This window comes from Rosa rugosa, chromosome 1 (assembly GCF_958449725.1).
Source record: "Rosa rugosa chromosome 1, drRosRugo1.1, whole genome shotgun sequence".
Taxonomy (NCBI): Eukaryota; Viridiplantae; Streptophyta; class Magnoliopsida; order Rosales; family Rosaceae; genus Rosa; species Rosa rugosa.
Genome location: NC_084820.1, coordinates 57258593 through 57319094, shown reverse-complemented (window position 1 = coordinate 57319094; position 60502 = coordinate 57258593). Strand labels below are relative to the sequence as shown.

Below are 60502 nucleotides of genomic sequence, written 5' to 3'. Positions count from 1 at the left end.
GTCCATGTTCTTCCATGCCACTTATTCCTCCTGGTTGAAGCATCTGGTCTAATATCTTCACCAACAACCTTCACTCATCTCAACATCTATATCTCTGTGTCAGCTTGAAGGATTGTATCCAATCATCAAGCTGAGGGGGGGGGGGGGGGGGGAGGTGTGTTAGCAGTATTAATATCACACATTAGATACTAAGCCACGTGTCATCAATCTGTAAATCCTAGCTCTAGTATAAATAGCTGTACTTAGCTCAGCTCCCATGTGTAGTTCGATCCATCAATTTCTAATTCTAGTCTCTATTTTTCTCCCTTTTCTTGATTTTCTTTACAAAGCTATCAGTATTTAATTAATTACTTATATATTTATTTTTTCTTGCATATTTGGATTTTAGAAAATTAGTGTACTTATTAGTCATTTTACACTTGGGTAATATAGTCTTTCAATAATTTAAATGTTTGTAGGGTGAACTAAGAAAATGGTAGGGTGGCAATAGCCGCACCCTAACAAAAATTTTCAATTAATAATATATTTATGTAAGACCGGTTAAAGAGGACCGTATTTTTAATCTCGCACAGGGCCTCTAAAACTTTTGAGATGTCTCTGGTCCAAAGGGGAAGAAACTAGACTTCTTCAACTGATTGCCTCTTTGATAAGTCAGGGTTACGATGAAACTTGTGAACTACGTACTTACACAGTTACAGTTTGTATTTATTTGTGGAAATCTGGGTCAAGTCAATGCTACTATGCCAGTTCTTGATTACTTGTGGAAACTCATTCAAAAATGTCTACAAGTCGCTCCACCTATTAAAATGGCACCTTAGTAGTTGTTGAAACATGCAGTTTGCTAAGCCACATATCCTTTTGAATGCACAAGATGGCTAAGTCCTATGTAGTTGCCAAAGTCCCTTCTGTAGTTTCCAAGTTACTACTATTGGGTATCCTCATGGCAACCTTTACCACAACAGGTCTCTCTCTCTCTCTCTCTCTCTCTCTCTCTCTCTCTCTCTCTCTCATAGTCAATCAGTGTGTTCTTACTATATACTTAAAGCTTGTTTGGCTATCTTGTTTTATATAGCTAATGTGCATATTCATGATGCAGGTGCCCAGATTGGTGTTTGTCATGGAAATGTCGAAAACGAACGCCTTCAGGATATTTCTTCTAACCAAGCCAGTGCCGATGATTGGGTCCAAAAAAATGTTGTAACCTATGGAAACGTCGATTTCAAATACATTGCGGTTGGAAATGAAATAGATGCTACAGGTCCTTTAGCACCATTTGTTGGCCCTGCCATGGAAAAAATTCAAAATGCAATTTCGAAAGCTGGTCTTGCTAATAAAATTAAAGTCTTCTCGGCAGTTCATGCTCTAATCCTCCAAGAATCCTCCGCTCCATCAATAGGACCATTCAGGCCGAATTACCGACCCTTTCTTGATCCTATCATCAGTTTCCTTGTGGGAAAGCAGTCTCCGTTGCTTCATAATACTTACCCATACTTTAGTTACATTGACAACAGAGCAATTAACCTTCAATATGCTCTTCTAGTTTATCACATGGTGTCTGGTTTTGTTCTTCTTCTCTTCTAGTGGTGGAGGATAATAACAACGACCTTTTCATTTTGGGTTTTCCTTGGAGTCGTGTTTTAGGTATAATGGCCTAATGGGGTCTGCTTATAGCTATATATGGACTATCTCTGCTAATTGGGTTGTGTATGTTTCAGTGCTTCTTTTAATTAGATCGATTAATTAATAGAATCAGGAAAAAAAAAAAAAAAGCGCTTCAATATGCTCTTTTTACATATCCATTAATTCTGGTTACGTACAGATGGACAACTGGCTGCAAAAACTTGTTTGACGCTTTAGAGAAGGCAGGCAGCAGTTCTTTGAAAATTGTTGCATCAGAGATAGGTTGGCCCTCCCTCCATTGGTGGTGAACTGGTGATGGGCAAGTGGCATGGCCACAAAACTGACAAAAGAGAATGCGAGAATACAACTCTAATGTGATTGATCATGTCAAATTTAACTAATTAAGAGAGTTCTAGGATTGATTATTAAGAGAGTTCTAGGATTAATTATATATAGGCGCTCTTCATTCACGTAACCACGCTTTTGCAGAAATAAATGCTAGGTTACTTGTAACCCTACCTAAGCCAAAATATATGCATGATGTATCGATCAAGAAATTAATGGCAACATAATGGGGAAGGACTTGCTGAATTTTATTTTGGGTCGATTTTTAAAAGATCTTTTTTTTTTCACTGTTGCAGTAGTACGAATACTGTGTAGGATTTTTAAAATTTTTTTGTTTATTTTTTATTTTTTGAAGTTCAAGAAGAAGAAGGAAGATCGAACCCTAGCTCTTGCACTTCCCAAATTGTGCTCCTCCACTCGAAAAATAAATCATAAATATGCTATTTAGTCTGTAATGTAATTGCTGGCAACGAAAAAGAAATCTTCAATGTATTTATCTCTTTGTATTTTCTTCTTAAATGATCATACGCAGAAGCACTACTCCTTAAATGAGAATGAAACATCGATAAAGCAAGTTTCTTATTTAATTATCAGCATTCCGTTGCCCCTTTGTATCTAGCAATTAATTACAATGAAGTACTTACAATATGTTTTCCTAAGTTCTCATAGATGTCATATGATCGATCATATCAAAATGCAGATAATTCTAATCTCCATCGATCCATTTCTCATTCAGGTAAAAGATTCCTGTCATAAATTAGAACAATGGTTTCTGTTGCATGACTTAGACTCTACTCTACTCGAAGGTTTCTTTTCTTTCAGCTTCCTCTATAGATTAGCGCTGTCTGAAATTTACCTCGCTCATCTATCTCCAACTTAAGATCTTCGATCAATTCAGAGTACTTAATTATAACTAATACAGGTGAAACACAAAATAAAAAATCTATCGCGCGGAAGATCTAGACTTCATTAGCCTTTTATTTTGGGCCATATCTGTACGTATATGGATCAAAGACGAGTTTTTTCTTCCCTTTTCTTTATTCCAAGCAGTCCTCTATATATCAAGGCTCTACTAATTTGAGGCTTATAACATGAGAATTCAATTGTCTTAAAAGTCGGGAGATAGTAGCTAGCCAGCTAGTATTGTACTCAGTTTTGTAGATATTTATCTCATAGACTCTCCCGAGCTAACAGGGCAGTCTTTTCAGAATACAAGTGTGTGCCCTCCAATAATTTCCATCTCTCCTAGAATTCATTGGCTGATATTGAAGATGATCGAATTTCCGAGAAGGAAGCAATTTAGTCCAGCAATATATCAAAAGGTCCACACCTTTAGTGGGGTTGTCTAGAGTACTTAGATGTTTATCATACACTCATTTACATCTAATTGAACCAAAATTACAATTTAGTTGAACCAAATTTACAACATTGACAACAAAGTTATCACATTTGTTTTACACATTTACATATAATTGAACCAAGTTACCACATCGACAACAATTTGTTCATAAACTTGTAAAAATATCGTAGGTGGAGTAATTACCTCTAATAGAACTAAAATTACCCAAAAAATAACTCTATTTACCACAATGACAACAAAATTGTTGTCAAATATATAAATGAGTGTATCACATACATGTAGGTACTGTAGAATTTCCCCACATTTAGTTACGTATATATTGTGATGATGGATAACTATGATGATCGAAACAACTGGGATAACCGGATAAGATCGACTTATTGGGTTGACTAAAGCGGCGGCTTCACTTAATTAGTTACTCCATCACTTACTAGCTAGGAGATGACCTCAACTCATGCTAAATGCTTTCGAACCAGAAGAAAGAGAAGGAAAAAAAATACAGAATCAAAGGTAGGACTTAATTGGTAGGAATTCCCACTTCGACTTCTTATGTGAACATTTCCTGTCTACGAGTAAAACAAGTTAGAATTTCCCACTTTACAATTAGTGGGTAATCCAATAGATCCAAGACAGTGATGGCAACTGTACGTGTTAGACTATAATGATACATGTATAACCTCCTCATCACCATATGGATGCACATACATATATTGACTAATGAACATTCGACGTACGGTTCACTCGGATTTTCAAACAAATAGATGGAGCTAGCTAGCTCTGCGCTACAATGGGGAAACTAGACTTGTTCAACTAGCTAGCCCCTTCGATAAGTTTGGGTAGCTATACAACTTGTGACCTTTGAAAATATCAACTAGCTAGCCCCTTCGATAAGTTTGGGTAGCTATACAACTTGTGACCTTTGAAAATATCAACTAGCTAGCTAGCCCTCCAATAATATCCATCTCTCCTACAATTCATTAGCTGATCGATATTGAAGATGATGGAATTTCCGACAAGGAAGCAATTTAGTCCATACCAGCAATTAATATATCAAGTATTTCCACAACTAAATACAAAGTGTAATTTGGTCCAGATTAATTTCCACAACTAAAAACAAAGTGTAAGTGGACCAAGGTAGTGCACATTCTTGATTGTGGAAATTCATTCAAAAAAATGTCCAAGGAGTCCTCCACCTATAAAAATGGCACCTTAGTAGTTGTTGAAACATGCAATTTGCTAAGCTACATATCCTTTTGAATGCACAAGATGGCTAAGTCCCATGTAGTTGCCAAAGTCCCTTTTGTAGTTTCCAAGTTACTACTATTGGGTATCCTCATGGCTACCTTTACCACAACAGGTCTGTCTATCAGTTAGTCAGTCTGTCTGTCTATCTCTCAATGTATCATTAATTTATGTTCATGTTGCTTATAGTCGATTGGTGTGCTTTTACGCTATATGTAAATCTTGTTTTCGGAGCTAATATACATGTATATGATGCAGGTGCCCAGGTTGGTGTTTGTTATGGAACTGTCGCAAACAACTTGCCACCCCCACGAGAAGTAATATCACTTTACAACCAATATAACATCAAAAGGATGCGGCTTTATGGTCCTAACCATGATGCTCTCGGAGCTCTTAGAGGCTCCAACATTGAGCTCATGCTTGGTGTCGAAAACGAACGCCTTCGGGATATTTCTTCTAACCAAGCCAGTGCTGATGATTGGGTCCAAAAAAATGTTGTGACCTATGGAAATGTCAATTTCAAGTACATTGCGGTTGGAAATGAAATAGATGCTAAAGGGCCATTAGCACCTTTTGTTGGCCCTGCCATGGAAAAAATTCACAATGCAATTTCGAGGGCTGGTCTTGCAAACAAAATTAAAGTATCCACGGCCGTTCATCCTGTAATTCTCCAAGAATCCTACCCTCCATCAAAAGGATCATTCAGGCAGGATTACCGACCATTTCTTGATCCTATCATTGGTTTCCTAGTGGGAAATAAATCTCCATTGCTTCTAAATATGTACCCATACTTTAGTTTCATTCAAAACCGAGCAAACATTGACCTTCGATATGCTCTTTTTACATCTCCGTCAGTCGTGGTTCAAGATGGACAATCTGGCTATCAAAATCTGTTTGATGCACTTCTTGATGCACATTACTCCGCTTTAGAGAAGGCTGGGGGTGGTTCTTTGAGAATTGTTGTATCGGAGACTGGTTGGCCCTCTGCTGGTGGTGATGGTCAAGTGACAACAAAGGAGAATGCGAGAATTTACAACTCAAATGTGATCAAGCATGTCAAGGGCGGTACTCCAAAGAGACCTGGAGGTTCGATAGAAACTTACATATTTGCCATGTTCAATGAGAATCAAAAACCTGGAGACGAGACTGAGAAAAATTTCGGCCTCTTTTACCCAAGCAAAAATCCGGTTTATCCCATCAATTTCAACTAAGAGTTTACTAGGTGATAAGCACTTCTTTTGTGCAACGATGCGTCAGCATAAATAAAAGCTGGGTTAACTACTTGTAATCCTAAACGTACATGGCAAAGAGCCAAAATATCCGTATGTTGTATCTCCCAAGAAAATAATGTCGGTAGACTCGGTACGGCATGTAGTCAAATAAAAGAAACTTTGCCGAACTTTTATATATATATATATATAAGATCATGCTTTTCATTACTGCAGTACTGGTGAAGGCGTGAAGCTATAAAAAAAAATTTAATATATATATATTTTTTTATATGAGCTTTATGTTCACAAAAGCAATTTGTCTGGATGCTCCATTGCATCTGTACGTAATTTCTGCATGGCAGCGAAAAAGAAGTCTTGTATCAAGGTGCTTTCTATGCTTTAGTAGTACTCACGGTGAATCACTTGATCACATTTTTCTTAATTGTCAGTCACTTTGGCAACAGATTGCTTGGATTTTTGATTTAGGTGGGCTTCATGGATCTTTGTTAGATAGGCTGCATCATGGTTTATTGATTGGCCGCAGGGCACATTACATGAGCTTTGGCGTATTACTTTTGTTGGAGCGCTTTGGTGTCTCTGGAGGTTTAGGAACAGAGTGAAATATGATGGTGCTTGTGTTAATTAATGTGGTTATTAGTTCTTTTCAATTGGTTAGGGGGCAGATCATTTATTCTAGCATGCATGCTTGCTTCAGGTACCATGTATAACAATGTCCAAGAGCTTTGCATTTTAAAAAGGCTTCGGGTCCCTTGTCGGCCTAGACGTGCTCCCCGTATTGTTGAAGTTAATTGGTTTCCTTCTATATATAATAGGATGCATGGAGGAATGTCTCAGGTCAAGCGGATTATGGTGGAGTTTTTCATGATTTTTTGTGGTCATGTAATTGGAGCTTTTTGTTGTAATCCGGATATTCCTAGCTCTATTGCTGCTGAAGTCATGGCAGTAATTAAAGCCATTGAGTTGGCTTGGGTTCATGATTGGAAACATGTGTGGTTAGAGGTTGATCTGCTCTTGTTCTTAAATCTCCCCATTTAATTAGTGCCTTGGCAAATTCGTGTTTCTTGGTTAAATTGTTTGCACCACAAGTCTCAAATGTAATTTTGCTCACATTTATCACGAGGGAAACTGAGTAGCAGATGCTCTTGCTAATCACGACCTCTCTTCAGATTGTTTGGTTTGGTGGGATGTACCCCTTCTGATTTCGTTCTTTCTCAGTGTAGTAGAGATTAAAGAGTTTGCCCAATTTTTTGCTTTAGTTAGTTTGTTGTTTATTACACCCCAAACTTGGTGTATCCTTTTATTTTTTTCTGACAAATAGGTGGTCGGGTCTTCCGATCTCTGTTTTAACACGAAAAAAAAAGGAGACATTTTGAGAAAATAGTTGTTGCTTTTTTAGGACTAGAAATTGACATATTTATGATGCTAGTCCATTTCAATTTATGGTTTTTTTTTTTTTTCAAAGAAATATTCATTCATAAGCCAAAGTTGCAGAAAACAGGTAAAAACAATGGGAAAAATCGAAAGTTCCAAATATAAATTATTTAAGATAACATCAAGTAATTCCATACGGTGGTCTAAAAAAGCCATCACTTTTGAGAACTGATAAAATAGAGGTTGGGGGAAGATTGATCCATTCCTCCGAACACATCGCACAATGAGATTTTCAAATTTTGAATAACTGAAAACAGAGCGTAGAGCTTATTGTTTATCTCAAGATAGAATATTAGGATAAAGCAACATCTTGCATAACATCTCTCATGCATAACTATTAAAGATTTAAAGTTAAAGCCATCTTGCTATGATATCATCAATTCTACATAAATTATAACCTAAAAGTACGGACGTTAAGAATTTAAGATAAGATTATTGATGACAACGTAGAAAACTAGCAAAGCCTTAGGGTTTTGAGTGAAGAACGGCGACGGCTGTTTATTTGACACCGACGAGGCTTCGTCGGAGGTCGTCAGCGCTACGTAGGGGCGAGGAAGATTGGGATGAGGTGAGGACAATCGACGTCTTGACCTGTTTGATTTTTTAACACACGGATTGAGGTCGAGTTTTAGATTGCAGATTAAAGATTAAGGGCCGATCGGTAACGGCCGGTGTGCTTCGATCAGTGCTTCTTGCCGGCAAGGCGGGAGGAGTCGAGTGCACATTGTGCTGTGTGCTTCCTTACAGGCAAGGGTCATCAGTTTTCTGCCAGGACTCGGCAAGGGTGATCGACACTTGATGGAAAGGTGGGACGGCCAGCTGCCGGAGATCTGGTGGTGGCAGAGGCAGCCCGGTAGCAGAGGTTTCTTTCCCTTTTTGCTCGGGTTTGGGCTTGTGTCATTGGGCCTGGGCTCAAACTTGGACTTAGGGGTGCCTAGGCTTTTGAGCCTAGACTTGAGCTCAAGCTTGGACTGGTTGAGTCTGCTGTAGTGGCGTTGGACAAGAAGAGCAAATTCAACCTGTTGCTGAGGTTGTTGGCTCCCGAAGAGGCTGAGGACAGTGCTGGCTCCAACCCTAAGAGGAAAGAGCTAGCATTTTCTTAAGTCTCTCTGCTATTAGACATATGGTTTCAAGTCTCCTAAAGTTGGAGTAATCTCTATGAGTTTTTCTAAGATGTTTCTAGTTGTTATTTGTACCACAATTGCATGCTGGCAGATTAGACGAAATGAATGATTTTTCCTTAGAATAGCGAGGTTGTTCTTGCTTGTTTTAGGCTTGCTTTCCGGCGAGCATTCCTTTAGACTTTAATGAGTTCAGTATTGACTTAGATAGGTTTATCTGGTTCCATCGGATTCTTATGTAATAAGTGCATGTTAGACTCGGACATATTTTTATGGCTTTGATTACTAATAATCTCAATTCCTGTTCAAAAAAAAAAACGGATGTAGCATTAAATTTTCCAAAATGGTTGACATGCATCGTCTATTGGCACAAATCCTCACAGTGAATACAGTCCCTAATTGACACACAACAATTCTACTAGTAGTTCAAAAGACTCATTGCCACCACAAAGACACTAACAAAATACATAAAGATACGGGGACACCACAAAGACACTAACAAAATACATAATTGACACACAACAATTCTACTAGTAGTTCAAAAGACTCATTGCCACCACAAAGACACTAACAAAATACATAAAGATACGGGGACACTAGTCACAGAGAGAAAAGATACGGGGACACCAGTCATAGAGAGACATCACTCTTCAAACATCAATTTTGACTTTTTTAATGTGGGAACGCTTGATCATCTTGCTGCAGAACAAGCATATGTTGAAGAGACACGTCTGAAAATATATGCGCAGAGCAAGTGGCTGCCAAAGTGCCCATATGTACAATCCAAACTGCATAAAGGAGGTGAGCAGACCATAGAACTCTGAAACCCAAACAATGTTCTTCAACTTCAGTTTCCCATTTTTTATCCAAGCATGTTTTTGATGCGATCTATAACTCTCAACAACATTCAACACAAATATGAACCCAGCAATTAGAATACCAACAATGACTTTACCTTTCCCTTCCTTGGAGCAAGTTCACCCGTTGGGTCACCAGGTCACCCACTATTCACTACTTTTTAGTGTTAATTTCATCCTCTGGGTCCTGAGTACAGTGTATTTCGTGCCATGGGTCACCATGTACAGTGTTTTGGGTCACCATGGTGACCTACACAGTGTATTTCGTGCCCTGGGTCACGGGCACAGTGTATTTCGTGACCCAGAGAATGAAAATATACACTAAAAAGCAGTGAATAGTAGGTGACCTGGTGACCCAACGGGTGAACTTGCTCTGGTATCAAGTATTGACTGACACGCTTGGAATGAGTGCTCAAAATATACCCCTGCAATTGTAGTAAGAATAAGTATAGATCGTTCTAATTTAGGATTACGGGATGGACTCTTGTCAAAAACGTTTAAGGAATAAAAAAATCTATAAAGTATAAAACAAGAATGTATATAGGTATTTACGAAAATTACAAGAGATAGGGGGTTTTTCATGTATTTTAATTATAATCTAACCTTTTTTTTTTTTTTTTAGAATAATAGTCAACCATTTTATTAATAATAAACATAAGAAAAATTACAACTTAAAGATGTAGAAACTACATCAAAATATAAAATAAAAAGGGAAATACTAGATGCAATAAAGCATCGGAAATAAAACCTAACAAAGGTACGAAGGGATGCAATTAAGCATTTGATGACGCACAGGACAGAGTCCGGGCTATGTAAAACGGTTCCAATAGTATGGCCGACCATACTTCCACGCATATAAATACGTCGAAAATAGGGTAACCTTCTATCAAGGTAACCACAGGTAGTGTGACCAACCTTGCCTACTCCACGCAAAAAAATGCGCTGAATAAAGAGCAATCTTCTACCTAAGTAACCAAAGAAGCAATTCCAGCATGTAGATAAATTTAGGGCCCAAAAAATGTCTCCCGGATCCCAAATGCGAACCCTGACAGCTTCGGGCTCATTCACCAGCTACAAAACCCCAAGAAGGAAGGCCCAGCCCAAAGTCCTACGTGAGCAAACCAACAGAGCAAAGGCCCAGCCAACCCTAGCAAAGGCCCATCGTGAGTAGCCCAAACAACAAAGGGCCCAGGTCCATAGTTGGGCACCCAAAATCTCTCTGGGCATGCACCCAGATCCAGACTTGCCTTGTCCTCGACCCCAGTCGCTGAGCCACCAGTCCTCGCCGGAGGAACCCCGTCCCAGATTTGTTCTCTCCACCACCAGGGCTACTCAGCAACGCCGCCGCATCTTGACTCCATAATAGCCACCCAAGGAAGATAGCTACCAGCACCAGACGAGGCCCGAGCCACCATAAAGCCCAAACGAGAAACCAAATGTCACTCCGACCCCAGAGCCAGACTCGATCTCCGGCAGCCCTCCATACACCCAATCGCAACCTCTTGCCAGTCACCACCTCACTCAATGTCGCTACCCACTGGTTCTTCACCCTAGATGGACCAGGTTGAAAAACAGAACTCGCACGGCCACTGGTGAGATGTGCTTGCCATGGCCTCCGGATTGAGTCACAGAAAAAACTAGAAAGCTTTGGGCGATCTGAGATAGAGAAACAAGGCCACAAGCCCTGCGCAATATTAACGATACCGTGAGGGGGTCGCGGTACTCCTCCGCTAGCATGGAGGAAGGTGCTAGAGACGGACATCCAAGGAGGTGACCGCTCTCACCCTAGCAGAGCGGTAGGTCATAAGTTATAGAGTTTCTTAGGTTTGTAGGAAAACTAGAAGAGTCGGGGAGACACTAATTATAATCTAACCTGAGTGTGACCAAAAAATCAAATCAAGAATCAATGTAGAAATAGATGAATGAAGATAGTAGAGATTTAATTAACCACCATTAATACGTTAACAAGGATTCTAAACATAAATTACGGATCAACACATGTAAAATGAAAAACATCAATTAAGAACGAAGATAAACGCATACAAAGTCCTTATTACTTCCCTTAATTAAATTAAGTAGATGAACACACCATAGTTAACCCTATTAAGCATGCAATTACTAGTTGTAGCTAATCATTAACAAGATCGAACACAATTAATGCATTAAGAATCGTGGAAGTTTGATCGATTTAAGCAAAGATAACAAGTTGGAACGCCAATCCTTTCATGCAAAGCTCATTGTTGATTTATTTAAGTAATTATAAGTTTTGACCTAGCTAGAACGCTAGCAATCTTAATCTAGAAACAATTATATGCTCATAATTCGAAGTATGCATCCAAAGGTTATAAAACATATAAAATGTGGGATTAAAGCACAAGATCAACAAACAATCACATACATAATGAAATCGCAATTTTTTGTTCAATAAATTCTAAAATGTTAAACATGCTTCTTGGTATTCGAAAACTAAAAATCAATACATAAACTTCAATCTAACAAGAATTCAAAAATCCAAAATAACATAACAATAATATGAATTGCGTTACAAGGATTAGAAACTGAAAACCAAATAGAGATGGTCGTGGTTACACTTTTAAAGTCTTCAAGAATGCAAGAGGAACTTCAAAAGGATGGATGCTTGATTAGGCTGACAACAAGGATGAATGGATATTGATGGAGCTTGCTTCACGACTTCTAACTTGGAACTTCGGAGAGGTGCCAAAACTTGGAGAGAGAGGAGGCAATGAATTACGAATTTGATTCAGGTTTTTTTGGTGGTGAAAACGTAAAACAATGCTCGCTTATATAGTGCACGGCATAGGGTTGATGTCTTGGTTGTTTCCTACTTTTTCTACATCATCTGACCAATAGAAATCCTCCAAAGCAAGTAGAAATCAACCGTAATCTTCTAAGTGATTTAATTGCCGAATTACACATATATTTCTCCTTTATTTTAGCCAAAACAATATTTATATCAAAGTCCAAAGATAGGTTACGAGCAAAATCATAGAAATGAGAGCAGCAAAGGTAAGTAAAATAAAGAGCACCAACGAAAATGCTAACACAGAGCAAAAACAAGAACCAAAATTCAGCTCAAGACAAGCAAGCGTTATAGTCTGATGTAGGATGAGAATGGACCCAGTTTAGCCGAAAAACTATTAAAGTAAAGAAGCGGCGTAGAAATAAGAAGAGTGATTGGAAAATAGGTAACTCACGCATAATAAGGTTACTAGCCGCTGGACTATTCAAGAAGATTTGGTTTTTGATTTTTCGGGTTTCTCGTGCGAAAAGTCAAGTATTGATTGTGAATAAATTTGGATCAACTTTTGGCCAAAATGTCTGTTTGGTATCATGCGTCTTTTTTCAGAATAGGAACGACGAGATCTTCAAGACCTACTTTAGTGAGCCCTAACAGAGGTGCGTTTGGATGAGAAAATTATAAAATCCATATGTAAGACTTGATATGAACATCTAATGAATGCATATCAAGTGTAATAACTATTGTTACCTAAAGAGAAAGTAATCTGAGATAATATGAGAAAACCTATTCCATGATATTCGTATTTATTTGTGAATCTAATATTTACGATTGGGAATCTAAATGGCTTGGTAACCAAGCAAGAATATATCGGATATATTTTGTTAGATACAGTAATAATGATATTAAGTAACCTGTTATGGGCAGGTATTCATTGTTCTGTACAATATAAATACAAGGTCCCTGTGACCTCTCCAAAAACGCAAGCATACAGTTCTAGCCCCATAGATAGTAGCTTATAAGTTGAGAGGATCACAGAAGACCTTGTTGCAAGATCGATGGCCTTCTCCACCACTGCCTTCTCCACCACTGCTGGTATAATTCATGTTCATAACCGATTCTGTTATTGTCTTGCTATGCTATGCTATATATATGATCTTCATCTTGTGTTTATTATTTGTGCAACTTCATGTGTAGTTTATTTTTCCGCTTACACCATATAGTTTTTTATTTTGCTGAACTTTTATATATAAGATCATGCTTTCATCACTGCACTGGTGAAGCTAGAAGATTTTAAATTTTTTATTTTTTCATGATCTTTATGTTCACAAAGGCAATTTGTCTGGATGCAATCAGACATTCTGCGTACTTTGTTCTATTCCACCATTATTTCACATAGCTGCAATCAGACATTCAGATGTGCATGTACGCTTGACTTTACAGGGCACTTAATAATCAAAAAAATATTTTAGAGCTAAGCCTTGCGGTTGATGGTGCATCTTGCTCGAGTTCGCTTCATTTATGGCTTTCTTATAGGAAAAGCTACTTTTATAATTTCAGACCAGGGGTTGTGTAGGCTTGGCCAACTTTTGCCAACTCTAACCGGAAGCAGGAGTTGTGCGTATTACATATGTGATTTCAACTGCGTCTTTTTAGCTGGCTTCATTTTCGATCACATGCATGATAGGAAACTAAAGTGTTGACAAACCATACTTGATTGAAAATCTTCGAGAGGTCTGCCTAGATATTAGAATGATGCTTCATGTTCTTCTAAATCACCACAGGTCAAAGAGCAAAACATGGCTAGATAGAACACACGGAAAAAATTCTAGTCAACAATCTTAGCTTTTAGAATAGTGACAGTAGGAATAGCTATTGAAATACTTGACTATCAAGAAAATAGAACTACAAAAGTTACTTTTGAACCTTTAATATTAGTATTTTGAAAGAACAAAAATTTGGATGGGGATAGGAACACTTCTTTAATTTCGTCTCACTACTCTTGTCAGAACGAAGAACACTGAGGGCATAACTATACGTTGATCACTTTGGTGCCTCAAAGTATGGCTCCCTTTAGGCCAATCAGATTATGCAATTAACACCATTTGTGAGGTTATTTCTAGGGCGCTTGTTGCTAAAATTAGACCCTTGATTTCTTAAATAACTCATAAGCCCTAGTCGAGTGAAATTGGTTTGAGGAAGATAAATGTCAGACAACGCCATGATAGCTCGGGAGGTTCTCCATAGATTCAATCATGCCAAAGAAGGTAATGGTTTCATAGCTAGCCTGGAAAATTGATCTCTCTAAGGCCTATGATAGGCCAAAGTTTAATTGCTTGAATCATTTTTCTACGAAGCTCAATGCTACCATTGTCAAATTTTGTCTTCTAAAACTTCCAAGTCTGTCATAATGGAAGCGTACTGAAGACGTCAAAGTGATTCATTGGCTCCCTATGGATCACTCTGTGCTTTACATGGAAATACTTTTTACGCAATAAACTCAGGTGTGCAGGTTGGTCAATGGAATCCTGTTTGTGCCACTATGTCTGCAGCTCACATTTCCCCCGTGTTTTTTTTACTGATTATCCGATGCTATTTTCTAAACCTGCTCACAAACAGCTGAGAATCTATACAAAGTTACAAACTGCTAGATTTCCCATCTCCATTTGCAATACATACGCTTGATAAATTTAATAGTCATATTTTTTGGTGGGGTGATATTGATTTCAAGAAGGAAGTGCATCTAACAAGTTGGGATTTAGTCTATATCCTTGAAGAATAAAGAATATTGTAAAAATGAATCGAGCCCAGGCCAATGGACTTTGGAACAGTGTCTTTAGAAATAATTATTTGACGTAGGATTTTCATATAAACAGTGACTACTATAGCCCTCGGCGATGCCCCGGCACTTGGAGAAGTACTGATTTTGGTGCTAATTTACTCGGGCAGTGAATTATTTGGAGGATTGAAAGAACAAATGATCGAAAAGTGAGGATTTAATCCATGAAGTTGGTGATAATGTGCGTATATACCGATACTAAAGTACATATTGTCTAGAATGAAGATGGGTAGAAACTGGATCTTTTACGAAGCTTTCTTGATGATGATACTGTTGCCAAAACTGTCAAGGTCCGGCAACCAGCATTTGGCTCTGGCAATCTTCTTGAAGGTCTACTTCTTGCCATGAGTTCTTACTAGGCGGTAGGCAATGCCAATCTCAGATCTGAAACAACTGATTCTGGTGTTGATTAAGATGTTAGACAGTGACAGGAGTGGCACTTGGGAGATCCATTTTCCTGTGTGCTGGAATTACGGACTTGATTGTATTGTACTTCAGTAAAAAGAAGAGGCATGGAATGTTGTAGTTCCTGCTTCATCTCAATCTTGGAATGTCTCTCCTTTAGACCCGATTTTGATAATAAAAAGATTTAACATAGTATCGTTCATTTGATACATACTGATTGTCTTATTTGCATCATGAAGTAGCTGCGATATATCCATTATATAACCTCTGTGTAATCCTCACCGAATTTAGTTGAATTGTACTCGTAGAAAGAAAAAGAAAAAGAAAACACCGTACAAATATTGAGCGTGAAAAGCTGGACAAATAGCATCTTTATATTTACACTTAGCTCTGTAAGTGTGTAACATAGCAATTTACTAGTTCTATACCAAGACAAGTCAAACTTTTACTGAGAAAAGCTACAGTGTAGTGGTAAGGGTATGCCGTATTATAACCATATACGCATGAATAGACTACAGGCAAAAAGAAAAGAGATATATGTCTTTCATTTAAGCATGTGTGAGGGAAGGAAGATGGCATTTCCTCATCTCGTAGGGTTGTCCAATTCCTCTTGGCCTTATGGCAATCCTCCTAGTTTGGAAGACAATTCTCCTAGTTCTGGAAGAGGTTTGAGATCGATGATCTAATTTCCTCATTGACTCCTATCAGTAATAACCCCCCAAAATCAAAAATATCTTCTAAAGCCAATGGCCTTCAATTACTAGAACTATACGAATGCAACCAGAGAAATCAGCATTAGGTATTGTGAGAAGTTCTGCTTCGCTGAAATGACCGTCTGCATGGCTGAAATGCACGCCTGCAGTACTGGGAGAATGGAGTCTCAGGGACCGGAATTAGTTTGCCGACAATAGCAAGAGGCCAGCTGTCAGAAAATAAAAGGTGGTCAAGTATCATGAAAATATGGATGCAAGGTTCATAACTAAATTGTGTGATAGCTAGTAGTACATAAGCCTACCTGATGATGGCAATACCAAAGCAAATAAGCCATTGCTTCCAATCAAGTACCACTGTTTTTGCGAACGTTCCAAGAAACTGAATGATGAGTATCTGCAAATCCATTTATACTGTGTAAGTGTAAAATAGTAACAACTAAGTACCAAAAACCAAAATAGAAATGTAGTGGCATCTCACCTGAAGTACAAATGTGACTCCTATTATTCCCATGAAAAGGTAGTTCTTAGTCACTCCACTGAAAACATTCAGCTCTTCAGGCTTTCGAGCATTAAACTCATTGAAAATCTGTATTCAGATCAAGAAAATACTCTTAAGAATAGATACATTAGCACCCGCTAACTTCAGTACAATGAGTTCAATAACTAGCAAGCAGAACAGAACAATGAAACCAAACCAACTAAACAAGTACAACCTTATTCCTCATTCACGTGGTTAATTTAAATTTCAACACTTACTTGGCAGAAGACAAAAGCATTGAATATGATTGTATTCTTCACACCAGCGGCTTGTGTGTTGTCCTCTTTCAGACCAAGAATGCTATTACCCAAAAAGTTGAGGACAAGGAGCACACAAACTTGATACAAAGCCTAGAGGACAAGGAGAACAGAAAGGGTACTAAGAGAACAGTCATACAGAAGGTTGAATTACCCTTGCTATACTGTGATCTCAGAAAGTTTACCAACAATCATGAAATGAATTGGTACCTGAATTAGTAGGTTCCTCCACATGATGTTGGTTATAAGAGGTGCCCTAACAAAACAAATATGAGATTATTTCTTCACATCATATAAATCTAGATGTAGTTCATTAAGACAATTCAAATACAAGGATATAAAATCTATCCAATGGAACTTCATAGCCAAATGTTCCGTTCTTAAGATGGCACAACTTGAGAAAAATATCACAAAGTGAAATAAATGCAATTGAAATCTGGAATACCATAAAAGGCCGAACAATAGACAGGACAACGATATAAAAAGGAAAAGGCAAAGAAAAACCAAATTATTTGCTTATTATATGGCCCAGAATCCATATGCATCGCAAAATTATCAAACTCATCATCTCAGAGGGATGCCAAGCAATAATAAAAAATAATTTTAAGAAACTTCCACAGGTCAAAAGAAAGAAATTATGATCGCCAATTGTGCTGCAGTAGGCAAACCCATCTCTTTGGACATAGTTTGTGGGAAATTATAACAAATTCACAATGGACCAGAATAATCTACAAAATTGGCAGAAAATATTAGGAAAAGTGACTACAAGATCCCTACATTATGCTAATGGATAGATACCATATTTCTAAGAGCATAAAGCTACAAGGATTTGACTTGGATACTACTAAATTGCAGAGATATATTGATGCACAGTCTCACACCTTCTGCCAACTGGTGCTCTATGCATAAGGTCGTCTGTAGGTGGTTCAGTTGCCAATGCAAGTGCTCCTAGAGTATCCATAATCAAGTTAACCCACAGAAGCTGTAAGAAAAACATAAAACAAATCATTGATATTCAAGTATTTGTAAGGAACATCAAATTAAACTTTTCAAATCTTCAATCCATAATCAAGTTAACCCACAGAAGCTGTAAGAAAAACATAAAACAAATCATTGATATTCAAGTATTTGTAAGGAACATCAAATTAAACTTTTCAAATCTTCAAGTATTTGTAATGGAAACTTCATAGAACTAACACCAGGAATCTCAATTTGATTTAAGTCTAATAATTTCTGTCTCTAACATGTCAGAAAGTTAAGTATATGGCGTGCAAAACAAGATCTATAGTGGTTTTGCCCATTGCTACCTAGAGCTAGTATGTGAGAAGAAACATGACAACCAAAACTCATTGCTATAATGTTCTAAAATGCCTAGGGTTTGAATGCAGATTGTTACAAGACTTATATGTCAAGACTGAATAATTGATATCCATAACGAGGATATATTTTATATATATATATCAAGAGAGAGAGAGAGAGAGAGAGAGAGAGAGAGAGATCAACCTGTACAGCATTTAAAGGAACATGACCAGAGGATATTGCTGCAACAACATTAATTGTAAGAGCAGCAACATTAACCGTAAGCTGGAATTGGATAAATTTCTGAATATTTGCATACACAGAACGTCCCCAGCGAACAACCTACATGATGCAGAAAAAGAGAACCACTCAGAGAAAATAAAATCACCATCCCAATCCTAAAATTATAAGGGTAACCCAAGGTAAATAACTAAATACAATCATATTCATTTTTTTGCCAATTTTCTGAAACCAGACCACCGGGATATGGTTATGGGCTAGAGGTAAAGTGCACGGAAAACTGAAGAAAGAAGTGTACAAAACTTGAGCAAGAGAAGATTTGAGCCATGCCTTTTCCACAAACCTTTATTTGAAATCCACATACTAGTTCAAATGTTTGAGTTTTAAGAACTTAGAGAATACATTTTACGTCCATTTTATGTTAATGAAACTAAATGCAAAGGAACTAAATGCTCTGAAGACAAAACTGAAGCTCAGCAGTAAAAGAGGAAAAGAAAGATAACAAGACTTTGGTTAAGTTGTGAAAGTGAAGGATACTTTTCTCACCTTTACAACAGAAGCAAAATTATCATCCAAGATAATGATATCCGAACTTTCTTTTGCAACTTCAGTTCCTTGAATGCCCATAGATAGACCAATATCTGCCTAAAATACAAAATGGAAAAGAAACTGATCAACTACAACTAGAGAACATTACAGTAATGGATGTTGAGTAGATGAAGTATTAAAACATGAATCCATAACCAAAACCATGACAGACAAGGGGCAAGAAAAGAAAAAGATTATCCAGTTTCTGAACCATCTAGTTATTCCTCTTCATCGTCCAGTTTCAAAAGAATTCATTGCTATAAATGTTGAAAATCCTTATGACTTGGAGCTGTTTCTTACAAAACTGGCATCTAAACAAATCAATATAGTCATAGATGAGTTATATTACACCCTACTTCAAGTTTGTGCTAGCATGGATCTTGACATGCGACACATAAAAGGATGCATATATGTACATAAGCATACCGATAAACACCTCTTGTAGTCCATTTTTCAAACAAGAACTTTATAAATAGATAGGAAACCAAGTATAAAAGTAGATGGACAAGAAATATCCAGCTGCCCCAAAACAACTAAAAAACACGAGGAAAAGATCTAGATTAAGACTTGGCCACCTAAAGCCAGCTACCATTACCACAATTAACACAAAACTCAGTCAAGATTGTTGTCTTCTTAGAACATGATAAAGAACTGTGAAGCATGTAATAGAAACAGTAATCTTGGTTGCTTGAATACAAACAATTTTATGTATTATTTTCCTCTTCAATAGATTTACAATATAGTCCACACTAATAGCTTTTGCTGATCAACGAGCCTTCTGTTTTCATTGTCTATGAAAGATCCAACGTGAAAATCGACCTGTATGTCTTCATCTCAATGATATAGTTGTATATGATTAATTTACTAAATATACAGAATAGTTCATATAGGACTTGGTTCATCTACAACTTCTCATTCACAAATATCTCCCATATCAATAAAACGTGGGCAAGGTTATACGATGCTTATATGCCGAATGTAGAATGTTAGCAATCATCTTAAGATGTCTTCTAATATTAAAAATCTGAAGGCACAAATCATATAAAAATATTAAATTCACAAAGATGACATACCTCATGAAGGGCAGGAGCATCATTAGTGCCATCTCCTGTTACTGCAACAACATCTCCCCCCTTCCGTAATGCTTGCACAAGCAATAACTTGTCATTAGGGGAAGATCTCCCCATTACCTGTGCAACACCATGCCATATATAAATATATGCTCATTGGAAGTTACCCAACATACAACTCACACTTCTAGGAGATAATTGAATTATTAAGAGAATACTGAAGATCTAAAAGCTAATGTGATCAGAACTTTCACAATGTTGAAACCACACCGTTATTTTCTGGGCAACTTCTTCTCTTTCTTTTTCAGATAATTCACGGAATGTTTTTCCTTCAATGATATTAGGCTCAGTAGCATCCTCAACAGAACAAAGAATTCCACACTCTAACGCGATTGCTTTTGCTGTCTGAAGGTTGTCTCCAGTGACCATGCGTACCTACAGGTTCACATAGGTGTTATTGTGACAATCGTTTAAGATGAGTAAATCATCAAACAAGGGTATTGCATCCAGTAAAAACCAGTAATGCCACACTTTATGATGCTAAAAAAGAGCTTAAATCCTCTCTCTACACCAGAATCCTCACTTATTTAGGGGTCAAATGACTGGAATGCAAATGGTCCATTTTTGCAGGTCTCAAGTCTGAACCTCTCTTGTTTTTTATTGTGGAAGTTCAACACTGTTTTCAGTAAACTATAAAGAAAATCAACAGCTCTGAGCACCCTATAGAAGGCTTTGTTATTCATAACAAAAGTTGCGTACGATGTTTGCTGCTAACCTGGATATGATTTTTCCAGCAATGTGACTTGCAATTTTATTTCATCCTTTTATGACAGTCTGTCTTTTTTGTACTTAAATAAAAATAAATACACTTGTTGCTTGAGATTAGGTCTCACTTGGACTTTAAGTTTGAAGTCTAGTGGGCAGGGTTTCTTTATGATCTTCGATAGAAGATGATAGGAATCTTTGCATCCATTCTCATTGTATTCTCAATTATTAATGAAGTTTCTCTTCCAATCAAAAAAAGAAAAATCAGGTCCACTTGTTCTTTATTAAAATAGGTTGTATTACTCAGTTTAGAGATTAATTTGTAAAAGCAGAAGTGTCAGAGAGCTGCCAAGTAGTGCTGATTACCTTCTTAAACATTACTCAGGAGAAAAGAACCTCTCTCAATTTGCTATTTAGATCAAAAGAACCTTATCAGAAAGTTTGCTATTCAAATCATTATCTAAAGTTTTTAATCAGGAAAAAAAAAAAAGACTCATTGCTTGACCCAGACAACTCTTCAAAGGTTCATCAATAAATTCTCAAAAAATACAGGCCACTAGATTGATCCTAGAGGCTTTTACATGTATTCCTAAAACCTGAAGCTAAAAGGTACACCCAAACTTTCTCCAGACTAATCCATATATCCACCGTTGTAATGGTGTAGCAAGAAAAATGTTATGACTATGGACATTTAGTAACATCTAAAGTTATTGTTTAGAAAATGTGAAAGAATACCTTAACACCAGCCTCTGTGCATAATCTCACTGCATCTTTGACCCCAAGGCGACAAGGATCCTGCAAATAGATAGACATATTAGCTTTCAGTGGAGAAGGATAGTACAATGCTAAATAATCTATACCTTAAATCACATCCAACTATCCAAGGCCCTCAGCATGGTTCTATTCTATTACGTACGCAGTCAAAGAAAAAAAATCAGATTAAAGTAAATTATGCAATAGTGGACTTTTGCTGCTTACGTGTAAAGATCTATTCTCAAATTAAAATGTAAAGGCAAGAAACAAAACCTCATTATCATGAGAAACCTGTTACATGTTATACCTTTATACCCACGATAGCAAGCAACACTAGATTATCTTCAGGTAAAGCCCATTGACTTAAATTCTCTTCCTCAGTAGGAACTTTGTCCAATTCATATGGTCTGTATGCAATGGCAACGCATCGCAAACTGCTTGCTGCCATGCCATCAATAGCTGCCTTGAAAAAATCCTGGAAACAATATTCAAAAATTTCAATGACAAACTTGAAGAGACTGTTATTGCAGGTACAAGTTTCTATGCATCTAAGACAAGGGATTTGGACTGGAGATCCCGAATATTTGTATCAAAAATGTATCGCATATGATGTGGCACTTGCCAATCATTACTTTAACTCGACAATTTCCAACTTGTATTCAAATTAAATAACTTTTAAATTCAAGGTGGCGATGTGGCAATCACCACATCACCGTTTAGCGTTGCAACATCAGATGTCAGGTTATTTGAGATTCGTATCATATAAAGTACATTAAGAAATTTTCACTAAACACTCGGATCCAAAAACCTTATTTTAAATCCTCAGCAAATTTGCCCTAAGGCCTATGTGCATCACAACTGTCATATAAGTGTATTAAGAAAATAATAAAATAGTCAAAATGCAAAACTTTCTAATTAACAGGAGGATCTTGGTAAAAATGATAAATGATTCTTTTTTTTTTTTTTTAAGTCATCACTACATGTTATTATGCAGACAACCACGCTACCTTAGTTGAACAAGTGTAGGACTATAAGAATTATAAATTCTCGTAAGATACATACAGAACAACGTAATAGAACACATGCCAACTATATATCTCTGACAAAGTTTATCTTGAAGCCAGTTCACAAGACAAACATTCCTTCTAAAGGCTTATCTCCGACTTTTCCAACTCAATTTTACATTTTCTATAGGTCTATGCATTTCTTGGAATACCCATCACTATCATGACTAAAATTATTACCTATAGCCCTCAAACCAAAATTATTTTAGTGGACTCTTCTTCCATAACTTATTGAAATATATTTGCATAAGCATCTTTGATAAAACTTGTTTCCCCAGATTTTAATTTGAGATCTTTCTGGATTTATTGTTCCTAATAAGATATTCTGAAATTGATGTGATGGTTTATACTCCCAACCTTATCTTGATTAATGTCCTGCGAACACCCATTTGAATCGAGATACTCTGTACATGAATCTAAAACTATCTCCGCAGCACCCTTCCAATGTATATGAACTTTAGAGTCAGACTGCCAAGACAAGATAAAAGCAAGAAATAAAAATCATTAGCATAGGACTAATCAAGCAGATGACGTTGAGCTTGTTTGTCCACTTCAATTCTTAAACCTTAAACAAATTACCCCTTTCAGTGCAACACCTCCTCGCTTTTTCTCTGAGTTGAAAGGGAACACATGAAGAATCATAGACTCGGATCTGATAGCATTAAACTTCATTCCCAACTGAAATGCAGATTTGATCGCTGAGTAAATATTCAAATATAGGAAACTGAAAGTACAAACTTTAGTGAATTGAAATGGAACCTTCACTGCCCACGAAAGTATAGCCTTTTCTGTGGGAGATCCGGAGATCTCTACTTCACCACCCTGCTCAATAGAATACAACTACATTTAATAGAAAACAAGAATAGCCACCAAAGTTCAACAATTGAAGAAAAGAATTAAGAATCCTTAATGATGTTTTGAGAGAAAAGTAAAAGTAGAGATATTACCTCTGGCTCAAACACATTCCCACTGGTATTCTGTGCAATGCCCTCACTTAGCAGAGTGGAAACCAGTGGATGCAACTGTGAGGAATCATCTGGTGGATGTATCTTGTTTCTCCCAACATATGCCTCGACCACAGTCATCTGCAACATGTCATTTTTCATTACATAAACCAGTGGTCCCTCATGTTTCAGATACGATCGTGACTTTGTATTTAGAAATTTGAGAAAAGAACTATTCAGTTTTGTGAAGAGGACAAACCTGATTTAAAGTCAATGTGCCAGTTTTATCACTGCAAATTGTTGTTGCTGAGCCCATAGTTTCACAAGCCGACAGTCTACGCACCTGCACACATATGTTGTTAGCAGTAATTGCAGAAGGTAAATGATGTTGGCAAACTAGCCAAAGGGAAAAAAATAAAAAAGATACTTGCCAATGCCTTATCTGCCATCATTTTCCTCATTGAGTATGCTAGCCTGTTATGTGTTGAAGTCCAAATGCAAAAGATGATAAGATAAATTAGAGCAATACTGCTATGAAAAAACTATCCTCCAGTATTATTACAACTTAAGAAAAAAGTGGTAGCTGCCACTTACGTCAAGGTAACAGCCAAAGGTAGCCCTTCAGGCACTGCAACAACTACAATGGTGACCTGAATCGTTCTAAATTGTCAAAGAGGCCAACATAAAAAACAAAACCAACAAGCATCCAGAAACTTCACTTACAGCAATGGTGAAAATTTTTACAGCTCCATCTACAGCCTTACTAAGGCTAGTCTTTCCCGCTTCAAATTCCACACCTCCATCTGTATTTTTTGAATGTCCAGTAAAGTATCTAAAATTTCAAATAACAGTGCAGCTGATAAGATTATAAACAATTCATTTAATAGCATAAAGATTATTCTTTTTAAAAAGAAAAGGATATAAATTATTTAATTATGAAATATTACCTGAACCAAAGAACAAGAAGCACCGAAGCAGCTACTGTAAGCCCAACTATGCCTATAAAAGTCGCAAGTCCATTTAAGCGCACCTATCCCATACCACAAATAGATAACTTTCAGCTCTAAGTGGATTTTCCATAATTAAAGAACATTTAAGGAAAAATGCAAGAACCTGTAAAGGAGTTTCTTCACCATTATCCTCAGAGATACTTGCCATCAACAATCCCCATTCTGTATTGATTCCAACACTCGTTACCTACAGATAGACAGATGGTTGATCAACCTCGGTGGTATAAAAGAAACTAGATACAGAATTCTACTCATTGTCGCATCTTAGGACAAATTTCAGAAACATGACTTATTTGTAGGATTGTAGGACAAGTTCAAGCAACTCATTGTAGCATTGTAGGAATTTCCAGAAACATGAAGTGTTATCACAAAGAATCAAAATCCACACTCTGAAGTTAGTCCAATTTTAGAAATGTTCATAGTAGCAATCAGACGAATTGATATTAGCAGCAAGCAAAGGGACAGATTGTGTGAATATGGAGTATATCTACACCCTTGCATCTACATCCTAATGTTAATATCTGAAGTCCTCGGTCTAATAAGATCAAAATAAAAACACCTGCAAACTAATGTTTTGACTTTTGGATGTAAGCTCCTTTAGTGCCTCTGTGCTAACCATAATATAAAATTAAACAAAACTCAATACGAGGAGAAGCAGAGAAACAGATGGATCTACAAAATTGGCACACTGAACTATCCATTTTCCTTCATCCAAAATCAAAAGAGGACATTAGGCATGCTTATTTGAAGATAGATGCTAATATATGTTATGATCAAACAAATTAGGCAACTTCTCAGTTTGCCTACGTTATTTTATCTTATAGTTCTTCTAAGTTCCTTAACTTTTGTGGACCTCAGGTCCACAGATCGTAATATATTGACTTTCCAAAATCCTCCCTATTTCAGCTTGTCTTAATAAAGTTCCTTTCTTCTCAAATCACAAAAATAAAATGTAAATATTGTCTGAAAAGAAAAACCAGTATTTTTAATTTTCTGAGATCACCAGAAGAAAATTTTACCAGCATGGTACCCACTCCATCAGCTATTTTGCAGCCAGACATTAAGAATGGTGCTTTCTGATCCTTGTGAACCTGAAAGAGACGGTGCTTAAGAATTATAAGGATCTAACAATCAGATAGTTAAATTACTGCAAGGTATATCACTCACAATTTTGCTCTCTCCGGTCATACTAGATTCATCAATCGCAAGAGAATGACCGGTGATTAAGATTCCATCAGCCGGGACCTAAGTACAAAAAAGATTATTTGTTTCACATAAATAGAATTCCACTTCCAGTAGAACAAACTAATACATTAAGCACACTCACCTGATCACCTATTCTGAGAGGTACAACATCACCAACCACAATATCAAATATTGAAATCTTTACTGTTCTACCGCCTCTCATGACCTGCAGAAATTTTTCCAATAATTAGGCAAGTTTGAATCCATAAACTTTAGTGCTGATATTCAAATGATGAAAGAGTACACACCTCTAATTGTATATTTTGCTTTTCCTCATTTAGATTTTGAAACTGAAGAGATTGTCGATAATCACTAACAGCTGGCAAACAAAAATTGACAAAGGAAAAAAGAAAATTAATTTCTTGCTTCTAAGATGAATCTCATTGAAACAAGGATAATATCAGAAAACAGTCTAATCCTTCTAAGTCATCATTGCATAATATATTTCCAGAAGGACAAACTATGACCATTATATAGAAACAATTACATCCACGTAAAGTTACAACCTCTATTTCAGTACCTGTAACAATGATAACAAGAAAAACAGCAAATGCAATGCTTCCTCCATCATACCATCCGTGAGCCAAACCCTGTGAGGAATTTCCAAAGAAATTTATAATTTATAAAAAAATAAAACATTAGTTTAAAAAAATGGAACTACAAACCATGCCAAGATAATTAGACAAATCAGCACCACTTAATTATAGTCACATATATAAAAACAGGGAGAATAGAGAAGAGATAATGAGTTGGTTTCAACTATTCTACAGAAAGAGTGAGGATATACGACACTTATTTTCAATGGTTCGAGTCAAATGAATAGTATACATAATCAGGAGGTTGTGCGGAGTGGTTTAAGCCTTTTAAGTTGGAAAGTTGGATTTATTAAATCCCAAACATTCTTTGATTCCAATCCAATTCTAATCCCAGAGTGAGGAAAAAAAACAAGAAGAAGAAGAAGAAGAAGTGCAATCCATTCCAATATTTGGGATCCTGGAATCTGCCAGAATCTGAATTTCCAATCAACTTGCTCCAGTAGTTTTTCAGATTGTAGCTCCTAAACTGGTTCACCTTTAGGAACTTCTTTGCAAGATTCAGGCATTGTTGTCTCGTCCTACCACAGCCTATTGATTCACCATTGACTAAAGACTATCATAGCTACAGAGACAAGTATATTTTGCACATAAAGAAATCAAAAACACATTATACTCAAACCCAATTTCTCAAACATGAAAATGTGTTTCCTTGACGAAAACCAAGCCATACATGTTGACAATGCTTAGGTCAGCTAATGGAGGGAAAAAAGGCGGATAATTTGAAGGACCAAGTGTACCTCTGTTTTTATTCCAAGTGCTAATGACACCGCTGCAGCTATTATCAAGATTATAAGAGTTAAATCTTGCCATGCTTCCCAAAGGAACCTCTGCAGGACAAGCACAGGAATGAAATGCACTTATTGCAACATATTCCTAACTGAAAATAGCAACTAATAAAACAGTAAACCTTATAACAAATAATATACCAAGAAACTCCGCCCTTTTTTCTGAGGATATGTATTTGATCCAAACATATTTCTGCGATATACTAAATCTGCTTCATCCCCATCAATTCCCTTCTCCAAATTTGTTTTTATCAAAGATGATATACCTTTAACCTGATCAAGTTACAATGCATTATGAAAGGGAAGGCACACAGAAAGTCACAAAAACAAGGAGAAATAAGTTTGCAATTGACTCACCCCTCCATATTGCTGTAGAGCGGAAGTATTATGCTCCCTAGTTAGTGAAACAAGTGGTTCAAGTCCAATTCCATAATCACCGCTTGGAGTTGGAGGTGTTACTTTTATGCCTAACCCTATATAATCCGGAAATAAGTGAATTATGAGAATAATGAACTGGAATGGCATCTGCCATTGGGCAAAACATACATATAGTATTTCCTGAACTGCTTAGCAACATTACACTAAAGTTATGGAACCAATGCATATCAAGCCTGACACAAACAACAATAATGCTTCCGTCTTTTTGCCAAAATAAAAATAATGCTTCTGCTTGAATGAACAGAACTAATAACTTACACCTTGTATGAGCATTAACATACAAAGCAAACAAATTGCAAAAAGAAGTCAGCATGATTTAGACACTTGACCAGCAAATAAAAAAAAAATTAAAAGTCAAAAAAATGTAATTGAGGATAAGAAGTCCTCATTTAAAGAATCAAGGCAGAGAAAAGTTGCACTAAGCCCCTAAAACAACAATATTTAGCAAGTCTAAAACACCATTGTATAGAAAGTCTAACAGAACAGGTTGACAGAATTAATCAGTAAAGCCATTTCAACTAACTATAAAGGACAAGTAATGTTGCAATCAGGGATGAAAGATATTGGAGTCAGTGAAAATATCGATGGTCCAGGTCTAGAAACATATCACTGAAAATACCAAAATGGGTGGAAATGATGGAAGCAGCAAAAGCTTGCTTAACCATGCAATTTTCAAATTAAACTTCAAGAAATTCTAAAAATCAATACAAATGAATTAAATATAATTACACCATATTGCACCAATTATAGATATTTATAACATTCAGGGTGAAACAGTAGCAGCCGTTGAGTGTTTCCAGAGAGTAACATACCAGTTTCCCGTTCTCCAGCCAATTTGAAAAGCAATGCGGCCTAATATCACAAGTAATCATCAATTGAACTGCGACAACAGTACCACACACTATAATGATAATTTGTTATCGTTCAGAACATTACTCTTATGACTTGTGCATGGGATCTGATCATCCGCCTTCTACTGTCTTTCTCTTCTTCCTTTTTTAAGTCCAACGTGTACCGAAATCGACGTGAAGCATTTAACACTAGCGCGGCTTGCTGCAAAGAATCAGACCTCTTTTAACACACAAACACATAAACAGAAAACGGCAACTGAGAAGAAGAAGAAGAAGAAGAAGAAGAAGAAATGTGTATAAAGATAATGTGGATGAACAGGTAAAACCATCCAGGTGGGACCGGGGGGGCGAGGGGTGGGCGCATGGACCTCATATATCAATTAGCAGTCAACACTTTCTCACTTAGATGAACATTTCGGAATTTATGACAGGGAAATGAAACATTGTGCAATGAGGAATTTCCAGCCTTTTTTTTTTTTTTTTTCATTCTATACTCTTGTCTCTTGGTAAAGGACTTGAACTGTTATCTATTGCACTTGAAGTCTTGAATCCACCAAGAACTGATTAACCAACTTAAATGTACCTACTGTACATTGGTGGTGAAGAGGTACATCTCATATATATTTTTGCATAACAACACAGTGAAATGTGTGATTATACGTAAGTGTAATGCTCAGTCCATATCATAGTTCTCCATATTCATTTCCACAACAAAACCCTGTCTTCCTCAAGAAACTAAAACTCACATAAACCCTCTCTCCTGACCACCAAAACCACCCAAAAAGAAAATATTAGAGCCTTCAAAGTGGACTCTTCTGTATGTATCATTACATCCATTCCATCATTCCTCTCTGAGTTCCAGTACTTACTTCAACAATGCCGATTCATTTCATTTTGATATCAAGCAATCAGTCCAAATCCTAAACAATGCATATATGGTTCGATTCCCTCTCGGAATCGTACTAACTTAAACAATGCCGAGTCCAATTCTGGTCAAGCAGCAAATCCATTGCACCAAACAAACCAAATCCTCTACGATTTTTGTACGGCATTGCTAGAATCAACAATGCGATATAGAAAATTGGCATCGCAAATTAGAAACAAGAGAGAGAGTTACCCTCCATCGGCGTAGCGTGGCGGGAGGCGCGTTCTTGGTGTGGGCAATGTCGAAGGGGTCGTCGTCGTCGCCGTGGTGATCGTTGCTCTTGGACGCCTTGCCGTCGACGAACTCGGCGGGGAGCCGGACCTTGGCGCCGGACTCCATGTCCAGGTGGTGGCGGCCGGACCTCGACGTCGGAAGCAAGCCGTTCTTGGAAGAGTCGGAATCACCGGACGCCATAGTAGCAGCTCCTCTTCCTCTCTTCTCCTTCTTCTACGTCGTCGTTTCGGTCACCAAATGTCGCAGGAGAAATGGCACTCTCTCTCTCTCAACACACTCTTTCCGTTTTGTTGCCGCAAATAAGCAGGGCCACGATCTTTTCACAGCTAACGGTGGGGGTCCCAGACGAACAGAAAAAAAAAAAAAAAAAAAAAAACGGATTAACAGCAGGGAATTAATGTTTTTTTGGTTTTCTTTTTCTTTCTGGCCATTTGATTGGGTTCGGTTTACGAGAAAATCGGAGCGGAAACATAACGAGGACAGAGAAGAAAATCTCAACAGTTTGGGTTGGGGTAAAACAAAAACAGCTATTAGGTGTGAGATTTTTACCGCGTTATTGGAGGAGAATAAAACGGAATTTAGAGATAGACTGAGGAGATTACAGAGAGAGAAGATAGAGAGATTAGAGAATAACGGCAAAATTTGCTGAGAGAGAGACGAGGACGAAGACGGAGACGAGGACGACTCTACCAAACTGGAGAGAGAATGAAGGAAATTTCGCGGAAGTTTCCCATGCATGCATGTGAGCAATCACATAACCCACTAAACCGGTTTGGCAGGATATGAAAAAAAAAAAAAAAAGGGAATATTTCATTGAAAATGACCAAACACATTGTAACTAAAAAAAATGTGCAACACTTTCTTTTTCTCCCAAGCAACACGTACATTGTTTTCAATAGAATTCAAATATTTGAAAAACAATTATATAATAATGCATGTATTATATATGCCCCTATATAGTTAAGAAGGTAATGAAATCATTTACCATGATCAGATAAACAGCTTAAATTTAAGGAGAGATGAACAGTACAATAGTGCGAAGAACTTTATATATATTTGTGAGTGATCATGTTCAAAAATGAAGCACACCTACAACAATGATGCCTTCACACATGATGACCTATCTATCTCGCAATACAAACTAACTTGTTTTAATCTAATTATATATCACGGTTGTGAATTAATACAATAACTTGTCTAAAGTATTTCGGTGCATAAGTCGGCAACCTCTACCGGGTCACCTCATCATGTCCAACCTTGCAAGTCAATGATCAATTGATTAACCAAAAATTTTATAACTAAGATAGGCAAATCACAAGTTGCGGCTATAACAAAGACTCATAAAAAGTCTGTCACTCTTTCGTGATTTCAAACCATATCTTGAACCCCAATATATCGTCAAGAGAATGTTATATTTGGTAGTTGCCTCTTCAATATTATTCGTTTTACAATACACTAAAATGTTGTTTAATTATCTTTATGTTTATGGAATCAAAATAAGATTGATTTCTTATTCAAATTTCATATGGACTAAGTTTTAATTTATCCTTTTTTTATCAGTTTTCCAAAGGGTCTTGCTAAATGAACCCAGCAAATATCTATGTATACTCAGCATAAAAAAAAATTGTCCTATATTTCCGGTTTTACCCTTACCTTTTCAAAAAGCCTTCTAGCCGTACCAGATTCCTTCCTCAACCCTTTTTTTTTTTTTTTTGATCTAGTCCTTCCCCGACTCTGCATCAAATTTTCTTGCTGGTTTTCTTTACTATCCCTCTCCACTAGGTAGTTTAACTTTTTCATCGTTTAGAATATTGGGTTTCTGAGTTGCTCCATAGGATTGCGAACAGAAATTGTTTGGAATTGCAAAACTAGTTAAAGAAAATAAAGAATGATGGTGCATGGGTTCAATCAACACCATGAAACCATGAATATAATTATCATCTGGTAGCAAAAGGGAAACTAAGTCAACTGCTCAGGGAGGAAAGAGAGATCAAAAAAATAAGCCGAGTGCTCAGGGAAGAGAGAGAAGGATCAGAAAAGGGTAGTTGAGCCATCGGTCGTCATGCGGTTGCAACAATCGCCGTCGCAAAGGAGGCCGTAGAGGTCTGATTTTTTGCAGGTCTAACCTCATATTAATGTTCACTAATAGAATTGCCATATGTGGTTGATTTTCACAGTTCTATTTGGGTATTGGAGAGTTCAGTTGTTTGCCTTATGGTTTTCACAGAAGGAGGAAGAGAATGCTGCTGGAGATGAGGGGAAAGAGCCACGGGCAACGGTTGGCTGAGGAACTGCACGCGGTGCAATTTTTTTTTTTCCCAACTGTATAAGGACAAAGTTGGAACAATATGACATAAAATATTATTACTGGGTCTACTTAGAAATATGCTGTGTACAAATACAAAAGACCATTTTCCAAAAGTGATTTTTGGTTTCATTTTTGTGAATATTTTTTTTTTCCTTTCTAAAGCAAGAATGGTTTGGTAACAACTAACAACAAGAGACACAATAACCATTTAATAATGAATTTCTTTTTATTTTTTAGAACACCTTCCCAAGTTCCCATGCTTTTATGTTGTGGATGCATGTGACATGCATGTTTGATATATTGCTCGTTTGATTGAATGTGGATAATGACATCCGTCCCACTAAGTCCATATTGGACTGAAATTTTCTATATATGCAGATTGCCCATCTGTGTTGTGTGTTACACACTTACACGTAAAAGTTGAATTTAGATGTTGAATGTGGAATTGTGGATGATGTGACACGATGTGTTATTTTTTAATTTATTTTTTGAAGAAGATCGATTAATGGTTAATACTTGATACTAATGTCTAATTTAGGTGATTAGCCAAAAGAGAGGTTAAAAGCTTAATTTTAGTTTTGACCAATTTGTTGAAGATGCTGCTCATAGCTAGATCGATTTGTTTTTTGAAAGGACCTCTTCATCATTAGTATGTTCTTGTAGGGCAATCGAAACCATACCGGCAAAAACTCACTGTTACAACGTTCCATATATATGACTCCCATCCTGCACCGATCCGTGAAAACAGGGACAGGCTAGGCCGCGGTTACTTATTATGTCAAAAGAAGTGCAGTGCGTGTTTATACGCATGGTACGTATATAGGTTAGGATGAACTAAAATCATTATTTCACCCACAAGAAATCACTGATCCAGTGACAAGAAATCACTGATCCAGTGACAGTTCTCCTGCCAGCAATCCCGGTCATCGATTGAAGAACAGCGTGAAAAAGGAAGGAGAGCTGACGATAGTAGTTAATTATGATGATATGCATGCATTAATGAGAGAGCACCTAGGAATGTGATGCAGGGTGATCGATATCACCAACTGCGATCATCATCAACCAGTGATCGATCAGAAATTCAGGATTTCTCTGATGACTGATCATCTCTCTTGAATTAATCTGACATACATTCATTCGATCCGAATGAATCTGAACTAAAACGCAGAATTCATGATCTAAAATGATTGTCCCTCTCATTAATTTCTGGGCTTCAGATTGCATGGCCAGCGCCGCGAATTCGATCACTTCGCATCAATAGTTCAATACCGTACGTATCTCAGGTTTCTTATTTATTTATGAAGGTATAGCTAGCTAGGTTTTGCACTTTTGCCGATGAACATACGTATTGTAAAGCTGTAAAATTTATATGGCCAGGGCCACACGTACACATGCACATATATAGTGGATTGCAAGCTAGCTTGGGTTTTCACTTTTCAGTACTGAAGCTTTGATATGGCAACATATAGTCATTTACTGAGGGTACGTGGCAACAAGTTTTGAATTCAATATCGATCATTGTACGCCAAGACTAAGTTTACTATATTAGTAGGGTTTTTGTCTATTTACCCCATTTTTAGAGATTTTTTTCTCACTTACCCCATTAAGAAACTCTCTTACCCAAAACACTCTAAGGAGGTCTTCCTTAATACCCTATTAAGATTTTTTTTTTGTTTTTTAATTTTTTTTAATACAATTTTACCCTTATCCCTTTGTTACTTAGAGAGAAAGAGAAACCATGGGAGACTTCGCCGGAGTCCGGTCACCGGTCGCCGGAATCCGGTCAACTTTCGCCTGATTCCGGCCGCCGGAGTCCGGTCACCGGCTACCGCCCGCCGAAATTTGCTGAAAATCTCACCGGAAATTTTTTTTGCACCCAATAGACGACTATCAGCCATGTATTGCCTCCCAATAGACGTCTATTGCCCCCCAATAGAACTTTCGGTAGCCGGAATAGGAACTAATCTTTCTAAAATTAGACAGATAAAACTTTGATTAAAGAAAAAAATGAAGAAATTATATGAATTTTAAAACGTCTATTGCCTCCCAATAGACGTCTATTGCCCCCAAATAGACATTTCGATTACCGAAATGAGAACTAATTTTTCTAAAATTACACAAATATAACTTTGATTAAAGAAAAAAAAAAGATTACATCAATTCAAAACGTCTATTGCCCCCTAATAGCCCTTAATTGCCTCCGATAAAACTTCTTTTTTTTCTTTCCTTCTGGGCCTTCTGCCCCATTTTACCAACAAAAAAAAAAAAAAAGAGTTCGATCGGTTCCTCCTCCTCCGGCTACCCCACCTTCAGCGATGAGATCCAAGCTACCCATTTTCACACAAACACGACCATCATGAAATCGCTAGCTATACAAGGAGTTTACACAGAGGTCATGCATGTTTCAAAGCTATACAAGTGTTGTTTTGTTTACACGGAGGTCATGAACCAATTGAAACCGTCAGAATCAAAAACCAAAATTGAATGCCGTAATTGGTCCACCTGTGGAAAACTCCGGCGACGGTGGCCTCATATCGAGTCTGCCGTTCGGGATTTCCGTCAGATCCGACCAACACCGTCCCCAAACTTGCCGGCAAGCTCCGCATCCTCAACAACGACAAAGCCTCCGGTGAATGGTACCAATTCAAACCGGCGCAAAAGATTTGACCGTGATACGCGACGATCGCTTTAGATCCAGGTGACGACGTCTTGATCTCTACCGTCGTGTGCCTATCTTTGGTCTTCTCCGGCAGTCCTCCGTTGCTCCCCGTCATCCGCCTGCAGAAGAAGGCATCGGCAGTCAGGCAAGTTTAGGTTCACGTTTTTGATGTGCAGAGAGAGAGAGAGAGAGCGAGATAGAGCTGGTGTGCCATTTGTAATTTTTTAATTTTTAGGGGGTAGAATCGTCTTTTGAATCTGTAGTTGTCACACCCCGAATTCTGAATTTAAGTAATTCATATTCGAAGCATGAACCTCAAATACCCTGTTTATAATCTCAGAATTTCTTTCTCAAAATCAACTGCACATTACACCTTTGATATTACATAAACCAAATCCTCAAGCTACTTATTACAGCACACTCTCACCAAATCAAATAGTAAAACTCAAATGAGTATAATTCTCCTCACAAAACAATTGCTGTAAATCTAATACTAATACTCTAAACCGCACGATCACTGCCCTGATTCTCCTGACCTGTAAGACTACCCGCTACACAATTTGAATAGTGTACCGGGAGTTGCAACAACACAAAACCCGGTGAGCTTTTGACAGCCCGTATGAGCAAACAAGAAAGAACTGTTGATTTATTCAATTATATTTATTATAACTCAAGTAAACAATCGACGCACTCACAATGTAATTCCAAAAATCAAAGAAACATATATAAGCATATTTATTCTCGATACTTCTTTTAAAACTCAGCATTTGACTGATCACCACCAACGAATATTGCAACATTAATATGTGAAATAACATTAAAGCAAAGCATGCTTGATTCTCTTTCCACTAACACCTTCACATATTAACAATATATCACAAATAGATATTTGATCAAAATAATATAAGTACACTTTTCTTTTTAGTGAATTTTCGGATTAACTGGTAACAATTCATAAATACAAGTGCTAGGGTCCAACGTACTATACCCAAAGCACAAGTAAGCCAGGTTGACTGGTAACAAATCATAAATCCACGTACTAGGGTCCAACGTACTATACCCAAAGTACGGGAAAGCCGCAGCATACTAGGGTCCAACGTACTATACCCAAGTATGTATACTCAAAGTAAGCAACCTTCCTAAGAGTATAATAGTGCACTATCTGTAGGGACTAGGGCCCAAGGCTAACTTCCACATATCACCAAAACACATTTACCAGTAATTCACTTAAGCACGGGGTAGTAGATAACACCCGACTTCACAATTGTACTTCTCAGACATAATCAAAATCACCAAAATACAATCTTTATGATTTATAGATCGTATATATGTATATGTACACCCACATAAAGAGACATATTATTTCAAGACAAATCTTTATTTCTTAAAATAATTTCCACATATTCACCATTGGGCATATAAAATAGCTTTCACACCACATGATCAACATTTCATTATTCAACAATTAAATGCGAGATTAATAGCTTGAATAATATCCAATTCATTCTCAATTATTTCATCACACCAATCACACGTCAACCAATATATATATTCCACGTAAATATATATATACGTAATCATCCGCTCAGGGATGACCACTAATACCAACTATAGTTCAAGCATAAAAACCGTGAAATTCATTTGTATAATAAAATCATTTTACTTACCTATGGACCGTAGTTGATCAAGTCCATATGATTGAAAACAAATATTTATTCCACAAATATTTTCACACAATTGCGACAAAAATAAAGTAATTAAATTTATTCGGTTCGTAATATGAACCACGTGAGGTTTACTCACCTCTAATCCAGCTGCGTCTTCTTAACAGCTAAAACAACAATTTTCCCGAATTGTCCGCCAAATCAATCCGTCGATAACCTAATCCAATAATGATCTTAACTTAGCCAACAACTCATAAATGTAATTAAACGACGATCCAACGGTCAGATTCAAATTAAACGATGATCCAACGGTTGGATCTGAATTTAATGATGATCCAACGGTCGGATCCTCACGGATCGCCTTTAGGATCATCCTCCAAAATTATCACGAAGATCCAACGGTCAGATCTTCCTGAATCGCCCTTACTAACATCTCCACAAAATTATATGAAAATCCGACGGTCGGATTCTCACGAATCGCCTTCCGAATCACTATTTCTCAATTATACGAAGATCCAACGGTCGGATCTTCGCCCGTGACCTCACAAAGTCACCGGGACAGTCATACGATCAACATATTAAAATTTGAAGTAAAACCGATGGTCTGATCTTCGCAGATCGTAAACCGAAGATAAAACGTAAAAACCGTAAATAGTAACGTAAAAACGTAAATCCACTATTTATCAACTTTTTCTAACATGACCAAGTTATATATCAAAACGCTCGTATGGATGCATAGATCATCGCCTAGATAATGAAAACTCGAAATATGGTCTGACGCGCCGCCACAAGCGGTGGTCAGTGGGCGGTCAACGCGGCGGTCAACTCCGGGTCAACCACCTCCGATGGCAAAGCGACCAACTACAAACTTGTTCAAAATGAAAGGGTGATCGTCTTTCATACCTGGAGCTAAGCCTGGTTCGGCCTAGATCGTCCTAGATCAAGCGTTGAAGTTGGATTAATCCGGAGCGTCTGATCTGATTCCAGATTGAATCAGAGCCGTCGAAAAAGTCAAACCTTTGATCAAGCGCTCTACACCCAAAATCGTCATGCAAGGCCTATATGGGGATGATCAGGGGGAGGAGGAGATCACGAAAATGGGAACGATCGGCCCACGAAACGCCGGATAAATGGAATTCCGGTCGGGTCGGATTCCTCTTGGCTGGCTTCTTCGATCCAGTTTTCGGGGCAGCGGCGGAGCAAAGCGACACCAGAGGGAGGCTCGTAGTGGGCCGGCGATCCCAGGGGAGCCCGGGTCCGGGGACGGAGGAGGCCGGAGGCGCCGTTTTCGGCCGGGTCGGGTCGACTAAGACCCGTCGGGTCTGAGGGTCGAAGGAAGAGAGAGAACGGAGAGAGCTGGGGGACTGTTCAGCAAAAATGAAAATGTTTCGTCCTTAAATGAAATTTCTGATTTTTTTTCGATATTTATAGAAAATTCCCAAATTTCAAAAATTCATAACTTATTCATACGAACTCCGAATATTGCGTTCCATATGTCCACGAACTCGTATCGACGAGCTCTACAACTTTCATGAAGGAAGTTTTCCTAAATTTTGAACGTATAAAAAGTCAACTTTGTTGACCCCCTAAAAAAACGTTCGTTTTTGAAAATAAAATCGTTCGAACTAATTCCACAACTTCTCCAAGCTTCGTACTCGCTCCTACTATCGTGAAATCATTTCTAAAAATCCATGGAATTTAATTTGGATTTTCGGGGTATTACAGTAGTTGGGTTAGTGGGAATAGAATTCTGTTGGTGGTGTAAGTGGGCTAAAATTAACCCATTTTGGTGCTAGAGGTCACAGACCCATATTAGTATCCTGTATATGTTATATGTTCTTATTCTGATGTACGTTGATGGATTTTAGAATATCAAAGGGTATGAAAGATGGATTTTAGCTTGTAAACTTTGTATGTATTTATTGATGAATAGGTCTGTGATTGGGCTAGTGATGCTTTGCTTTTGGTATGTATGTGTTGACAATTATATTCTTGTTTCTGATTTTTTTTGTGAGTATAGAAGAAGATGGCTGCATTGAAGGCATTTAGAAAAGCTGCTGCTGCCACCCCTGCTAGCTCTACCAAAGCTGCTGCTGCCGCCACAAAATCCAAGTTCACCAAAGCTGCTGCTGCTGCTGCTGCCACATCTACCTCAGCAACCACAAGTTCTCCGACATCAAGTAAAGCATCAAAAGGCCAAACTCCAACACCTTCTAGATCATCTCAAAGGATTAGGCAGAATTCCAAGTAAGGGGGAAAGTAGGAGGAAGTTTGGGGAATGATAAGCAAGCCCTAACATTTTTTGTGCAACCTTGGTGTGTGCTACCTAGGTTGCTAGCTCTAATTTTTTGGGAGGATGATTAAAGCTATTTGAAATGTAAACATTTGGGCTGCTTATTTTGTTGGATTTTAAGAAAGTTTGATGTTATTAAACTTTCGAATGTAGAATTGGTGCGTGAACTCAATAGCATGTTGGTTAAAAATGTAGATTGGTTACTTTGAAGTACATGTTGTTGCTTTGAACATTTACAGGTCAAATGTTATTACTTTGATAAGCCATTCTGCAAATTGATTATTTTGGGCGGGAGGATACAAGTATCTAGGTCTTCTTTGGCGGGAAAAATTAATCTTAATAGGATTTGGGGCTGTGATAGAGCCAGGGATATTTTGGGAATTTCACATCCGTGTGGGTCCCACTTTTGATGAGTTGGAAATGCCAGGTTAGCACTTAACGTCTGAAATTGACGAAATTGAGTCGGAGGGACCTATTGGATGAGAAGATGATATTGTGGGGGTGTTTTTGATAAAATTAAAAGTCGAGAGACTGAATTGATGTTAGGTCCATACCACAGGGTACTAAATAGTATTTAGCCCATGAATAAAACAAAATAATGCATTCATGAAAGAGTTGAATGTTTGGAAGGTCCCTATAAATCCGAATGAATTAATTCAAAAGGCATTGTACTAGACTGAAAGCTAGGGTGGTGTTTGTTACATGGGATTGGATGGGATAGGACTGCCTTATCTAATAAATTAAAACTTATCCCATGTTTGGCTGAACAAGGACTATAATAAATGAGACTATGTAGTCCCCAAATCAACCCCAACACCTTCTTACATAGTCTCCCCAAATTTCACCGGACTGTGGAAGACTGGAAGCAACGCTCGGTCGTTCTTCGCTTTTGGTCGCTCACTTGCATCTTTCACTTCGGTCTCCTTCAACTAAACCAGGTTCAGTTTATCTCTTTTCTCGATCATACTCCCTTTCTTGCGTTAATCATTGTTCACTCTTTCCTTCAATCCCATCTACCTTCTTCTTCTTCTTCTTCTTCTATCTCTTTGGTGTCTGGGTAGCTAGATCTGCTAAGATTTTGATCAATTTGTTGTCTGAGTAGATTGATCTGGTAAGAATTGTGATCAATTTCACGTTTTTGCCCTGCTCTTTTTTTTTTTTTTTTTTTTTTTTCTGGGTTTAAGAAATGTTTTTTGTTCAAAGGCTTACTCCCCAGAAATTTGAGTTCTTGCATGCAATCTGATTACCAAAAATTTGATTTGGGTATTACATTAAAGAAACCAAATTTGCTGTTTCTAATGGGATTAGATTTAAAGGGGATCACTTTTTTTTTTTTTTTGTTACTGAATTTTGTGTGTTCATGACTTGGGTGTTGTTCATTTCCTCATTTTGATTGTGGGTTTTTGTGTGTAGAAAAGAATCATGAGCTGCTTCGGTTGTTGTGATGAAGATGATATGCATAAAGCTACTGACAATGGAGGTCCTTACATGAGCTGCTTTGGGTATTTGACTTGCATTTGGTTTTGTTTTTTTGTATATCTGTCACTGGTTTTATCAATTCAAGTTTTGGAATTCAAACCGAGTTGGGTTTCGTGATGCAGGAAATGAGGGATTCATCATGATTCCGGTAATGCGCCCAAACGTGAAGAAGCCGTAAAGGCCTAGCCTATTGAAGTTTTGCTTATACCAGTAGAGGAGCTAAAGGAAATTACAGAAAACTTTGGGACAAGTGCCTTGATTGGGGAAGGTTCTTCTGTTGTAGTCCTTAGTCCTACGGAGCACCAAACATGGTTCAAGTATTAGCTTAGCATAAGCCAGGCTTGAGAAGTCCAGGACTCTCATAGAAATTAAGGTGAGGCATGGTAGTCCCGTGAAACAAACATGCCCTAGAAGGATAACTAGACCTAGGACTCTTGGCTAGAGTACAGGTTTCACAATGTAGACTAGAATCACTTACTCCCAAAAAAAGAGAAGGCATGGACTTCTTCATGACACCAAAAGATGGGTGGCCCAAACGGCGATGCCACAACCACAATATATTCAACCAATCAGAACTCAATGTCAGGGCAACAAGACTTTTTGGACTTGATGGTGCTTGTGTCGGTCCTCCGTACATGCAATCCAAGTGAAACAATCTCTCCCTCAGATCTCCCTTATCAATTATCACCTGAGTGCACAGATCTTGAAAGATACATACATAGGATAAAATGTTACAGAGCATTTGTTTTATGTATTTAACTGAGATACAGATAAGAGATGATGAGACAAAGAGGGTACATAAAGGACATTATAAAGTGTAATGGACGGTGTAACCTGCACTGACCTAATTCCTAAGACAAGAAAGGACTCATTATTGGCATCTGAGACATGCATTATGGATGTGGAGGACAACGTGACAAAGAAAGACTTATCATAAGTCATATGATCAGACGCACCAAAATCAATTACCCATGTATTACTACTAGTAAAGCCAGAAACATTTAAAGCAACACCAATTTTACCTCGATTTTCCTGAGTTAGGGAAACATTACCCTTAGTTTGATCTTGGCCCTCCACACCATAGAAATCAGGTTCTTGCTCCTACACCAATAGGATTGCCGCCTTGTCTTTCTGACCATTGTTACTCCCTTTCCAACCAGAGTTATTGAAGTTGAGTCTTAGCAACTTGGGGCATTGACTCTTGTAGTGGCCAACAATTTTACAATAGTTGCAAGTCACCTGTCTGTTGAATGAAGCTGGTCCCCTGTTATAATTCTGATTTGGTTGGTACCTTTGATTGTTGGGCCGATACTGAGGGTTTCCACTTTGAGGAGACAAAGTCATTCTTTTTCTTCAAACAGTAACACAAACCACAAAATTTGACACGGCTAAGGAAGGAGAGGCTGACGGCAAAGTGTTGCAAACTTTAGGGTTTTAGAGCAAAAAGAACAGAGGACGAAGACAAAGGACAAACTCTTAAAGAGTACAAAGACAAATTTACAGTGGAAACAAATGAACAGAGTCCAGGCGGATCTCTGCTCTGATACCAAGTCAAACAGAACAAAGAGATTGAGAATTTTCCAATGTATTGATCTTCTCCAAAGATGGATCATATATACAAAGTATACACAATCCTAATAGGAAACTAATTACACAGTGATATTCTCCCCCTTAAACTACATAATATTCTCTTTAACTATGCAATCCTAATTATACTACAATTCCTACAATTATGGAGAGTGGCTCACGCCAACATGTTCTTTTGGATCTCATTTGGTTCGCGGAACTAAAACATCGAGAAATGAAACTTAATCCTTTCTTATGTCCTTTTTTCTTTTCTTTTCTTTTTTTTAGAATAAGGATCCTTATTGAAAATAACCAAGGTTATATAATATGGGAATAACCGGTGGTGGACATGAACTCCTCATTCTCCTCCTTAGAAACCGAACTAGTTACAGGTCGGTCATCGAGAATGACTTTCATGATCCAAAAGAGCTCAACCCCTAACCCACTGTGTCGCCCAACCTCACAGGGTACAGATAATCCCGAGAATCTCAATAACACCTCATAAACAGCCGCAAAAAAAAAAACCAACACCCTCTCCCACACCGCGTCTCAATGAAATTAGACCACGTGCAAGGATCGCTTGTCAATACATTGTGTTTGGACCCAAAATGAGCATTTTGGCCTGACAATGCGTGTCTTGGAGAAATTGAGCCAAAGTCAGTGGCTCAAGCTATATATTGTCGACAAGTTCAAAATATATTATTTAGAGGCTAAATAAAGCATGGAAGATTATGCGAGCTACAAGAAAAGGAAATGATGGAAGCATGGAAATGAAAAGTCAACTTTAGCACATTTTCCTACTTTAGTTAGGAGAAACCGAGCTAAACAAGGAAGGAGGGGCGACAGACTAACCAAATGAAATCCAAATAAGCTAAAACCATTCCAGATTAATTCTAGACATCCCAATGATCATTTCTTATGAAGAGTTCCAGAGCTAGTTATGAGTGGAAAGCCTTCAAACAATCAGTCCAATTTTCTGCAGAAGCAAAACTGGAAAACTGGACCTGTAAGGAGTCCAGCAGCATTTCCGGCCCAACCACATAGAAGAAAGCTCTGAAAATTTGCCACAATGATCTACACTCATTGTGGATCATTTGATATGAAGAAGTCGAAGGCCCATTTTGAGTTATTGGTGGAGATATAGCTGCAGAAAAATTGGAGCAGTAAGTGCTTAAACCTAACATTCCATTAGTGTTTTAAGTGCTTAAACCTAACATTCCATTAGTGCATGTTTTAAGTGCTCAAACCTAACCCATCATGATTTGTTTAAGGCCAACCACTATGGCTTGGTAGCCTATATATAGAGGCTACAATAAGTAACAAAAATAACACAATTCAACAACAATCTCTAAGATTATCCAAGCCTCTCTAGAGCAACCCCTCTCTAAGAACAACTCCTCTTCTTCTCTTACCGGTGATCACACTCCAGTCCTTCCTAGTCTTCTCAAGAGCCGACTGTCAGTGCCACCAAATCCCTCTGTCAATGTGCTTCGGTCCTAGTCTCCTCGGGAGCCGACTGTAGTACCACGACCACAACGGTTACGGAACCAGCTAAGCAAGGGTAAAGCCCTCGCAAACCAGCCAAGCTAAAGTTACGCTTTAGCAAGCTCTCCCTACTTCCCGGTGATTTCGCTCTGCTCGACCTACAACGTTGAGTATCGACTTGGTGATACAAGACAAAGTCCTCACCACGAGGCACAGAAGAATCTCGCGCCGAGGTTGGTGCTCTCCTCGTCTACAGTCGCTCGAAATAAGTCAGGTCAAGGGACACCCCCGACGACCGCACCCGAACGGTGCTGGCACGCCCGCGCAAGAAAAGAGACTGTTGACCAGCTGCAACAAAACTGGAGCCAAACACATGGACCATAAGATAAAATCGAAAATAAACCAACTCGTCCCCAGGAAAGACACCACATCCATGACACATCAATTTGACTCAACCCTAGCTCAAACGAGTAGGGACCAACTATAGACCAAAAGAATCTAACCAACAACCTAACTAAAAACAAGACTAACAAAAAATAAAGAGATGCCGCCACAGTACTCCTCTTCCTTGTCATCATGGACCCCACCGGCAGGCCACCATCGCAAATCCATGCCTTCAAGCTCCCCAGGTCGATGATACCTAAACCATGCAGCAAACCACACCAAGAAACTGGTGAAAAAATTACCGTGCCTTGCCGCCGCCATGCCCACCAACTTGAGAACTCAAATCCACCACAGTTGCCTCCTTCGTCTAGCGGCCCACTGAAGAGTAGAAGTCAGCGCCACACGATCCATGGCATGGCACCGCCATGATCTGGCCTCTGGTCCCTTTCTCCACGCCGATTGCTAAACATCTGTCTTCCACACCGACACCGCCGCCTGAGAGAAGCGAATAAACATACCTGGCCTTAACCAACGAAACGAATAGCAGAGCAGGACCCCTGCGATCCCAAGACCCCGTCCTGCAACACCCACCTCTCATCGATGAGGCAGGGAGCTACTGTCGACGCGGGGCACCGCCGGACAGGCTAAAAAATTTCTTTTACTCTCTCCAACCCGAGTTCTCTCCTGTTTTGTCAGCGCTCAGAAGAAATAGATTTTAAAATGTGGTTCCCATCCTTTTTTTTTTTTTTTGGGATGTAAAGAAAATGAAATATTTTCCTAAAAGAAGATAAAACAACGGGAAAGTGATTCATTCCGCACCTCAAGTGATTAATTTTCACCTGTTTTTTTCTTTGCATTTTTTACTCACACACTATTATTTTATCGCATAATTACAAACTCTCCTGATAACTTTTCTCATATCATGAAACACCAGAATGAAAAATTCTTCATAGGAGAGATTAGAAATTTAGTTTTTTATTCCATGAAAAAGACACAAAAAAATTACTTTTTTTTTTCACGAACCCTGTTTTTCTCGTTTGAGGTGGTTTTACGTGCTTCTTTATACCAAAATTGTTAAAACGGGTCGTTTTGAAGTGTTAAAGTTGAATACGGTAGTATAGCTAAGAGAAGAGCTCCAACCGACCAGTTAGCTCCGTCCCCCAAGACATTTTTGTATCAGCCTCCATCTCCCTAACTCCTCTCCTTCTTCTTCTTCTTCATCTTCATCTTCGACGTAAAACCCTAAACCCAGAAATCAATCAAGTCTCTCTGCCGCTTCACGCCTTGATACGTCTCCATCCTCCTCTCTTCTCAGGTGGGTATGCATCTTTTCTCTTCTCTTTAATTGGTTCGATCCCGTTAGGTTTTTGATTCGTCGTTTTCAGTCATTGTGTTCTGCAATTAGGGTTAGTTTAAATTGGAGCATAAGAGAGGCCTAGATCCGTTATGCATAGAAAATTATTGATGGGTATATTGTAATTTTTGTTATCCACTTTAGTATTGTTTTCTATTGTTCTGTTCTGTGATTCTGATTTATTCACCCAGATGATTGTTTTGTATAAAGATTGTATCTTTGGGTAAAACTCAGCAAAAAGGGATTGGCAAAAAAATTTAGGATTTGAGTGTGTAAATTTTAGAGCCAATTTGTTTTTGTATTTGGGTTGTAAAGGGTCTTTGCTAGCCTAGGTTTATGACTTGTTTTGTGGCAATGACTTAGATTTGAGGTAGGTGTATCATTGTAGTAGACGATTGTTGTTTTTTTTCGGTCTGTAACTTTGGGACATAGAAGTGGCATTGTGTTAGATTCAGTTTCTGAAACCTAGATGTTGGCTACCTCATATTCAAAAATTTAACCTTGTATGAAAGATATTTCCTTAACCCTATAAATTTAAATTTAGAGTCTTATTTCAGAGTCATGAGGATCCCTCCCATAAATTATCAATTTGCATATGTATGTGCACACTGAAATTTAGTTGATAGATTGCGTTATTGTATAGCATTATAGTGATATAACTCGTACCTCAAATTTGAGTAAGAAAGAGTTCTAGAGACATACAGAAAGCTTTGTGTTCTTATAATTCATCTGTATCATTTTACATATGTTCTATAAAAATTGAAGGGCCTGTGTTCCTAAAAATCCTTGAGCTTTAGCATAAGATTTTTTCTGTATGCTGTCCATTCAAATTATTGTCTTGGATAGAAACTGGCCCTTAATTAAAGTTAATTCATTTGCTGTTGTTTGTTTATTAGATACTGCTGCAATGGGAAAAAAGAAGACAGATGAAGCTGGTGCTGCCATGAAGGGTAAGTCAACCGGAAAAGATGCTTCTAAAGATGGAAAGAAAGTGAAAGCACCAACAGTCTCTGCCATGTTGGCCAACATGGATCAGAAACCTGAGAAGCCCAAGAAGGCATCTTCCTCCAGTGCAAAGGCAAAAGTCGCTTCAAAACTTTCATCCTACACTGATGGTATTGATCTCCCTCCCTCTGATGATGAGGTGGAAGAGGAACAACAATCCAATCAGCAAAGGAGGTCAGAGGCTAAGACGCTTGATGTATCCATAACAGAGAAAGAGTTAAAAAAACGTGAAAAGAAGGACCTTCTTGCTGCTCATGCTGCTGAGCTGTCAAAGAAGGAGGCCCTGAGAGATGATCATGATGCTTTCACTGTTGTTATTGGAAGCAGGGCTTCAGTACTTGAGGGTGAAGATGCAGATGCTAATATCAAGGATATATCAATAGATAGTTTTTCTGTGGCGGCTCGAGGAAAGGAACTACTAAAGAATACATCAGTGAAGATTTCTCATGGGAAGAGATATGGTCTGATTGGTCCAAATGGGATGGGGAAGTCTACCCTTCTGAAGCTTCTTGCTTGGAGGAAGATTCCAGTACCAAAAAACATCGATGTTCTTTTAGTTGAACAGGAGGTAGTTGGTGATGATAGAAGTGCTCTGGAAGCTGTTGTTTCAGCTAATGAAGAACTTGTCAAGCTCCGGGAAGAGGTTGCAGCATTGCAGAATTCAGATTCTGCTCCCCGTGGTGAGGAAGAGGATAGTCATGATGATGATGCAGGAGAGAAGCTTGCTGAGTTGTACGATCAATTGCAGCTGATGGGATCGGATGCTGCTGAAGCCCAGGCTTCAAAGATTCTTGCCGGTTTGGGGTTTACAAAGGATATGCAAGGCCGCCCCACTAAGTCATTCAGTGGTGGTTGGAGAATGAGAATTTCATTAGCTAGGGCACTTTTTGTGCAACCAACTCTTTTGTTGCTTGATGAACCAACAAATCATCTCGACTTGAGGGCTGTTCTTTGGTTGGAGGAGTATTTGTGCCGCTGGAAAAAAACTTTGGTGGTTGTTTCACACGATCGTGATTTCCTTAACACAGTGTGCACAGAGATTATTCATCTACATGATCTGAAGCTCCAGTTCTACCGTGGAAATTTTGATGATTTTGAAACTGGCTATGAGCAGCGCCGCAAAGAGGTAAACAAGAAGTTTGAAATTTATGATAAGCAGGTGAAAGCTGCCAGAAGGAGCGGAAGTCGGGTTCAACAGGAGAAGGTCAAGGATCGAGCAAAATTCTTAGTTAATAAGGAAGCATCAAAGAGCAAGGGCAAGGGAAAGGTTGAGGAGGATGACACCCAAGTTGAGGCTCCTAAGAAGTGGAGGGATTACAGTGTGCAGTTCCACTTTCCTGAACCTACTGAGCTTACACCTCCTCTCTTGCAACTTATTGATGTCAGCTTCAGTTATCCGAACCGGGAAGATTTCAGGCTGTCTGATGTTGATGTCGGTATTGATATGGGTACTCGTGTTGCAATTGTTGGACCTAACGGAGCCGGAAAGTCTACTCTGCTCAACCTTCTTGCAGGTGATCTGGTTCCTACTGAGGGTGAAGTAAGGAGAAGTCAGAAGTTGAGGATTGGTAGGTATTCACAGCACTTTGTGGACCTCCTGACAATGGATGAAACCCCAGTTTCATACCTTCTTCGTCTTCATCCTGACCAAGAGGGATTTAGCAAGCAGGAGGCTGTGCGTGCAAAACTTGGAAAGTTTGGACTCCCTAGCCACAACCATCTGACTCCTATTGCAAAATTATCCGGAGGACAGAAAGCTAGAGTTGTCTTCACATCAATATCCATGTCAAAACCCCACATTCTGCTTTTGGATGAACCCACGAATCATTTAGATATGCAGAGCATTGATGCACTGGCTGATGCACTTGATGAATTCACCGGTGGGGTTGTACTGGTCAGTCACGACTCTAGACTTATTTCTCGTGTGTGTGATGATGAAGAGAGGAGTCAAATTTGGATTGTTGAAGATGGTACTGTGAAGAAATTTGATAGAAGTTTTGATGAGTACAAGGATGAGCTACAAAAAGCAATTAGAGATGAGGTGGATGAGTAAGGTTTGCAGTAGATGTAAAATTTTGCTGATCACTCACATACATAAAACATGTTATTGCTTTTGTTTTACTATGATTATGTCGATTGTATAAGTTTTGGTTGCTGTGATTGTAACATTAGATACTTTAATACACCTTTGTTTAATTGGTCTTTTTGGTATTCGATTTTTCGGACCTTAGAAAAGAACAGAATGGCTTTCAGTCTGCTATAGCTGGAGAATAATTTATTGAAGAACTCTCGTGTCTGAATACGATGTGAACTGTGAAGATATTCTTTTGTTGCACCATTCTAATAATATTGTTGTTTTATGCTCAGACAGTCAAACCGACCCAAATAGTTGCCGGATTTCTTTTTATCTTGTATGCAAAATTACTATTGCAACAAAGATTCAACTGTTTCTTCTACCTCCTCCTAACTCTCCTTGTCCTTGGCGGCCACCCAAACCTCTCAAGGGCAGGCGGCTTGAACGTAACACTACTCTCAAAATTTCACCTGCAGTCTAAATCTGAATAACACCATGATTGATCATGACTTTTCTGGCTTGTATGTTCTGCTGTGGAATGATTAAGGTAGAGGCACCAGTGGTGCCACTGATAGTGAAAACTCAAGACTTTGGTGATGAATGAGACCAGAAGCCATAAACTGGTGGGAGCATAGATGTGCTAGAGAGAGCATCCAAAACATCCGGCTCCAATGCATCAAATGTGTGAAGAACAATTTGTGAAGCTCTATGAAGGCTATCCATCACATCAAGAATGCATTGAAAATGAGGTCACTGGGATAGTTCGAAACTCGGGTTGGTAGATCCTTTATCCGTTCCTGGAATCCGATCTATTAGCTTGTCCAGAACCCGTTTGCCAAACAGCTCTCATCTGTTGGAAGTTGGAACAACAATTTTAGAAAGAGCAAATTGATCACATTTGATGCACTAATGAACTATATAACATCCATGTGAATATTGGGATACTGCAACCAAGCTAATCTTTAATTGTTATGAGGAATTCCCAGGAGGTCACCCGTCACCCTTATTATTACGAAATGGAGCCAGGAAATTTTTCGTGATGGATTCACCAAGCAAACTGAGGTCTTGGGTGGCATCCCCATCTGAAACAGGAAGACCATCTGGAATGATCTTGAACTGAAAGTCACGTAAGCCATATAAAGGTTCGATCCTAGAGATTTGAGAAAGCGTTTGTGGTCGAACTCTGTGTTGACAAAGGTTATGTGAAAGGAACCTTTATGGTGGACGAGTTTTGCTAATTTAAGCATTGCCTTTGTATGACTTTGAACAGGAATTGGAATACAAATAACATGAGGCTTATTAGCTACCTCCTTGGAACTCATTTTCTAATTTCTGTATGACTAGTTTATGAGTTTGTGATTTCAGTTGTGCAACTCCAGTTTTTCAGTTTGACATGTATGTGCTGGTCTATCACAAAGAGGACAAAGGCACATATACGAGTTCTGGTAGTAACCCGGCCGGGTTTGTTATTTACATATATGAATATCAAGACGGCATCTAGGCGGATAAATCTACCGGGAAACAAGCTCTTGGGCATAAAGAGCCAAAGCATGAGACAAAATGGATAAAGAATCTATGCTACCACTGCCGGCACTCATATGGCAATGTGGCATAAAAGACAGCAAAAAACGTCTCCAGTATGCATATAGCCACCAGGTAATAAGCTCAAATTTATTTCGGATCTTTTTTCAAATTGATCTCATTTGTGATTTGTCCAACTTCCTATCTTTGTTTTTCTTTCTCGTGAAACTGCTCTATGAAGAACTTTCTATCTAACTTTTAGTGGTTGCTATCTTCTTTCCCCTATCAAACTTAATTATGCCTTAATTAGAACTTGATTTACTATGTTTATCAAGTCTAATTCCTGTCTAATTATTAATCTGATTTAGTTATGCCCTGAAACAATAACAATACGAAAATTTGCGGTTTGGTTATTGCATTGTTCTTTAGAAAGGTATTCTGTGATAAAAATGATAGTAGTGCATGTTCTCTCACAAGGACACAGTGTTTGATTTTTGAAAAGAATTATGAGAGTAGAGACACCAAGAGAATAAACGTTTAAACCAATAATCAGATAGAACACACCTATATGGGAAGGAACATTTAGAACAACATGAAACAATCTAAGCAAAGTAAAGATAGGCGTAATTAACAATTTAACATAGCACTAGCTAGTTTATTGAATTATCTGTAACATCTAGCTTCTTCTCATAGTAGCATTTGACTCACTAACTTATCCAAGTTTGTGGATGAAGAACCATGTGGAGTGGTTGCTTCTTCTGCAAGTAGCTTCCATTCCATCACTTTATTTCTCATATGTTTACCCTTCTCGCCCTCCATCACCTGTTTAACAAGCTTCTCTATTTCGTCTCTCTTCACTTCCTTACCAGCGATCTCAATGCCAATTCCCCATTCATTGCAAGCAGACCAGGTATTTGTTTGTTGGTCCGCAGAGACTGGCCAGCACAGCATAGGCACTCCTGCAGTCACACTCTCAATCATTGAATTCCACCCGCTGTGTGTTAAAAACCCTCCAACTGCTGGGTGGTTAAGCACTTGCTCTTGTGGGCACCAACTTGCTATTAGACCTCTTTGTTTGGTTTCAGCCACAAACTCTGGTGGCAAAATAGCCGATTCACCAGCAACTAAATCAGGTCTAATTACCCAAAAGAACGGAAGCTTGGTATTTGCAAGTCCCCAAGCAAACTCTACAAGATTGTTCAATGTCGTGATCGTTATACTGCCAAAGTTCACATAAACAACCGTACTTGGCGCCTTGGAGTTGAGCCATTGGAGGCACTCGGTTTCTTCTTTCCATAGACTGTAACCCATAGGGTTCAAAGGGTGTTCTGGTATCTGATTAATGAGTAATTGGAGAGGGCCAATGGCAGAAACATGTGGATGAAGCATCGACGAGAGAGATTCCAAAACATGATGCTCCAATGCATCAAAAGTATGAAGAACAACAGCTTCAGCTTTATGAACTCCTTCAATTGCTTCCAAGCAGAGGTTCCAAATGGCGTCATCAGGATTTGTGACTTGAAAGTTGGTCGGGAGATCCCTTAACCGGATATCTTTCAGTCCTGGAATCCAATCTATGACCTTGTCCAAATACCCGTTTGTGAAACAGCTCTCGTCTATATGTTAAAAAAAAAAAAAATAATAAAAAATTAACTAGCTATTAGATAAAGTCAAAGCATGCAGCTGTTATTCCAAATCCTAGGATGTCATCCTGCGCTGGAGTGCAACATATGTTGCGATTATAAAATAACACGGCGGAAGGAGTGCTAATAACAAACTGGAAGGTAGAAATAATCATAAAATTAAAACCATTTCTAACCTTTGAGTGGTGCTAATCCTTTTTCCATCAAAGTGGGATATTGTGCAAATCCCATGAAGCTGCTTGCAGCAACAGTAAAGAAGAGTGTAACAGGGATTCGATTTGTTTCTGCTGCTGTGAAGACAAAGGAATTCCAACCGTCTGCTACTATCCGAGTCACTGGAGGATTAGTACTGTGGGAAGTAATTGCAGCTTCATTGAGTTTCATGAGGAGGTCTTGAAATGGAGCTAACAAATTTTTCCTGACAGCACCACAAAGCAAATGGACGTCTTGCGTCACATCTTCATCTGAACTTGGAAGGCCATCTGGAATGGTTTCGAACCGAAAATCAGGCAAGCCATCAAGGGAGTTAGGTCCTAGAGATTGAAGAAAGCGTTTGTGGTTGAACACTGTGTTGACAAAGGTTATATGAAGACCTCTGTGGTGGAGGAGTTTTGCTAGTTTGAGCATTGCCTTGATATGGCTTTGAAACGGCAGTGGAACGCATACTGCATGAGGCCTTTTAGCTACTTCCTTGGAACTCATCTTATCTTGTGTGTATGAATGTGCGCTACACATGCAGAAAATGCAGAGTTTTATACTGATATCAACGCTGTAGGGGTTTGTTTGTTTGTAATACATTTAGCTATCAAATCTGGAGTAGGTTAAGACCGAATCTTGAAGAACCTTAAATTATTCACGGGCAAAAGAATCGAAGCTTTTGGCATAAAGAAAGCACAGCAACAGGTCCAATTTATTGAGGCACCAATAATGTCAAAAAAATATATGTAGAGGCTCAAGTAAAGACAAGAAAAAATATATAGAAGCGGCCCAAGTAAAAGACAACATGATAAGTTAGAGCATGTCAAATTTATGGAGAACTGTAACGGTAACAAAAGACAGATAAAATCACTCCAATCCGTAAGTCATATTTGACGTGTACATGACATATTGACGTCCCTCTTTCATTCTCTTCTCTCTCGTTCTTCCTACGTACCCAGGCCAAAACCTTCAGATTTCTACCCAAATCTCTTCTCACCAAGAATAGCTCCTTCTCACCATCATTAGACCAATACCTCTATATCCCCAACCTCACCATGAGTAGCTTATTCTCACCATGGATGAGTTCAATTTCGACTAGCATTCTAATAAAATCAGAAGAGAATAACAAACATATTATAATTGGGAGTCTGATTGGATTTTGATCAAGAATACCCATGAGTTTCCTCAATCGATCAAGTCTTCGATTTCCTTCTCTTCTTGACGATTTTCTCTTGAAGAGGAGAAATTGGGTCTGCTGATTTAACTGTTCAGTTATGTTGATATAGCTAATTGGATTTTTTGATATGGTTGCTTGCATGCTTGGATATGTTATAATCAGTGTTTTGGTGTGAGGGTGGAGATAAGAAAGAAACGTGCTCTGAGAGAGTGAAAGAGAATAAAATGTGAATTTTTTTATTATTATTATTTTTTTTTTGAAAGGTGGATTTCATTAACGCATGCCAAGATGGCCATTACATATCCTTCTGCTGCCTTCAACTAGACAGATCAAGAAGTTGTAGTAGGGAACTACTTTGATACATAGAGACAGACCATCTATATTCGAACTAATCGCTCACTTATTAAAAGTGAGCCTATAAACTATGGAAAATAGAGAGACATAGTAAATAGGCTCCTACCACAACCAACTATATCTTGTCTTTGCCCTTCAAGCTAGGGCTTTGGGGTATACCCGAGTACAGAACTGTTAGGACCTCATCAGCAGAGACCTGCTTCTTTGTCTTTTGGGTTTTATTTTTGGACCCCAAAGGCCTTCCTCTCTTCTTCTGTGTCCCTGGTAGCACAAGCACTGGCTTTGGCCCCTGGCCCTCAGCCGGCACCAACATTCCTCCAGGAGTTTCCACAAGGCCCAGTGACTTGGCACTGAATTTAGAGGAGAATTCAGGCAACTTTATCTTTTTTGCAGAAGCAACCGGACTAGTTTTACCTTCAAGTAAGTCAGACATCAAAAATTTCAGTTTTTTTGGGGAAGGAAAAGATCTACCTCGCTTAGCTTGGCCCCCAGCATCAACCGGCACAATAGCAAGGGAGTCTTCAGCACTTGTCACCCTTGATTCAGCATGCCTGATGATCACTGGCCTACGAGGCTTGCTAGACTCAGCACCACCAAACAAGGAACGCCCCACCGAGGGCAGAATGGGAGTAGTGATGCCTTGAAACCGGAATGCACCCTCCTTGAACTGAGGACCATGGAATCCCAGAAACGGCTGAGGGAGTTCGAGCTTACGAGCTACAGGTTGTCCAACAGGCTTGATACCATTTGGCAAAGTATCCGGATTGCATGGACCATTCTCATGGAAGATACGAGCACATATATCACACTTGCCTACTAGATTTTCAAACCGAAAGTGTACCTCTCGCTCAATCCCTGGACCAAACTTTAGGGTTTTTTTCAGAAAAAAAGGCTTGAAAATTGAGTGGGAGACACGAACCCGAATCTCCCCCAGAGCATCAAACAACTTTCCATCGAGTTCCAAGTACTTACCGGCAACCGAGGCTACATTGGCAATAGTTTTCCGTTGTTCATATGCCGGTGGCATATTGGTTATGCGGACCCAGAAGAATAGGTCGTGCATTTGTACCGATGGCAGCGGAGCAATACCATCATATGGCTGCATCACGACCAGAGCCCGGTTAAAACTCCACGGCCCTCCCATCATCACTTTCCGGCTATCACGGCGGAGGTCGAACGAGAACAAGAACCGATCTGGGGCTCTTTGCTGCACGGTAAAGCCTTGGTTCAGTACCCAAACACGCCTGAAATGGCGCCTCAAGTCCATGGCCGTAGTCGGTTTCGGAGTGAGCGGCCTTGCAAGGAGATAGGACTGAGAGGTTCGCAGCGCGCCTCCCTCTAACATAGCAGAGATGTCAACCACATCATTGCTCGCAATGGCAAGCGACGTAGCAAAGCTTCTGGTGACAGAGTCAATATTAGACATTATAGGCAGGGAGGTCGACTGAATTCCAGTAGCCTTGGTTGCAAAGAAGCCGACACAGAGGTCGGAGATAGGTGCTAGGGTTTCTAGGTTGTGCGGCGTGAGAGCCTTTAGGTTTTTAGGGTTGGGACCATTTTCCTCTAACTGACTGTGAATTTTTTTATTATAAGATATTGTGAAAATTAAAATTATAAAATATAAATTAATTTGACCTATCACTAGAATAAAAGTTTGTCTGACAATTAACATGTCAGTCTTCAAATTCGAATTTGACACAAACATTTTGACATCTTGCTAAACCCTAACGTATTCATATGTTCCCAAAATTCAGTTCAGTTCCTCAATTTATTGTTTACCAGCCCAATTTAGAAGGAAAAAAAAAGAAGGTAAAATTACAAAAAAAAAAAAACTACTCTTAACTTTTAGATCATATATAAGTTTGGATGTTGCTAATGTTCTACCTTAGACGTGTAATATGTAACATGTATATAAAAAATAACTCGAGCCTGACTGGTTGGTGTGATTTTTAGAATAATATCACTATTCGGTTCTCAATTCCAAACAAAGCGAACTGAACTATAACATGTTTTACATGGCCGCCGCTACTCCCTCTGCAGCTCTACGTGGTTCTAGATTTAGGGTTGCTTTGGTTGTAGTTGGGCTTTTGGCCCTCGGTTTTTTATTTTGTGTTAGATGTAGGTTAATTAAGTTTCTGTCACTTAGGACTTTTGCTTCATTATGCACATCTATATTCGTAGGACTGTATTTTTCAGTTAATGAATGAACTATTTGACCCAAAAAAAAAAAAAAAAACTATAACATGTTTTACCTTTTCCAATTGACCTAGGCGTCGGTTTTTTAGTGGATAAGTCACATACGATGCCAAACTTTGAGATCTACCTTTGATGCCAAATACAAGATAAATATTCTCCATCACTTAAGCCAAAGTGTCACACATTTACTTTTCCTTCATTAAAGAGAAATTCCTTCTCAATTCCTATCCCAATTTAATAGAACCACTCATCGGCTAATAACTTATACCCGAATCCATGTCGCCCATGCTTACATAAGTAATATCCCGCCTTGAGTGTATCAAACAAAGGAAAAAACAGTGCAGAATTTTTTATTTTTGAAAATAAAAAAATACACACACACATGTTAAATTATTTTTATACCATGAATCAATTACTTCACCTTTTGGATACTTTTCATTTTCCGATAATAAAAATACCAAACTACCAAAGAGTAATATGATATATATTCCAACAGTTGGGAAATTATTACATGGTCCCAGACCATGGATGGTACACGTGGTGGTCTGGGTTGACGTCATTGGTTCACATGACGTAAACATATTCCTGATTGGTTCTATAAATTTAATTTTTTTTTTTAGCCCCCTGCAAGGTTTTTAACCAAATTCAAGTAATATGATTGGCCTGGATCACCGATTGGTTCTATAAATTAAATTTTTTTTTAGCCCCCTGCAAGGTTTTTAACCAAATTCGAGTAATATGATTGGCCTGAATCACCATATGACAATGTCACAAGGTAGTCTGGAACCACTAAATAATTTCCCCAACAATCTTAACCAAACCTAAATACCAAATAAAATTGTGGTAGTTTATTGACCTCAGTTGTAACACCTAGCTCTTTCTCATAGTAGTACTTGATTCACTAAGTTGCCCTTCTCTGTGGATGAACATGTGGACCAGTGGCTTCTTCTGCAAGTTTCTTCTTCATGGCCTTGTTTCTCATTCTCTTACCCTTCTCTCCTTCCATCACCTCTTTAAGAAGCTTCTGTACTCTCTCTCTCTTCACATCATTATTGATGATCTCGATGCCAATGTCCCATTTGTTGGAAGCAGACCAACTATTTGTTTGTTGGTCCAAGAAGAATGGCCAACGTACAGAGCATTAGGACTCCTGCAGTCACATTCTCAATGATCGAATTCCAACTGCTATGTGTTAGAAACCATCCAACTGCTGGGTGGTCAAACACTTGCTCTTGTGGGCGCGCGCCAACTTGCTATTAGACCTCTTTGTTTGGTGGTTGGGGGTACCTGCGGCAGACATGCTTTTGTGCAATCTGCAGTGGTGATGGAAGCATTGGTTGTTAGGGCAGCGTGCAGTTTGGTTGAGGAGTTTCGGTTTGGTCTTGTTACCATTGAATCTGACTGCTTGACTGTGGTGAATGGGGTTAATGCTACTGAGATTATAATGGATGTCTCTGAGTGGGAAGATTGATGGAGGATATTAAAGTCTTCCATTCCTTTGTCTACTTTGTCTTATGTTAGTAGAGATGCAAATGTCGCAGCACATAATTTAGCCAGGGCCGGTCCTGAAAATTAAGAGGCCTAGTGCGAAAATTTAAATGATGCCTTATTAATCACGATCTCAATTAGAAGAACTAAGAAAAAATGATTAGGAATGAAAAGAAAAAAAATATGTATTAAAAGAAGAGAGAAGATCTCAAAATAGGCAAAGAAAAAATTAAACAGAGCTAAGCACCCATGGGTTTTGGTTCAATCAAGCCTAACAACTTAAGGTAAAGTGGCCACCTGAACTGAACAATAATTCAATAACTCTCAACATTCTTGACCTATATATTTATCTAAAGTCATTACAAAATTGAATTCAGAGGCCTTCGAAAACCGGAGGCCTTGTGCGGCTGCTCCATTTGAACACCCTCAGGGCCGCCCCTGAATTTAGCTAAGGCTGCTTTAGCTTCATATTTTTATTTTACTTGGAAAGGTTCTATTCTTCTTCTTTTTTTTATCAGATTTATTCCCCTAATTTTGAGTAAAGTTGATACTCAAATTTTTACTTACTAGTTTGCATGATCAATAAAACTTTGCCGTTGTTTTCTAAAAAAAAAAAAAAAAAAAAAGTTGAAATTAAGCAATCTTTAACTGTGTTGACAAAGGTTATGTGAAAACCTTTATCGTGGAGGAGTTTTAATAATTTAAGCTTTGCCTTTATATGGCTTTGAACAGGAATTGGAATACAAACAACATGAGGCTTATTAGCTACCTCCTTGGAACTCACTTTCTAATTTCAGTATGGGAAAGAACGCACCTATATGGGAAGGAACATTTAGACCAACATGAAACAATCTAAGCAAAGTAAAGATAGGCGCAATTAACATAGCGCTAGCTAGTTTATTGACTTCATCTGTAACATCTAGCTTCTTCTCATAGTAACATTTGATTCACTAAATTATCCAAGTTTATGGATGAAGAACCATGTGGACTGGTTGCTTCTTCTGCAAGTAGCTTCCACTCCATCACTTTATTTCTCATTTGTTTACCCTTCTCTCCCTCCATCACCTGTTTAACAAGCTTCTCTATTTCGTCTCTCTTCACTTCATTACTGATGATCTCAATGCCAATTCCCCATTCATTGCAAGCAGACCAGGTATTTGTTTGTTGGTCCGCGCAGACTGGCCAGCACAACATAGGCACTCCTGCAGTCACACTCTCAATCATTGAATTCCACCCGCTGTGTGTTAAAAACCCTCCAACTGCTGGGTGGTTAAGCACTTGCTCTTGTGGGCACCAGCTTGCTATTAGACCTCTTTGTTTGGTTTCAGCCACAAACTCTGGTGGCAAAATAGTCGATTCACCAGCAACTGAATCAGGTCTAATTACCCAAAAGAACGGAAGCTTGGTATTTGCAAGTCCCCAAGCAAACTCTACAAGATTGTTCGATGTCATGATCGTTAAACTGCCAAAGTTCACATAAACAACTGAATTTGGCGCTTTGGAGTTGAGCCATTGGAGGCACTCGGTTTCTTCTTTCCATAGACTGTAACCCATAGGGTTCAAAGGGTGTTCTGGTATCTGATTAAGGAGTAATTGGAGAGGGCCAATGGCATAAACATGTGGATGAAGCGTAGACGAGAGAGATTCCAAAACATGATGCTCCAATGCATCATAAGTATGAAGAACAACAGCTTCAGCTTTTTGAACTCCTTCAATTGCTTCCAAGCAGAGGTTCCAGAAGCCGTCATCAGGATTTGTGACTTGAAAGTTGGTCGGGAGATCCCTTAATCGGATATCTTTCAGTCCTGGAATCCAATCTATGACCTTGTCCAAATACCCGTTTGTGAAACAGCTCTCGTCTATATGTTAAAAAAAATAATAAAAATGAATAAATAAATAAAAAGAGAGAGGAAGAAATTAGCAAGCTATTAGTTAAAGTCAAAGCATGCAGCTGTTATTCCAAATCCTAGGATGTCATCCTGCGCTAGAGTGCAACATATGTTGCGATTATAAAATAACACAGCGGAAGGAGTGGAGATAACAAACTGGAAGTAGAAATAATCATAAAATTATTAAAACCATTTCTCACCTTTGAGTGGTGCTAATCCTTTTTCCATCAAAGCGGGATATTGTGCAAATCCCATGAAGCTGCTTGCAGCAACAGGAAAGAAGAGTGTAACAGGGATTCGATTTGTTTCTGCTGCTCTGAAGACAAAGGGATTCCAACCGTCTGCTACTATCCGAGTCACCGGAGGATTAGTACTGTGGGAAGTAATTGCAGTTTCATTGAGTTTCTTGAGGAGGTCTTGAAACGGAGCTAAGAAATTTTTCCTGACAGCACCACAAAGCAAATAGACGTCTTGATTCACACCTTCATCTGAACTTGGAAGGCCATCTGGAATGGTTTCGAACCGAAAATCAGGCAAGCCATCAAGGGAGTTAGGTCCTAGAGATTGAAGAAAGCGTTTATGGTTGAACACTGTGTTGACAAAGGTTATATGAAGACCTCTGTGGTGGAGGAGTTTTGCTAGTTTGAGCATTGCCTTTATATGGCTTTGAAACGGCATTGGAATGCATACTGCATGAGGCCTTTTAGCTACTTCCTTGTAACTCATCTAATGTTGTTTGTATGAATGTGCGCAATACAGGAAATGCAGAGTTTTATACTGATAACAACGCCGTATGGTCTTGTTTGTTTGTAATATAAATACCTATCAAATCTGGAGCAGGTTAAAACCGTATCTTGAAGAGCCTCAAAATTATCCACAGCAACAGCAACTGGTCCAATTTGAGGCACCAATAAGGCAATAATGTCAAAAAAGAATATGTAGAGGCCCAAGTCAAGACGAGCTAACCAAGTAAAAGACAATCTTGTCTGTTTGGTACGTAGGTCATCACCAACATCCAAACCCTTTTTTTTTTTTTTTTATGAAATTACAAGTTTGATTATGAAATGAAGGGATAAGAATCAGTAAATTTGCATCCTCCACAAAAGTGGGCTAATACCACCATTCATATATATGACTATATAATTGCAAGTGCTTAAAAAACTAGATGCATAGAACAAACTATTGTTCAATATAACCTAGTTTCTAGCTTCATGTTATAGCTTATATGTTTTACCATGACAATAGATGTTTAGTTTATGAGCTCAAACCAGCCTTTATTATGTAGTTAATGTGAATGATAATTGTTTGTTTTAAGTTTCTTGCTGAAAAAAATTTCATTCAAAGTGGATACTTTCTAGCTAACTTTGTGTGTTATTTGCTTTTAAGAGATAGATATGAACGTACACTATACTTGCAGTTCAATGACCGAAGAAGATCAATAAATGAGAGCAATATCTAATTTTATACGAAAGAAGACGGTCATCAACTTGAAAATTAAGTTTCTTTAATTGAATTTTTCTAGTCTAGGAGGATTTTGTATTTAAATGTTTTGATATTCAAAATAATCAAGTTTTCCATGCTACTTTATTTAAATGTTTTGATATTCAAAATAATCAAGTTTTCCATGCTACTTTATTTTTAAATGAAATATATTGAATAATATTGTTTAAGTCGCCAATGAAAAATATAGCAAGTGTTGGTCTCATTGTCTGACCACATGAGTTAGGCACCAAGATTTTATTGGTGATTTTCTTGGGTATTTGTCACGCCTGCAAAGGACAGCAACACCCGCAGCTATTGACTTTACTGACCAATCTTTGGTGTCCAGTTGTCCACTATCCTAGTAGAAACCATTACTGATGGTGTGGTAAACCCAGTGTTGTAATAGTGAACGCAAGCCTTGCCATCTTGGCCTCGAGTATCTTCTTTACTGATTCTAACTTTGATGGTTCGTCGATGGTCGTTTGGGACGACCTAAAGGCTTGCTCTCACTCATAGGCCAACCCTGAAGTTAAACACGGACGCTTGCTTGCAAGCATGCCGATGGAATAACGCACAATTGATTCCCGGCCAGTCCTGCACCATCGGCATATTTGTCACTAGGCTCGGGACAACCTTCCATTACTATTAATTGACATATATCTCTTTCTTTAGTAGCAAGCCTTAGCTCGTAACCGACGTGATTGACTTCAAAGACACTTGACGGCCTATCAAAACTCTGATAACAAATAAAACATGTC

General features: G+C 38.4%; 5 protein-coding genes and 1 long non-coding RNA gene across 8 annotated transcripts; 3 read left to right on the top strand and 3 right to left on the bottom strand.

The window, feature by feature from the left end:
* The first annotated feature begins 851 nt into the window (after positions 1-851).
* Positions 852-5966, top strand: LOC133725628 (glucan endo-1,3-beta-glucosidase, acidic-like). Of its 2 annotated transcripts, none has more exons than XM_062152966.1 (2): positions 852-962; positions 4826-5966. In XM_062152966.1, the coding sequence occupies exons 1-2, from the start codon at positions 863-865 to the stop codon at positions 5776-5778; spliced, it is 1053 nt and encodes a 350-aa protein (XP_062008950.1). In that variant the 5' UTR covers positions 852-862; the 3' UTR covers positions 5779-5966. The 2 variants fall into 2 exon arrangements, with proteins under 2 accessions (XP_062008950.1, XP_062008949.1); XM_062152965.1 differs by lacking the exon at positions 852-962 and adding an exon at positions 4525-4682.
* Positions 5967-15551: 9585 nt separating this feature from the next.
* Positions 15552-30253, bottom strand: LOC133725627 (calcium-transporting ATPase 9, plasma membrane-type-like). Its single transcript, XM_062152964.1, has 33 exons — positions 29484-30253; positions 28452-28568; positions 28328-28367; positions 27435-27550; positions 27219-27350; positions 27030-27119; positions 26217-26286; positions 25945-26015; positions 25779-25862; positions 25619-25696; positions 25471-25542; positions 24555-24638; positions 24389-24471; positions 24165-24273; positions 24036-24091; positions 23873-23915; positions 23701-23784; positions 23445-23582; positions 23257-23319; positions 23077-23175; positions 22855-22965; positions 21741-21908; positions 21416-21475; positions 20186-20350; positions 19919-20035; positions 18804-18902; positions 18222-18359; positions 17600-17700; positions 16929-16974; positions 16680-16811; positions 16402-16509; positions 16226-16317; positions 15552-16132 (listed from the first exon to the last, which is right to left on the bottom strand). The coding sequence occupies exons 1-33, from the start codon at positions 29703-29705 to the stop codon at positions 16006-16008; spliced, it is 3315 nt and encodes a 1104-aa protein (XP_062008948.1). The 5' UTR covers positions 29706-30253; the 3' UTR covers positions 15552-16005.
* An 8945-nt stretch (positions 30254-39198) lies between these two features.
* Positions 39199-40331, top strand: LOC133725626 (uncharacterized). Its single transcript, XR_009854510.1, has 3 exons — positions 39199-39387; positions 39863-39951; positions 40051-40331. It is a non-coding gene; the product is annotated as an uncharacterized LOC133725626 (long non-coding RNA).
* Positions 40332-44476: 4145 nt separating this feature from the next.
* Positions 44477-47924, top strand: LOC133725625 (ABC transporter F family member 4-like). Of its 2 annotated transcripts, none has more exons than XM_062152963.1 (2): positions 44477-44682; positions 45614-47924. In XM_062152963.1, the coding sequence occupies exon 2, from the start codon at positions 45625-45627 to the stop codon at positions 47773-47775; it is 2151 nt and encodes a 716-aa protein (XP_062008947.1). In that variant the 5' UTR covers positions 44477-44682; positions 45614-45624; the 3' UTR covers positions 47776-47924. The 2 variants fall into 2 exon arrangements, with proteins under 2 accessions (XP_062008947.1, XP_062008946.1); XM_062152962.1 differs by having other exon boundaries at positions 44478-44678.
* Positions 47925-49847: 1923 nt separating this feature from the next.
* Positions 49848-51765, bottom strand: LOC133742663 (7-deoxyloganetin glucosyltransferase-like). The gene is made up of 2 exons (XM_062170347.1): positions 51137-51765; positions 49848-50933 (listed from the first exon to the last, which is right to left on the bottom strand). The coding sequence occupies exons 1-2, from the start codon at positions 51756-51758 to the stop codon at positions 50005-50007; spliced, it is 1551 nt and encodes a 516-aa protein (XP_062026331.1). The 5' UTR covers positions 51759-51765; the 3' UTR covers positions 49848-50004.
* A 5343-nt stretch (positions 51766-57108) lies between these two features.
* Positions 57109-58997, bottom strand: LOC133725623 (7-deoxyloganetin glucosyltransferase-like). Its single transcript, XM_062152958.1, has 2 exons — positions 58463-58997; positions 57109-58232 (listed from the first exon to the last, which is right to left on the bottom strand). Exons 1-2 carry the CDS (start codon positions 58986-58988, stop codon positions 57304-57306), a joined length of 1455 nt encoding a protein of 484 aa, XP_062008942.1. The 5' UTR covers positions 58989-58997; the 3' UTR covers positions 57109-57303.
* Between the last annotated feature and the right edge of the window lie 1505 nt (positions 58998-60502).

Excerpts from the sequence above, each read along its gene's own strand:
- LOC133742663 (XM_062170347.1), bottom strand. The coding sequence starts at position 51,758 with ATGTATTACAAACAAACAAACCCCTACAGCGTTGATATCAGTATAAAA. Across the intron at positions 50,934-51,136 it reads AGGATTAGCACCACTCAAAG|ACGAGAGCTGTTTCACAAAC; the intron begins GTTAGAAATGGT and ends TTTAACATATAG.
- LOC133725623 (XM_062152958.1), bottom strand. The coding sequence starts at position 58,988 with ATGAGTTACAAGGAAGTAGCTAAAAGGCCTCATGCAGTATGCATTCCA. Across the intron at positions 58,233-58,462 it reads AGGATTAGCACCACTCAAAG|ACGAGAGCTGTTTCACAAAC; the intron begins GTGAGAAATGGT and ends TTTAACATATAG.
- LOC133725625 (XM_062152963.1), top strand. The coding sequence starts at position 45,625 with ATGGGAAAAAAGAAGACAGATGAAGCTGGTGCTGCCATGAAGGGTAAG.
- LOC133725627 (XM_062152964.1), bottom strand. The coding sequence starts at position 29,705 with ATGGCGTCCGGTGATTCCGACTCTTCCAAGAACGGCTTGCTTCCGACG. Across the intron at positions 20,351-21,415 it reads GCACAGAGGCTGGTGTTAAG|GTACGCATGGTCACTGGAGA; the intron begins GTATTCTTTCAC and ends GTGAACCTGTAG. Across the intron at positions 18,360-18,803 it reads ATTTTGCTTCTGTTGTAAAG|GTTGTTCGCTGGGGACGTTC; the intron begins GTGAGAAAAGTA and ends TGCATCATGTAG.
- LOC133725628 (XM_062152966.1), top strand. The coding sequence starts at position 863 with ATGCACAAGATGGCTAAGTCCTATGTAGTTGCCAAAGTCCCTTCTGTA. Across the intron at positions 963-4,825 it reads GGCAACCTTTACCACAACAG|GTGCCCAGGTTGGTGTTTGT; the intron begins GTCTCTCTCTCT and ends TATATGATGCAG.